Genomic DNA, 60,948 nt, shown 5'->3' on the forward strand with positions numbered 1-60,948 from the left:
AGCTTCTTTATGCACAAATCTGGAGACAAGTTTTCTGTCCCATAGAGCTAGAAGTGTTCTTTTAATCTTAAATAGAATTACTCCCATAGGCTAACGGGTTGTAGGAAGAGAAGGGGCAACTTTTATAGTACTAAGGTACTACACTTTGTCGCTTTTTGTTCTTCATACTTGATGCTACTCTTACCTTTTATCATTCAGTGCCTGAGGGGCAGTAGCTATTGCAGCTCCACTGATGTTAATGGCTGATCATTTCCTCCAGGGCAGGATTGCACATGCTGGCAAGATGTCGGCCACTGCAGATAACTCTTTGTTACCTATGATTAATGTACCTATGTGAAGAGTTGTTAAGTATACCAATATAAGTTCTTGCTCGCATTACTTTAGCTCAACTGTACATTCACCTAGTGGCCTGCATTCACCTGAACCTCAGGGTGCTGAGACTTTGCTGCCACCATGAATATGGTCTGTTTTCTTCACTGATTATTCCTCTGTTGCTGGTATCTATCTATACTTGGTATCACATCAGGAATCTTGAGGTGCCTATATTTGAATGTGTGAGGACAGGACAATAACTGCAAATGAGAATATGGAGTTGAGAAGGATTGGAGAAGGGTTCCAGATGTTTACACAATTTACTAGGGAGAACTGTGCTGACAAAATGCTTCTTAATTTTGCAGTCTCGGTAAAGTTATTTACAGGTGGCTTTCTGAATTTTCTCCCCCACTTCCACTTTGTTTCTTAAATCACTGTTATTTGTCTTACAGTGTATCTATTGCTGCTGTGGGACTTTTTAAAATTAAAAGACTGGATTCACTCTGGCATTCTTGTTAGCAATGACAAGGACAGTAGATTTCTGAAATGTAAGATATGCAACCAGAGTAGAGAGATTGACAGGTGTGAATATTAAGAATGTTCTATAGAGAATATGGGCTCTGAGAGAGATGGAGAAACTGAAAGAAGGATCAAGATCAGAAAATCACAATAGAAACAAAATTAATCTGTTCTTCAGCAGTCAATAACCAGTCAAGGGCAATTTCACTGAGATCTTGGCTGTTGATTTTGTGTGGGGAAGATCTGTATATGATGCCACCTCTAGGGGAGACTCACTTTCCCTGCAAGGGAGAAATGAAAATACATTAACAGCCTGTCTCTCAGTACTTCACCTCTGCAGCTGAGAACAGAATTACAGTTCAGGCAGCTGTGCTTGAATCCAGATGTCTGTAGACTATGTGTCTGGTATATAGAATCACAGATGTGAGGCTCAAGCAGTTCTTAAGCAAGCATTGTTTCCTGATCAAGCATCTGTACAGTGCCCATAACATGTCAGTGCACATTCTGGTAGACCATGTGGAATCATATGGTGTCCATCAGCGATATTACTTACTGCCCACTTTTTGAATAAAAAAATTGTCCATTAGGTTAATTATTGTTTCTATGATTTCTACTGAGAATAAATAAAATTTGGCATACATGGCCAAATTTATATAAAATAACTTCAGCAGAACAAATCAATTCTAGCTGGTTTGCCATAGGTTTTGTGTCATGTTTGACTTCAGAGACACATGACTTCAGTTTAAGCTCCTTACTTTGTTTTTTAAATGTGGACTGCCACAAATGCAGCTGCACAGTATTGCTCACCCACAGATCCCAAGATTTCAAGGCTCACTTCAGCCTCCGGATGACAAAGGGATGGAAATCTGGGCAATATGCATTCTCACTTAAAACTTCTAAACTTGTTTTTTGTACGTAATACACCTGGGAACTCTAAAAATCCTGGCTGTGGAGCTACCTATCATCAGGCTGCTTATGAACCTCAGTTCTCTGCATTTCCATGTCCAAAAGGATCCACATGTATATCTGTCATGAAGTGGCAAACTCTGGGAGCACAGCTTCCTAGGCAGGCAGAAATTTAATGGTTTTCTATCAGAGCTTTATAAGAACTGAACCATCCCCAAAACTATTTCAAAATCAAAACATTCTAACAAAAATACATTGTAATTATTTTTTTCCTAAGAAATTCTGGTAGAAGCAAACAAAGCAAATCTCAAAACTTAGAAGAGGAGCTAATAGGGAAAGGACCTGCAAGTGTGGCATAACATCTAATCGTTTGCTACAAAGTACGAGGAGAAATTAAGATACAGTGGCCACCAACTATGTAATTACTTGGCCATCCAACTGGCACTGTTTATTAGAAACTGAACTTTGGAAAGCCTGTGTGTAACAGAAAGTAGTTAGAAAAAGCATATATATACACACATATCTGTATATCTCTTTCCCCCTCTTTTAAAACACTGTGTAGAACTTTAATCATTCAGCAAGCGTAGGTGATCTGGTAGGCATGATGTTTATGGGATACGAATTTGTGACAATGTGTAGTGATCCTAAAGTATTAAATATATTTCTCCTTTAAAACTTAGATCTCTTTAAAGAGATGGAAGCTTCTCTCTGATATACATTGTTTCGCCCCCAGTCCTTCCTTCTGAAAATGCTTATGTGAAAGGCAGTAATTCAGGAAAGGTCATGAAATAATAGGGATCGGTACTCGCTGGTAAATCAGGTCACCTAGGTGAGGAGTCTCTCCTAAAGAGAAGGTCTGGGGGTTGTGGTACCGTTTTATAAAGCGTACACTGGAAAGAGATCTTGTCAGGACTGAGACATTTTTGTCAGGGAACAGTGGCTTGAGGATTTTACACTTTAAGCTGGGGAAAACAGAAGCACTGTCAATACAGAGCTGACCTTTGTGGGCTACAGAGCTCCTCTGTGGTCCAGGGGAAGCTTTCTGTTATGTCTAGTTGCAAATGATGGTCCTATACATTTCATATACCCTCTTCCTCTCCTGTGGTAGGTGCATTCATTATTTGTACCTTCTCCCTCCTCAGTGTTTACAAGTGAGTGTCTGAAGGTAGAAAAGGTAGGCAGAATGGACAGTTTTTAGACGTCAACTAGATTTTCTGACTTCAGGCAAAAGGGGCCAGTTTTCCTAGGATCTATCTGAACTGATGGACAGGCTTTGGCACTTCAGAAATTTACGGTGCCTTTTGGGGGCTCTCCCTCTGAATTCTTTCTTTCCATTGGCTGTAGAAGGTGCTGTGTTCTCCACTTGTGTAGTGAATTTGCATGAATACTTTTTTTTGGTGTGCACAGGGGATACATGAAGATACCAATTTTTTACTCCAGTAAAAAATGTTCATAAGAAATTATTAGAAGGGACAGAAAACATGATTGCTATTGGAGATATTCTTCAAACAAAGTCTGAGAAGAAAAAGTCTGTTACACAATTATTTGGGAGCCATCTCTGAGAGAAAAAGGATGCATAATGAGAATGGTTTCATGTGCTGGTTATCAATAGACATGGAAGGCAGAAAACTGTGCCAGCATTTCTTACTGCAAAGGCCTGCTATGACCTGATAAAGAAATATTCAGAAGAAAAGATAAGGATGCGTGCACTGAAAAAAAGCTGCTTATATAATGAGGTTGCAAGCAGCAGGCTGTCTTGTGCAGTGGAGATGCCTGTCTAAATGCTTGCTACTCCTGTTTGCTTCATTTTAGTGCGATTTGGCAATTTATTCATACAGAGAGACTGTAAACAGTTATGGGGGTTTTTGTTAATATTTGGTGAGAGAGCAACTTGTGACTCCTGAAGGTCTAACTGGTCTGTTTTTCATGTGTGGAGGTTCACGGCTGAGGAACATTAAGGAAAAGCCTACTAACAGTGAGTTGTAGTACAGTGCATGAGTCCACAGAGACACAAGTATTCCATGTTGTACTATTGTATACTTTGAAAGAAATAGTCTCAGCAGAGAAGGACGGTGAGATTTTTGACAGTGGGATGATAGTTTGCCAAGCAAACTTCTTTTGCTTGACAAATTTATTTCCTTTTTATTCGAATTATCAATAGTTAACTCATCATCATCTGTGGCATACCGTCGGATGAGGTACATCCCTGTGTCAGACCACCTGGAACACTGACCAATGGTTTTGAGATACACATGGGAAACGGCTATGGAAGACATGATACTGTTTCTTTAAATGATCCTAAATAACTAGGAATGTGAGTAATCATTACACTTTACAGGCTGGCAGTGTTTTTGCTTTGAATACTTACTTTTATCCCGAATATTTAGGAATATATTATGCACTGTGACTAGTGCAAAAGAAAACGGCTGTTTTTTGTGATTAACAGGAATTTCACTTCCACGTGTCCAGAGTTTTCCATCTGTGAAAGGATACATTTTCCATGCTCTGTAGGTGTGGCATATGAGAATATGCTCATCACAACTGCAGTATTTCAGTAAATGAGCAGTTCAGAACTTGTTTTACATATGAATAGAACTTGTCATTTAGCCAGTGGCTTCATAATTTTTGTGCTCCCTGCACACTTCTCTTGGTAGTAAGTAAATTCTTTTCAGTACCTCCAAAGCTCCTGGAGTTACAGGCATCTAAGCCCTTCTAACAGCTGCTGTGGGAAACAGCCTGATTGAGCCAATGAGCAGCTCTGGAAATGATAAGTGCAGCAGGGTTAGGCTTTTGGGGTCTGTGGCCTCAGAGGGTAATGACTGTGGCTTCTCTGCTGTGGGGATAGGAACCTGAGGATTATTCAGGTTTGTTTTCTGTTGGTTTTGCCTTTTTCCAGATAAAAAAGGAAAAAAATGAAGATGTGTGAGACAATACCTATGTTCATTCTGGTATTTACAGGTGAGTAAATGTTTCTTTATGTTTGTTTTCTCAGCTATTACTTTCTCTTCAATATTTGTAATTGTTTTTTGAAAACATTCCTAAGTATATTCTAAATGTTAATTTGTATGACTTGATGTATAAATTGTTGTACAGTCATTGAAAGTGTTTTCTCTGTAGGCATTATTATATTGTACCACATAAATGATTGCTGTAGTTACAACTCTATTGGTAAGATATAACTCCCTTAAAAGCCATATAATTATTTTGCCATACAAATATCTGTAGCACTGCTAATAATAAAAATTCAAGAATAATTTAGGTTGTTGTATTTTAAAGAAATTCCCTGCAGGTTCAGAAAGACACACATGCTAATAAAAGGTAAGATTTCTTGCGACATTAGTCATCTTAAATTCATTAATGAATGACAAAAGTAAATGTTAATATCAATATTCTAACAATCTAGCCAATAATAATCTAATAATCAATATTAGAATTAGAGAAATGACAACACATCTAGCTCATCCCTTTTGTTTTTGTCAGCACTACTAGTTTTGGATACAGTAGCAGTATCTCAGTGATACTGCAAAGTAAGCAAAAAATTTAATTATTTCAGGCCATTTAACGATAAACACCATGTCTTCCTGATTGTCCCATGAAGAATTTGTACATTTACTGAGAAGAAGTGAGAAGGAGTGGTATCTCACTCTGCAAGTTTACTGAACTTACCAACTGCATCATTTGCAGGACTGGCAGGACCACAGCATCTTGTATCATTTCTGTCTAATTAGAAAGTTTAATAGTCAGAATTTATGACTGGATATGATATAATAGAGACCCCTTACGTAATTTGTGTCTAATGCTGATGATAATGAAAGGATTTTATATTTAACAGTTAGAATTTGTGACTGATTTTACCAGTTTCATGAATTTTCATTAGAACATTGTTTCCTTTGGAAAAAGCAAAAAAAAATAGGCTTAGTGTAAAGACATAAGGCACTTTCTTCTTTATACCTCTGTCCCACTAAAGGCAGCAACAGAGGGAGAATTTAAGAAGGTGCCAAGAGGTGGCAGGGGTTGGCTGATGGACCTACTTATCATGAACGAACACGTGGTCTGAAGAGCACAAACCTGGCCAAGAATTTATTCCATTCCTCTTCAAAGGAGTTCATGGAGATACGTATATCACCAGGCCTCCCCTGTAGAGCTCTGCTCAGCAGAGTCCTATAAAAGCTTCAAAGTGACAAAGCAAGTTTTTCTCCTAACCTCTGAGCAACTTAAACCCCTTGCTAACACGTGTAGCATATTCTCAGAGAGGCAGCATCTGCCCGCAAGTGCTGTTCGTTTTTATTGCAACACCATGGGTGCATCTGTTCGCTCCCTTCCAGAGAAGCTGTGGATGTTGTCTAGAGATTATGCTATAATTCTAGGAAGAACTTCTTAGCTAATGAGTTCTCAGGGAAGACCAGAATTATGGTTTGATGGCGTTAACTTATTTAACTTGTGTGTCCAAGAATCTCACATGCCACAGCTTTGTACCCCTGTGCTGTTTCAGAGTCAATTACTTACCTGTGGAACTTCACTAGCTAAACTTGCTTCCACAGAAGAGGTTTGGTTTTGTTTTTCATGTCACAACTGAGACTGTTTAAGAAAGCATCTGCTTAATCCTTCAGTAATTTACAAAGGGTATAGTTTTCCTCTCTACCTGTCATTCAGAAAAAGTTCAAGGAAAGTATCTTTCAACCCTCTGCAAATCTTTTTCATTAATTTGCAATTGAAGAGGAATGTGAAAGAAAAGGTGTTTTCATTTGTTAACTAACACAAGCTAATGAGTATCATCATCCATATTAATGTGATTGCTTCCTGTTTGAGAAGCATATAGGGCAAGAGGAAAAGTGGGAACAAGGATGAATAACAATAAACATCCCAGGTGAAATTAGCTGCCATATCCTATTGAGCCCCATCAAAACAAATGAAAATGTTTTGCTAACTTTTGCAGAGTGCACAAGTCTAGTAAAGGCTATAGCTCTGCTACTATTCCTTTATTGATTTAATTTTCTTACTCCAAATCAAGGAAGCAATATCCAAGAAGAATGTCTATGAAAATATATATATATATTTTTTTTTTTTTTTTAAGCCGGGTAAATGATCATCCTGTTTTTTCAAAACTTTTTCTGAGAAATGTCTTAATTTCAACTGAAATATTTATACAGAGAAGTCAGATGGAGGGATGGAGGGAAGCATTACAAATGAAAAGCAGCACGCAAGATTGTCCAAGTTATGAGCATTTGAAAGCAGGATTTTATAACTGAAACTATCAAACAACCTTAATAAATTGCATGGCATACTTCAGAAAAAAAAAAAAGTTTATTTTTATTTAAATTTTTTTTTTTTTACATTTTAGGATATCTTTGTAACAATATGGATGTTGCTGCAAAGAACACATCATCATCTACTACTAAAGTAGGTTTATCACCTACTTCCCATGACACAGGAACTCATGAACCAGAAAAACCATATGAGAGAGATTTTTCAGGTCTGTTTTTTAATTTGTTGCTTCCTCCAAATCCTGAGTCAGTTCTTCCCTCAATGTGCACACCTGAGTCTTATGAATACACTGTTCCATTTTTCCCCTGGTGTTTTCCACCCAATGATTCTTTCCATCCAAAAACCTTAAAAAATGGTAGACATAAACCAATTTAGCAGCAATATAACCCTGTGATTGATTTAAACAGGTTTCCTCCTCTTTCTACAGAGGTGGAAGCTGAAGCACAAACAATATTTCAGACATCTCAAATAACACAGAGCTTAAATAATTGTCTGACAAGAAGCAGAAAATATATCATTTAGTACAAATGTCAGGCACTTTTCCTGACCAGTGGATAGCTTGGTGTTCTGTGCTAAAGGAAGAAAACCGATGAGGAAGATAACAGCAGGAAAGGGCCCCCTAGGCCTGCGAAGTGTCTTGATTCTTCCTGTGACATCCCTCTGCGCAGGATCACCAGCACCCGCCCCTGCGTGCCTCAAGCAATACCCTGCCCCGGTGGATCTTTCTGGAGGCTTTATGAAGTGACTGCGTTCACAAGCCCCATCTTTAATCTTATGATCACAGCTGTGAGCCGCATGAAACTTTATAGGAACAGGCCAGGGCTTCAGGATGCTAATGCTTTCTTAATTTCTACATTTGTGAGGCTTTGTGTGATGGTGATCTCTGAAGCACCTGCTAGGGCAGTGTTGCTAGCTGAAGAGTCAGGATTTTTGCCTGCCCTCTTTCTTCCTCGTGTCTTCTCCGAGCTTCTTATGCCCAGACACTACTCGAGGCTCAGTGGTGAAGATGGAAAAAAGGCAAAAAGCATGAGGAAACTTTTGGCATCAACAGTCTTATCTGCTTGCTTCCTCGTTCAGTGTGGCAGGAGCTGAAGAAGGCTGCTCTTCCAACTTGGACTTAGTTATGCTAATTATAAATATAGGTAAATGCACAGCGCTCTAAATTTATGGGAGCTCTACCACACAAAGCCTTACCTGCTAAACAGACAAAGCACATGAAGAAGGATAAATAGAAATCAGCGTACAAGCATAGTGACTGTAGGTACAGAACAGTTAGTAACTGCCATCTATTATTTTGGCAGGAAATAGTAAGTTAGCTTCCTTCTTACACCTGACTGTAAATTCAGTGATTTGTAATCACCCCAAAAAAAAAAAAAAGGTAGGGAAAAGAGCCTTAGCTTCATTACACATAGTTGTACAGTTTTCTCATGTTTCTAATTTTCATTCTTTTCCGTTTAACAGAAGGACAACTGTCAACAACATTAGGTAGGTTCACAACTTCAATATATATATTTCTGCTTAAATTATATTTTCTTAAGTTCCGAACTTTTAACTTATTTTACTTCAATTGGTTATGAAAAACAAAAGCTATGTGTGGACTTGCCTACACTAGCCTGAAAAACGCTGTTTTTATAGAAGAGTATTAAAGACACTCCTTAATTGCAAATTGTGGTATTTCTCTGGTGATTTGAATAACAAGAATATCATTCTACTAGACTAAACCATAGTAATTTACTGTATTATTACCATAATTAGTATTTGGGGATTTTTCAACAAAATCTGTAGCACCAATAACATCGTGAGCAGCAGTAACTGTTGATATATTAAGACTGGAGATGAATATAGCACATACTTTGCACTGCCAAAAAAAATCATTGACTGTAATGAGCTGTAATATGCTTGGTTCGTTTCTGTACAAATCCAGACTTGACTGAGCTTTTTGTTTGTAAGAAAAATAAAGACCTAGATTTTAGTGTCACATACAATCATTTGATGCTGCATAATTATCCACCACAAATGTAGGTATTCTCTTTTTCCTTTTTTTAATGGCTTGGAGTCATGGGTACCTTTCTTTTTGCTCTTCTAGTGGCAGGAATCAGCATTTTCTTTGTGCTCCTTTGTATTCTTGTAGTTACTGGTGTTTGGTGTGCATGGAAAAAATCAAAGGTAAGTTCAAGTTTTTACCTTTGGATGTTTCTTTATGTATATATTTCTCTGTATATATTCTAGAATATGAAGGGTCAGCTTCCCAATTTTTTCAATTTTCTCTCAGATTTCTAGTGTTTATTTCACTGTAGTTGTTGCTCCACTGGGATTCTTTTTTTGTCACTGGATGGCATTCTTAAAATTAGTCATCTTGTTATTGAGGTTTCATTTACCTCAGCTGACTTCACTTCCTGGGTAGTACCTGCTCACATTTTAGTAGGAATGGTTCCTGGTTTGCAGTTGTATTCTCTCTTTAATGACAGTTTTTGTCATTAAAGGTCCTGCATCAGTAATGACAATTGAACAGTTCAAGTGAGTTTTATCTGTCTGAGTTTGGATGCTATAATTATTTTGCAACCACAGTCTTATGTGTGGTAAGTTAATATTGCTAAAAATTAAAATATTAGGTAACTTATCTGATAATAAGAATAAATCCAGTAATACTTGCTTTAGGTTCAGGTATGCAAAGATAGTGTATTGTATTAATGAAACAAGTTAATATAAGGAAGAATATCAGCAGAATTAGTACTAATATTATATTGACATTGATTTTGTATTTGTGTAGCTCAGATATGTACTGCAGTGATAATAACATATTTGTGTTTCTTGCACAGAGAAGTTCAACTGAAATTACTTCTGTCCCTTCTGGTGAACGTGGAGTGTCCTTAAAGAGAATTTCAACACACGATAACTGATGCAGTGGCCTTTTGAAAGAGCATTACAATGACAGTGGGAGAGCTGTTGCATGACCCTTTGGTCTCTGCACCTGTATGGCAGAACCACGCATACTTTGGGACTTCGAGTCAGTAATTTTCCCTTTTTCCAGTGAGCACTTCATATTAGTCCAAAATACTTCGGAATATCAGCTAACAAGAAAATCCCGTTACCAAAAGAATCTCAGTCAGTGCTGTTAAGTGTTAAAACAGGGGGAAATATTAAAACCAGGGAGGTTCTTAAATGCCACCTGTATTATGCGTTGTCTGTAGCATAACAAGACAAAGGTCAAACTGCTGCAGGGCCTCAAGCCTTGTAATCTCTTTCCTCATCAATACCATATCTAAATCCAGTTCTGAGAACTGTCTGATACTAAGGACTCTGGGACACTTAATCACTGGCATTTATGGCCTTTGCTGTGTATTTGATCTGTCGTATACTGCAGTGGGATATATTTCTATTCTACTCTTATTTCAGTGATGTTTTTCATGTTTTTCTTTTCTTGCATCCTTTTCAGGAGGAAAGATGAAAGGGAAGTCCTCTCGATTGTAGCTATTTAAACAGCACTCTCAAAAGAGCTGAATCTTCAAATAAGTTAAATTCCTGAAATTAGAGAGATCCTAGTTACAGAAAATGGCACACTTAGGCTATGTCTGTTCTAATGAATTAAACCTGCACAGGAACATTTCTACTGTTGACTAGCCCTTGTTTATGCTTGTATACATGTGAACTACCTATTGGAAATGGCTCCTGGAAGGCTTCTAGCTTCCAAAATTTGAAAGCAGTTTACCAGCATAAACAGTACTATGCCAGTGCCTGGGAGTTTTCTAGACATTGTTTAATTTATTAGTTTATATATACAGTGTTATTGTTTAAAGCTCTTTTTAAATGACATATTTGATGTTCCTACTCACTTATTGACAGTTATTAGAAGTGATTAATCAGGGCTGGCCACTGCAAACTTTCATTTACTCAGTGTACTCTGTTTTTCTGCTGCATTGTAGCTGTCTCATAAGCCACGTGGCTGAATATAAGGTTTGTTGTGAAAAGCTTATTATGGTGCCTTAGACTGGAGCATGAATTTACAGAGTTGAACTCTTGCGCTCACTCACTAGGTAGATGCTCTCATAAAACAGAGTAACAGAACAGTGTCACACCCTGACCTTAGGCCAGAGCCTAAATCCTCCCTGAGTGAATGCAGAAATCACTAGTGCAATGTAAATTCATATCTTGGCCTATGCTTCTTTAAGGCTGTGAAAATTGATCTGTGTGAAACCTCATATTGTGACAAGGCTGCCACTAGTATCCAGAGAAGTTCCATACCCTGAATGAAGACATGCAATTCAGTTTTCAGCATGCCATCCATTTTGTAAGAGAGGAAATAAGGAAATTTCAGGAAAAACTATTTTTATGGAAAGTAAAAAATATGTTAATGCATTGATAAAATTTATGTCCATTAAAATCAGCAACTGTGTGGCTAAAAGTTATAACCTGACAGACTATACTTCCTCTAGTTCTAGCCCTTAATAATAATGATAATCAAGGGTCAGTTAAGGCTGAAAACCTGAATTTTATTGGATGATACGGTCATTATTCCATTACTTCTTCCCCTAATTGAGTAGCACTTACTAACTGGTGCCAGGTGCTCTCAGCAGCAAGTGACTGCTGTGGAGCTCTGCTGGAGCAGGAGCCGAGGGATCTGGGGCAGAAGGGGCCAGAAGACACATGCTCAAAGAGCTGCCCTCCAGTACCGTGGCAGAGGAAAGGGGATTGAGATAACTCTACCAACATATTCTGGTGTGAGCTGTAGCAAGTGACCTTTATTTCTGAGACTGAGCTCCTGGTCTATGGGACAAAACCAATAGTATGTCCCTACCTCATATTCATACATGAAGATAAATACCTTTAAGAGTATGGGATGTGTAAGTCCCCCAGTAATGAAGCTCTCCCGAGAGCCATAACTTTGCAGGAAATCACAGATTCTGTTTGTCTGTAAATCTCTTCAAGCCAGTATTATTTTTCCTAGTAACAGTAGAGAAGAATGCTATGTCAGCTTTCAATTTCAGTTACCGAATGACATTCTCTACGAATTAAAGCAGTTTCTTGTCAGGGTCTGCACTTGCTTCATGCAAGCCAAAGAGATATTTTCAGCTGACTTCAGTGAAGTAAAATGCAAAGACTATTTGAAAGTTCACTGCTTTTTCCATCTGCTTATTAGATAAAGATATAGTTTTCTGTGTGTTTATTCTGAGTTTAAGAATGAGGTAATTATATGAGTTCTATCTGCAGCAATATTATTTGGGGTGGGACAGTTGTGCTATAGCTGCTTCCCATGTGCTTTTTTTAATGTACATCTTCTGTTTTCCTTCCATTAAAGAGAAGTTTGGTAAGTGCTTAAATGCTTTTCTAGATCAAGAGTGTCCTGAGCAACAAACCGTGTTAGTTGAATACAGAGGAAGTAAAACTAACAAACATTTGATTATTTGCTGGGAATTATTCATGTAAGCCTCTGTGTGAATGATTCTGCTTTTGGAAATGTTTTCAGAGTGTTTGTATTTTATCTGAACTTTTACAGAATTTGTGTACGAGAAATAATATTTACTACTTGTTATTTGGTGTTCACATTTTGTTATTGCACTGTTTAAAACGTTTGCGACTGCTGAAGTAATCAAAAAAATTTCCTCTAGCTTGAGTGACCAGTCCCACCAAGGGTGGATGCTGACTGCTCAGCGGTTGAACTACCTGTGAACTTGGAATTATTTGTGCCAGTGAAGTCTGGGCGACATATGGCCTGACACATGCACACACAAAGCGGTTTGTTTGGCTCGTTGCGCTGCAGTTGCACTGTGTGCTGATCAGCAGAGACTGACGGGCATTACAGACCGATGGGGTACATGGCAGTAGCAGCTTGCTGGGAAACAGTGGGGAGATGGTATTGAAAAAAACAGATTTAGACAATAAGGAAACAGAAAACTTAAAGAACCATGTTATGTGGTTCTGATTTGGAAAGTGTGCGTTATTGAGGAGTTAGAGGGGATTGGCATGAGATGAGGGAAGTGTTTATTAAAATGGAAAGTGTGTGTTAATCAGGAGAGCCCTGATTTACAGAAGCTGGGGATATGGAAGTCGGACCCACAGAACGTGCTACCTGTGGTTTGATGGTCTTTATATTCATTTCAACAGTTTGCCCATTTTACGTTAGTTTATTATTTTTTTTTTTTTTTTCCAGTATAGGAAAGATAAGAATGAATTGACTTAATTTGCAGAAAATAAGTTTTAGATCAGATAGCAGAGAAATTTCTTTGAGTACAAGAAAGGAAAAGCAAACTACCCAGACTGGTGTTGGGACATTGCTTGGTGGAGATTACTTTTGAAAACAGATTATACCACATAACTCTATTCCTGGCACAATGCAAATAAGTTTGTGTTAAATAGTCTCTGCAGGTCACTTCAAGCTCTGAACTTCCAGTTTCTAATAAATACCACAGCTAGCTAGCTGTGTGTGCACAATAGGTAGTTCCTTTTGTGAATAACTTGCAAAAAGTGAAAATGCTGAGAACCCACTGAGCCCAGTACCCTACAGCCAGCAACACTAGTAACAGGTGCCTTAGGGAAGAGATGAGTGTAGGGCAGATGTAATCTTCCTCCCTTTGAATACAAACCTTTTCAAATTTACTGCCTTTTCAGGAGTGCAGTCTTGACCTGTACAACAAACTGAAGACCTGAATTCCATAGCTCAAGATCTCTTCTCTCTCTTTTTTTTTTTTTTATCTGTTGTCTCATAGCCTTATTCATTGTCCTCTTCATCTTTCTATTATGAACAAAACCAGCGGACAGTTACTCTTTCCTTTTTCCATGTCATTCATGGTATTACAGACCTCTAGCATAACTGCTTTGTCCCCCAAAGTAACAGTGTTGCTTATACTACATTGATTTAAAATTTAGCACTTTAAAACTGTGAAAGTTCATCTGCTTTTAATAACTGGAGGCTGAAAATTGCAAGTTTACTGGACTTTCTGAGGTAATAATTGCAATTTTTGCATTTTCTGTTTAGAAGTTAGTGTCTGCACCTATGGTGTGGAACACAAGTTAGAAGCCAAAAATATGCTGCTTCATTTTGAGTGTACTTTGTTAAAGAATATTTTATAGTGTCACTCATATTAGTTATGTATCATCCTTGTTTTTTGTACACATTAGCCACCTTGGTCAAACCAAAAGATGAACACACATTGAAGGATTCACCCGAAAGTTGCATTAACCTCTATCTCATAAACAGAGAAAAGCATTTATAATATGATTAAAATTGAAAGCCTGGCAGTAAAAACTTCGGTATTGCTAAACCTTAAACCCCTTCTTATGCAAAGTCATCCTTCAGGCCTTTAAAATTTCATTTGTATCCACTTGTGTTTTCTATTCCCCTTCTGCTTGTACATGCTAGAAGCAGGCTCAGCAGCATCCAGTGTGTTTTCCTGTCTATAGAGTTCTAACCTGTAAATGAAACCAGACAGAATATTGTAGATGGTAAATACAATACAGGGTGAGAAAGGTCTGAAGGGCCAGGGTATTATTAACAATATGGGTGTCTGTCTGTATTTAGGCAGACAGTAGGTGTGATCCCTACCTCCAGGCCATTTCACACCATCTCAAACAAGATCATGAAAGTACCTTGCACTGAATTGTCAAAAATTGGTAGGACTGCTCTTCAGCAGTCCTTGCCAAGAAGCAGAGCATTAAACAGACACACACACAAACACATGAACTATCTTTCTGTCTCGTAAACATTCCTGCCAGCAAGCTTTGCACTAGGCTGGGTGGCTGGAAGCAACCATGCTGGAGACAAACTGAGTGCTTTTTATTCTTTTGATAGAAAGACAGTCCACTGACAGAGAATTTCAAACCAGTTGTTTTCAAAGCATTAGGTTTTGCTCTCAGACACTGCTTTATAATCATGTTTTAATACTATTAAAATAATTGACTGTAGCTTTCTATTTCCTCCTATGTGTACTCAAGTATAGTAGAGAGAAGTTGCCAAAGACGTCTGTGCTGTCTGATTTGGGGTGTCCAGTCTGCGTAGGAGAGCAGGATGGGGCGTATCCTAATGTATGCCATTGATAGGGTTTGAGTGAGATCCCCTGCAGAGATATGTTCACCCGTGCCCCTCCCTTGTCTTGGTTAACCCATGAATACCCTCTTTTTCACTTTATTCTGGATGTATTCTTTTTTTTTTTTTTTTGCATACAGAGTGTGTTTTGAACAAGAAGCAGCAGAGGTGCTTTTGCCAGGTTTGTGCCATCAAAAGTACACTAGACAAGGAGAATATTTCCTGAAATCTGTAGCTGGTGACGGATCATTTTGCACAGCTGTAATGTAACCTTAATAAGTGGAATGCCTGGGCTAATTTTAGTGGAACTATTTTGTATGTATTTCAGGTATACTTGGCAGCAGTTTTGTACCTCCATTTAAACCAAAAGGAAAAAGAAGTTTCTGGAGGACCCTTTACTTAAAATTTTCAGTAGGCTGACTGATATATTTTGTAGCTACCTCCAGCAGGAATTCTGAAAGTTTAAAGCAGAGACTGGGTAGGTAAGCATAGAGATGTCTAAGTAATGTAGAAACATTTCTGTGTTTCACATACTCTGGCTAACACAGTCATTGAGTATATGTATGCTGTCATGAATTCACTGAGGTGGTAGCCTCCTATCCAGTTGTCAGAATTCTTCTGAGTTGGACTGAGACATGGATTTTGACTAACTTAATGAAGTCTGTTCCATAACAAACGTTACCAGGGATGACACTGTATCTCAATAATTGCTCCCTGACCAAAAAAAAAATAGATTATTTCAGATCTCTAAAAAAATGAGAGATGAGGTATAGAATGCTACTTGCTGTGAGAAACTGTGGATGATGCCAGTAAAGGTGCAAGAATATATCAGCCCTACAGGCTGTGCTGTGATCCAAGTCCAGAAAATCCTGGGTTCTGAGACAGATCATTAGGGAAAATATGGTGAGTGCCTGAAAAAGGCTCTGTCCTGTCAGGGCACTGTACATAGACCAAGAACGCTTTGGTATTTTCTCTTACTGCTGTTGCAGAGTGATTAGGGGCAATGGAACTTTCTGCTTATTCAGTAAAAGATTCCCTGTGAGGGTAAAGTCACACACACTGATAGGATGAGGAATTTTTGTACACTTAAACACGTGCACACGGAATCACAGTATCACAGAATGGTTGAGGTTGGAAAGGACCTCTGGAGGCTGAACTAAAAAGTCAACTCTATGAATCAAAAAGTCCAGCTCTTTCTCTTTTGTACAGAATATAGAATAATCACTGCTGTAAGCAGTGACTAAAAATATGCAGAGGAATCAAATCTGTTTAGTCAGTAAGTGACTGTAACAAGCTTTCAGATACATAGCTATTACTAACAGGGCATTCTGTGATAGCTGCAAACTACAGTAATCTAGTATTGACAAACAGTAAATAGCAGTAGATACAGTGTTTTAAGTGTGAATCACAAAGTGTAAACTAGCTATTGTTTTCTAGGAAAAAAAATATATTTTGACATTGTTTCTTCCCTCATTTGTAATAGTTGGCAAAAATCTAATCTTTGCACAAAGACCACTTCTTCATCTAGCACAGGTTTCGTAATGTTCTGGCATACTAGTGTCCAACACTGGTGTTAAGCAATTACATGTCCTTTCTCGAAGTCAGCCATACTGCTTTGTGCTTCTCAGGGGACAGGCCCAGGGCATTCAGGAGGTTTCAGGAGAAGTGTTGCTGATGCCTTCAAAAACAAATTAATTTTAACTGTAAACATGGACCATACTGTGCAAAATTTTCTCACATCAGTAATCCACTGGATCCATCAAGACCATGCATGTGAGTAATTTATTGAGTTAATTTCTCTTGCTCTATGCTATAGATGTAGTGCTGCTATTTTCTTCTCCCATACAACTTCTTTACAACTAAAATTAGATTTAGATCTCATTTGTATTAACAAAGGAATTCCTTTTAAAGTTTCATCCAGTCAGGCACATTCTTTCATTCTTTTAAGGAATATAATTTCAAAGTTGCATGTTTTTCTGAGCTTGCAAAGTGCCTTCTGACAGCAAGAAGTTGATCTTGGATTCTCACTTAGAACAAGTAAGTATAGATCCAGTGCCTGCAAGTTATATCAAATGAAAAACACTGTCTGAATAATAGAAGCAAAAAAATAATCTACCATTCTTCAGTACCGATTTCCAATTTCAGCAGCAGATGGCTCAGATACAGCAGGGTCTGGGTATATGAATAGCGACATTGTTATTCATCCATCAGCCTCGTTACACCTAGGCAGTCTGTCTGTGCCGTGTTATAGGCACCCTATTGTAACCCAAGGATACATTTTGATCAAGATGTATAATCCTGGCATTAAATAAGTACATTTAAAAATGGGATTATTGTGAGGATGATTAACATGGCATCCCAAATTCTGATCCTACTGTGATTAGAAGAAGAATGAATTCATCACCGATGTATTTTGAATCTTGGCACCTTGAGACATTGTAGTGACTCAGAAGGATGGATTTACTTTCTTATCAGCATATTGAATTTCAAGATCGATGATAGAAAAATAGTCTGTAATCATCGGAAAGATTCTCATTAAAATAATGACACTGCAAAAAGCTTTAAAAGCAAAAAAAAAGGAAGTATCAACTTTGAAGCATGTAGGTTCAGTACCAGACAGAGGAGGTTATGGCTAGCTTTAACTTAGTAACTGAACTGAAATGGAAACAGGGAACATATACAACTGGAATTAAGGCATAGCATGTTTAGGGTTTTCCAAGATTAAAAATATATTCTGTTCAGGTTTTGCATTTGTTATACAATCAGGCAAGATGTAGAGCTCAGAGCAGAGGGGGAAGCTACCTTTCAGAAGATGCCTACTTGGTATTTTTGGATCTTATTAAACCCTTTAGATTTCTATTAAAAACATATTTGTAATACTTTTGTTCAAGAAGCTGAATCAGTTTCTGAGACTTGTAGTGACTGAAATTTCCAAGTGTTTGCTTTCAGACATGCATTTGAAGGAACACCCAGTATTCATGAAAAGCAACAAACAAATTAGGAATATAGAGAAAGACTGAGGCTTGAGTTGCCATGCCAGAAAGTAGATGGTGGCCACCAGCTGCCATAAGTGGAGCCAGGACTATCTGTTGTTCCCCCTTAGAAATTTACCTCAGTAGTCTTGGCATACTGGAAGAGAACATGGGATATATATCAGAAAACAGCTTTGAGGGGTGAGAACAGAATCTAAAATAAAGATTTACATATGCACATACACACAAACACTCATAATTTAAAAACTCAAAGCTCAGAAGGGCACTGACTGGAGAGGACTGGGGTAGGGAAACAAGTCAGGAGAGACTTAAAAAGACAGGGTCCCCTCCCTGTCAAGTGGCTGTGCTGCAGAAAATGCTTGTTTTGCTCTCACCTAAGATATGAGCCATCAAAAAAGGCTCATATCGAAGTAAATATCACAGATTTGTGAGCACACCAAGAAGAAGATATTAGCTGGTGAGGCTAATGGGAAGAGAAAGCAATTTCAACAGTAGCTTAGTAGTGACAGGACAAAGTAGCTGTGATTAAATGGTATGAATGATAAATGTTTAAGCCACATTGTTCAGCAAACAGAATTACTGAGGGTTCCTGTTACATAGTTTGGTGTAGATGTCCTTGATCTGTATACCTCTTAAAACTATTAAAAAACAGTCTGGCCATTCCAGCAACCAGCCTCTTGGGAAACTGTTCTGCTGATTTGCCATTTAAGGTTGGACAAACCAACTACCCTTATTTTATTTTGCTGAATTCTAACATATATGTGGAAGCATCTGTACATTTCACAGAATGATTGAGGTTGGAAGAGACCTCTGGAGGACATCTGGTCTAACCCTCCTGCTCAGGCAGGGTCACCTAGACCCAGTTGCCCAGGACCATGTCCAGCAGGTTTTTAATTTTCAAGGATGAAGATCCCACAACCTCTCTGGGCAACCTGTGCCAGTGTTCAGTCGTTTCTGTTTCTCTGTGTTCCATTTAAACAGAACTCTCTTTGTTCTTGTGGGGGTTGGTCTGGGTTTTTTTTTGAGGGGGAACAGAAAAAACCCAAATGTGGTTTTTGCAGGCTTCTGTCCTACTTTTCACTTTGTTGTCATGGTGCTGCTAAAATAGATGCTATTATGCCAAATTATGTATTTACACCACCATTTACAAAATTCCAGCCATTGTCATTTATATATAATTACCATGGATGTCTAAGTCTGAATTCTAGGGTTTACAAGGGCTTGCCTGTATCTAGGGTTAAATAATTTCTTATGGGTCCTTGTCTTAGGGCAAGAGAATGCCTTAATCAGTGCTTAATTCAACCCTTGATTTAAAAAGTTATTTTAATGTTGCTTCACTCACTGTTGTCATTTATAAGGGTCTTGGGTAGAAATATGTCATTTTTGAAAGCCTTTTAGACATTTAAGACATTAAATCAAAATTGATTTATGTGCTGTTGAAATGAGATTTAGCAATCTAAATTTGTCAGATCCTCAGAAATGCACAAATTGTTTCCCCTGGAAATCCAAAATAGCTTCTTTCCAATAAGCTCCAAATGAACTTGGGCTGGTGGGGCCAAGATGAAGAAACTTCATTCTACTCACTCTGCACTAAGCAAACAAAAGAGAAATGTGACAGTTTGATCAGAGGCTACTTAGTGATTTATCAGGAAACTTAAACTTATTCTAGAAATGTTCACAGGTGTTTCAGTATCTTTGGAAATCTGGATCTCAGTTCTCATTCGCACATTTCACTAACAACCATTTTGGTTAGTACCAATAAGAGGCATATTTTTTCTCCTATATGCATATATTTGCTAGGAAGCCAACTGATAAAATGAATCTGGTTTGCATGTGCTAATTATAAATATGATTTGCAACACAACTGGATTGTGTGCTAGTGGGGAAAATAGTTGAAAATTTAACTTCAGCTGGAAATTATTCAGATAGATGATTTGGCACCTTTTAACGGCCTACCGGTTCAGCTCCTCAGCTGAGTTAGAGCCTTCAGTTTGTTGCTGTACTAATGCCAGCTAAGGCTGCCAGTTTTTCACTGATACTAAATTCGAGGCAAAACTGCAGCTTGTATGCCATTCTGAACTGTCTGCTCTTCTTTTTTGAGCAGAGTTGTGAAATGCACAAAACGCCTGTCTTGTGAGTGCAGCTCTCATCTACCTAAATAATCTGCTTGCCCATACAAACATAACAAATAGCTATAGATGAGTAACGGAAAGATATCTGGAATCCAAAATAAAGGTAGTTGATTTAATTTTTGACAGTCATGGAGGTGTTTATGGGGGCTAGCAGCAAAGCCCTTCACTTTCATATGTGTAAATCAGAGCAGTGCAGTGTGTTTGAGAGGTTATGGCAGGCACAGTTGTCCATATCTCATAAACCAGCTTGAGCTGGCGACTCAGGATATGACTACAAAACTTAACAGCTGGGGTTTTGAGGAGAAAACAACTACTACAAGCAAGGAAGAAAAAGCTGTACTTTCCATCTTCCTGGCTGTAGAGTCGTAAAACTTGCTTTCATGCACTGTTATTTCATGGGCAATGAAGAGCATTCACAGAGAATGCAAAAAGTGAGATGTAAGCATGGATGGGACCTAGCAGAAACGTCTTGGAAGAAAGTTATGAACTTCATGACAGTACTATAATCTGTGTCTCTGCCCTTCTCCAAAATAGTTGTATTGGATTCATGGACTCTGCCAACTGAACAAATGGATGTCTGAGCCCAACCTACATGAACTTCATTAATGTTACAATTAATGAGTTCTGTTTATTGCTCTGTTCTGGAAAAAATCCAGTCAGTTAAGCAAAAAATTACATCAGGGAGTTGATCCATGTTGATCAAGGAGTATGCTTTTTATCTTCTCCTACTAAGGCACTTAATTCTCTTCCCTTTACATTGGTGCAAGTGAGAGAAAAAACACCAGGAACGTTCTCCTGGTTTTTTACCCAAGCTTAAGAAATGGGGCAATGTCCCTTCCTCTGCCCTGGGGGTGCATTGCACCTGGGTGCGAGATGGTATGCTGTGTGACCGAGGTGCTACGGATCAGTCCTAGATCCTCATAAGGCAACATCTGATGGCAGAATCTGTCTTTATGAGAACATATCTGCTTTCCACAGAATCTTCAGTTTCCTGTCTGTAAGACATATTAGGGATGTTTTAATGACAACTCCAGACTAGCGGAGGCTGGCGCTAAGTATTTTGCAGCTACGTAGATTATGCCAAATTCAAAAAAACCACAAGACTGAAGCTGAATGTCAGGTTAGAGGTAGATGTGGTTGGGCCAAGTATTAACTGAAGAAAGTGGATATAGCGGGAGGCCTTTGAATACTACTGTTAGCTTGGCTTTTACCACAAAAAAAATTTCATTTGGACTCATAGCTAAAAATGTCACTGCTGTGTGTACTCTCTTCAGCTCAGAATGAGCTGTCAGTGGAAAATACGATCTTCCAAAATTCCCCTGTGCTTTTTTACCACACAGAATCCTGGAACCCTCAGAGGTGGTATGGAGACACAGAACAATGCAATTTTTATGTAGTCACACAACGTGCATGACCAAAATGCTTTCTGCATATAAATAATACAGATACTGATGCCCCCCTTTGCTAAGATGTAAGAAATCAAAAAGTGCAGTTCTGAAATGCTACAGCAAAAAGCTGTGCTTTCAATTTGAAGTGAGAGCTGGGAGCATATAAAGAATAAATGAAATGGAGAGATGAAGCAAGACTATGGGATAAATATTCTGGTTCAGATGTAAAGACTTTAATGACAGTGTCAGATGCCCAGGGGGAAAAAATGAAGCAAGGACAGAGATCAAGGTTGAAAATAGTTTACATAAATTGAAGGAATACGTCTAAAAAGTCCAGAAGTGTATAAAGGATGAACTAGCAAAAAGAGCATAAAAAGACCAGTGACTATAAGAACAGATGGGGAATTGAGATTTGAAGGCTGAAAGCAGCCAAGATAGTAAGCAACCAACAACGAGGAAGTCTGAGAAGTGGAGATCTCTGAAGTGAGGGGAGACAACTGGAGGTGGAGGCTTGGAAGGCTGAAGGCATAAGATAGAAGGAAGTGGAAAGGAAATGCTGAGATTTAGGGAGTGAAATCAAGCAACACAACTTTTATTCTTGGAAAACCAAAGATAAGTGCAAACCCGTCATCAGTATTGATTTGAAGTGTCCAAAGGTTAGAAAGGACCAGCATGTTTCAGAGTAAGAGCTTATGTGTGACCTGAGTCCTGGAAGCAAGGACTGTCTTTATAATGGTAAAAACAAAACTGTTGTTTGAAGTAATCCTGAACTCAGGGTGCTTTGGCCCAAATATTGGTGATGTAAGCATTCTCCTTTTTTAAAATCCAAAATATTTTGTACATTCAGCAGCTTTGCAAACACAGCTGTTGGGCACAGGCTTTAATTATATTTAAGTCAGTATATTGGTACCAGCTTGCTGGTTAGAGGATACCTACCAATTATTTTTTTTCCTTGAAGGCCTTTTAGTTAACAGAAAAATCCTAATGAACTGGTATTTCCAGTTCAGATTGAAATTAACTCAATAAAACTGTTTCCAATGTTTCTTCACAAGATGGAATAGAAAATCTTGCAGTAAGAAATTAGGAGTTTTGTCTGAAGGACTGGATATTTCTAAATATGAGTCTTACTCTTTTCCTAATGGTAGAAACCCTTTCTATGGTGATTTCTACACAATAGCCCTGCTGTCTGGTTGTGTGGACACACATACGGGTTTTCAACCACCAAATGCAATGCAAGTTAATGATGCACACTATCTCCCTAACTGGAAGGTTAGTAATCTTTCTTCTCTTCAGGAGAATTCCTGCTAAACCTTCATATTTGGGACTTCGGTGAGGGGGGTTTTGTTGTTGTTGTTGTTGGTGGTTTTGGTGTTTTTTTTGTTGTCAGGAGCCAGTTTCTTCTTCATCACTCATGTCTGTGTTAACCTAACTTAAATCCCTTTCAATGAAAAAAAGTTAAACTCTAGAACAGGCTTGAATTTTTGAAAGCTGTGTCCTGAGCAATTCCAATATGCATGGTGTTCATGCAGATTACTTCATTTGCTTCACTAAATGACCGATAAAATTCTCTTAAAAATACAAAATCATCTGTTAATAGAAAATTGTATTTCACCTGCTGGAAAATCCATAATAGAGCTATCTGAAGGAAAATGTGCTTGAATACTATGACTACGGCACATGCACATTTTCATCAACCACTGAAGCACCATGGTCTCTTCAGATGACAGTTAGGAAGATGAGCATGTCTCTTCAAAAAACCAAAGAGAAACTGATGGACAGCTAGAAATTTCAGGGTAATCTGATTTTATACTCCAGTGTGTGAAATATAATTATTTATGGGACAAGGGGTGGAGGTGGTATGGATTACATCAAGGTGACATGCTCCTAAGAGGAAGAAATCAGATGACAATTTCTCCAGAAAAACCTGATTAGATGTTCAGGCAAAACACTGTTTCTGTGTTTATAGTAATTTTTACAATCATTAAAACTTCACTGAAAATTTCCAGAGGCTTTCAGTGATTAAGAAGTATATATTTTTTGCTTGTAGTGGGATACAAAAACTTTCTTTTTAAAAAATAAGTAAATATCCAAATTTTTTCTTGTTTTTTTTTCACATAAAATAGTGTTCCTCTTGCCCCTACCCTCCTGTGACTTTAGAACACAAAGATCTTGTGTCTACTCTACCTCATCTGTGGTATCTAAATAATGAGTTGAAAGTGAAAAATGGGGCTAAGCAGAAAAGAATATTTAATGTAGCTAAAACCAGTGAGCTTTAGTTGGTTTAGTTTTTGTTTTTTGTTCTTACCATTTTTTTTGTTGTTCTTGTTTTCAAAATTGAAACTAATGAGATTAGTCAAACTAAGGTGAAGTGTCTTGTCCAAAGTCACCCAAGACACAACCCTGGTCTCCTGGAACACAGTTTATTGATGTCTGCCCACCGCTTACAGTCATAGATACTACAATACCTGCCCCAAGAGTAAGCAGACAGGGCTGTATTTCAGGGCTACATCAGGCTAAGGTAGCTTGAAGGGTGTAAATTCAGAGCCTTTCAGATTAAGGGAAATGAGAACATGGATTTTCCACTTCCCAGACAACGGTGTTACCCACTAGACTGTTATGCAGAAAAGCAAGACTATATCAGGACTGTCACTGGTGTTGCCCCATGGCATTATGTTTTTATTATGTTTAAGAGCTGTTCTCACTATATGAGGCATCTATCTTCAGGAAGTTAAACAGTCTGGATCCCAACTAGTAGAAGTCACCTAGTATTTCTTACAGGATTCCCACATAATCAGTGGAGGAATCTCTGGAGATCTTCAGAGGAGCCAATTTTTGTCTAAAGAAATTTTAGTGAATATGGCCAGGTAGACTAGAATGACATTTTCTGTCCCTTTTCCTCATCCTTCACCCACCTCTTGTCTTGGTACCTTAATTAAATGTGAAGTAATATTTACTAGCTCATTACTTCTTTAGTGAAAGCAGATTAGAGTAGAAATTGGGAAACACATCTATGTGTCTAAAGTATTTAAATAACAATGTCAAAAACTGGGGTGTTAAGACAATCAACTTTTCAACTAGACATCTGAATATTAGGCTGAGTTTGAAAATACCTGGTGTGCAGCTCCACATACAAACATTCTGATCTTCAGGTGCTTGCATTCTGTTAGGGGGGAGCTTCTTCATACATTTGTAGTCAGATGCCAGTTTCTTCTTCAGTAAAATGAAAAAAGTTTTCTCATTATTTCCATTATTGTTCCAGTCAGCTATTAGAATTGTTTTGAATTGTTCCCATCTTGCTTTAAGAAGGTATGATGAGTACAGCAGTTTATTCATAATTTATTCTCCATTGTCAGTGTCCACTAACAGGCTCCTTGTAGACGATGTTTCTCTTATTTAAAAAAGAATAATAAGCCTCCAACTAAGGATCCTGACTCCCTTTAAGGGATGCTTTGAGAGATACATGTGAAAAACACTAATAACTCTGGAACAGCGGCTCCTGCTTTCTTACACTGCTTCACAGCCATATCAATGAGCATAAAGAATATCACTATAAAACATACACCTATTGTGGTACATAGATTCAGCCACAACAGAAAGAAAAGGGGATTTTGAAGACAACAAAAAATTTAATCTTTTAAATGAAACAGACACTTTGTACATGTTATAGAGGGTTTCATATCTATATGTCTTTTTTTTTAACTAAACTTTTTCACTTCTGGTCTGGAAAAGTGAAAAATGCCATAAAGCAACTACATAAAAAGAAGTTATAATGTAATGGAAAGTAATATGCAAATAATTGGCTTTGTTCCATCTTAACCAATTTTTCATTTCATTTTATTAATTCAGGTTGTTTCTGATACAAAAAATGTCTTGCTTTCTTTTGCTCCTCCCAACATTTTAACATCACTGGGAAGCTCTTTGGTCATACTTTAGAACAATGAAAGTATTTGCAGACATGAAAAAACATGCCATATATGTGCTTTAGAGGATGACTACTTTAGAAGATGCAGTGAGGATAAGACAATGATACATAATTGCAGCTAATTTTTTTGGTTGTCTGATTTTAGTGTCTTATTTTAGGCCTACTGCTATGGTTTTGATAGATTTCATTGGAAGATTACATGCTGGTGCAACACCTTTTTGATCGAAGTTGTCTTTACTTAGTTGGAATGAAATTTAGGGCTTAAATAGGCTGAAGATTAACTCAAATTTCAAGGCCAGGTCAGACAATCATGTAAATTTGCAGATATCACTCATTAAGAGACTGAAATGATAAAGACCACACAAAATGTTTCATGAAATATCTTAAAGCAAACCTTGTTTTTTTTTTCCTTTGGAGAACTAGGATTTCTTCATTTTAATGAAATCCCTGTCTATGGCACCAGTCTTTCTTATTTCCTCCCATAAAAACAAAAAGTTACCCTTTTTTTAACATCTGTAACCTACTCTGCAAATACAAAGGGATGCACATTCTGATGACTTATTGCGCTCTTATCAAGGTAAAAAAAAAAATCTTTGAGCTGTTACAGCACCGGAATCTTGGGCATATGAGAAAAGGGAAGACTTTGCATCCAAGGAGGCTGGTTGCAGCTGTGCTGGAATTGTCTAGAAATACAGGGAAAATGATCATTTGTTAACACAAAATCTGAAGCTACTTCTTTAGTTCAATATTTTGTTCAATCCAGACTGCTCTAACAGTTGTACAAGATGAAGTTTTTATACATAAACATTCAGACATGAACATGGAAAAATTTGTTGTTTTTTTTTTTCTATCTGACCTGGGTGATTAGCAGGTGGACAGCATCTGATTTTTATATATTTAAAAAAAATCTAGAAATGTTTAGTCTATCCATGTGAAGTCTTAAGAAAAAATCCCCACATTTTCGAAAAACAATTCTGCATGAACTTTTGATGTGTCTGTGTAAGTGTTGTTTTGGGGTTAGGCAGAGTAATTTGGCTTATAGCTGCCAATTGAAACATGAAGTATTTAGAAAAAATGCATATTTAATCTGTCATGGTTTTCAGAGAAGCATCTGCAGTTTGTTTTATTGTAGTATTTAGATACATAGTCAACATATTTCTTCAGCAAGTCCATCTTCCTTTCGTAACTAAAACTGGTATGTACGTTTACATATACCATATACAGACTGGTGTAGACAAGAAGCATTACAGATAGTTTGGACCAGAGATAACTGGATCTGAAAAGATGATTGTAGAAATGTCTAGGTATAGATAAAGCCCCTTAACATGGATAGGATCCATATTTTCACTTGGTGCAGAAAGCTGAATGACAGTCTGCGTTTCTGAATGTTTTGTAAATATTTTGGACCTCTGCTGTAGTTTACAAAACTGTTTGTAGAAACTCTCGTCACAACAGACACACCCAGAAGATCGCCAATGCTGTCTGCTGGACCCAGAGCCAGGAATCCCATGCTTTTCTTGCCTATGCCCTAGTTCAGTTTCTGATTAGTTTTATGGTTAGTTTTATCTTTCTTTTTTTTTTTGCAGACCTTTGTATCATGTGTCTAAGCACATCAATAATTTAGGACATACCTGCTTCCTCAACAAATCCAGAAAATATGGTTAAGTGATTTCTTGGTGTGCAGAACTCATGGTTACACAACTCAAAACTGTGTGTGCTTACCTTAGCTTTGTTTTGCCCATGAAGAAATGTATTGAGCAGCAAGTGCGAGGCTGACCGCAGGGGTGCTTGCGGATCCCATCATGCTGCTTCGGCATGAACCCGCTTTCTGCATTGCCTCCCTCGGTGCAGGACAGGGCGGCCGATTCTGGGGGGCTCAGGTATTTAAAAGCAGGCTGTGTGACTGCTAGAGGGGTCCTACCCAATGCAGCCAGGCCTGGGGAGAAAGCACAGGCTGCTTGAGACGACCTGTACAGATATGGTAATTCCTGTGCTCGCCCCTCTTTGCAGAGGCAGCTCAGACAGGGCTTTTGGCAGCTTCTCTGACGTGAGCTCCCCAAACTGCCAGGGCTCCCCCCTGCCCCGTCTTGTATTCAGCAATAATCACTGAATGTGCATCTTACAGAAAGCAGTCATGGAGATCCCCAGTAGGGTTGCTCTGTGTTGTAAAAGCAAGTACAAAAGGCTGGTTTTGCTCCGTTGAGGGTATCACCTCTACATCTGGTGGCTGAAACACCTGTGGCTGCATTACTGCTCTCTCCCCAGAAAATATGCTGCTCCTGGCAGTGTCCTGGCTGACAGGTCTCCTCTGGCAATGCTGACCCCTTCTCAGCATCAGGTGTGGGTCAGAAATGTAATAGGTATAGGCATAATGAAAATGTTTGGAATCACTTTTAATTTTTGTGTGTGATTTTTGGTTGGTTGGTTGGTTGGTTTTTTAAATTGTGAACAACTCATTGAGATGGAAAACTACAGCATTTTACATGGCACCATATTGATTACTGTAGATAAGAAATGTGTTGTTTTATTTGGGCTTTCCCTGATGGCAATTTAAAACCCTTTACAGAGCCTGCTGCTGACCCCTGTGAGGAACCAGCCCTCTTGGTAATCAGCTTGATTGGTCCAGCTGTGGGGCATGGCACCCTGCCTCAAAAAAAAAAGCCAGCTGGCTTCTTAAAGAGCTTGCTGCTCCGTGCCATAGCATAAGGTGAGTTATTGCTCTTATTCTTCTGGGTAGAAAAATGGTGAAAAGCTCCCCAGGAATGGGCTGGGCTGGGCTGGGCTGGGCGAGGTAGGCAGCCTTGGTGGGAGGCAGAGGGCCCGCCATTTTGTGGGAAGACAGACTTTTGATGCTGCTCGTCCTCCTGAGGGTAAGCAGTGTGGCCAAATGCAGAAAGCTCATGGCAGGGTATGTATGGTTGTGGGGAAGGGCTGGGGGCACCGTGGAACCTCGAGGGCTGCCAGGAGAGGGTGTGGGGGCAGCTTTGGACGAGCATGCTGGGGCAGTGGCCATGTTGCATCTCGCCATGCTGGCGCTGGGGCTGAGGCCACCTCTGTGTAAAACCAAACTGTGAAGTGTTGACCTCCTGCCTGCAAACTGAGCTTGCGTGCGGCCTCGTGTGCCTCATGTCCAGTAAGGATATGGGATGGTACAGCTCATAAGGGGTAGGGGCATGTAGAGCACGCTAGTTTTTTGCTTTTTGCATAAATCCACTGTGTTTTCTTGTTTCCTTGTTGTGTCCCCTCTGGCCCAGTCCAGTAAGGCAGGGGTGGTGTGGGTGGAAGAAGAAACCTGAAAGTAATGGAAAAATATCCTGTTATTTCCAGCTAGCTCAGGGGCTTCGTTTTATGCATTTGGATTATTTGTTTCATTCCACCTTAATTTGAAGATGAACTGCCATAACTGGACTCCAGTTCAGTAAATCTCAAACTTATCTCAGATTTATGGAACAAAATAATTTATATATAAGGCAGCATTTTATGTGCTAACGTGAATATGGAAAGCTGGGGAAGGAAAACATGAATTCTGATACTTGATCTCCTTGAAATCCTGAAAGTATAGCTATGGTATATTTCAAATAACTGCCTTACTGAGGGAAAATGTCTTATGTTATTTAAACCCCTGCTACCTGATTTGAATTTATGACTGTCTAAATATGCTCTGTGGCTGAATTACAAGGCCTGTGTGTATTAAACCTGGTGACTGTGGGAAGTGATAGTGATATACAGCTTAAAGAACGATCAAAACCCAGAGCTGATGTGACCAATGGACTCTAATAGATGTAAGTAGCTAGAGTGCTTGTCAACTATCCACATGATCCTAATGTTGGCAGCCTGTTGAAAGTGATGCGTGGGAAACTAGTGCAAAGTGCTGATTTATTTTATGCTAATGGAGAAAAGTCCATATTGTTCAAATTAAATCCTAAAGCAGAAACAAATCATCCAGCCAAGCCCATCCGATGGAGTTTCATTGAAACAGTTAGTGGTCTCTTTCGTGACCTCAAAGTTGTAAAAATTAAACAATGTTAGGGGGCTGCTGTTTTCAAGTGCTTCTGGCTGCTGAAAGCGGCTGAGATTCTCCTACAGATGGCTTATTTAAGTTAAAAGCCAAATGGAGAGATCACAGCAATTAGTGCACATTGGCTTCTAACACCATCGGAGTGAATAATGTGGGAGAAGTGAGCCAGGACTGTGCCTCAGTCTGTCCTTTTTCCCACCAGAGGCTGAGTACCAGCAGTTCTTCTCAATTTAAAAAAAAAAAAAAAAAAAAAAGAGAGGAGGGGGAATTTCTTGCTGCTTCACTTGAACAAAATAAAAGAGATTATGCAAAGATAGACTAAAGTGGGAGGAAAGAAAAAAATATTTCAAAGGGAAGAACAGCCTACTTCAGGGCTCTCTGACTGGGTCTGCAGTACAGTGTTTCTCCTACTTTTGCCATAAACTACCTCCCCACAGGCTCACTGCTGGCTTGTTGCAGGGAATAAAGCTCTCCCACTTCTTTCTATGTAGCTTGAGTCCTATAATAGCATAATAGGACTTCAGCATTTTTACTTAAAACAACTGAAGAGCAAAGTGATTTATTGTCTTGGAGATTTAGAATTTCCTGAGGAAAAATGGAGGGGCAGAAGGCTTATGAATTAACGCTTTATATTTTACTAAGGGAACTCATTTGTGTAAGAGATACAGAACTATACCACAGCATAACTCCAGATTCACTAAAATTCTTACAGCACTGTTCAATGAGGTACTTTTATCATCACTCCTGAATGTATTTGAATTTCCGTTTTTCTGGAGGTTTTAGCTATCCACTGGAATGACTTGGAGCAATGAGCTTGTGTTGGAAGATAATGATCAGAGAATTCGTCTCAGATTTCAAGTCAAGAAATGCCTCTGGAGATTGGTTAAGTACAAAACCAACATTTTTTGCTTCAGGTCTTTTTCTTGGGGAGCTTGCAAAACAATGGCAAAATGTTTTTGGGTCATGGTCATTGATGAAGTAGACATTCAGCTTTTGCCTCCACCAGATGCAGTGATATAAGTCTGATTGTCTTAGGCTCTTTAGTGACTAGTCATTAGCACCTTGGGACTAGTAATCTGTAAATTAATATTTATTCCATTGGTGCTCCAGTGACAAGATTTATCTGTGAAAAATTAAAAATGGGGATTGCTTTCTGCACTGCTATTATAGCCTCCTTAAAAATGAGGAATGAGGAGCCCACAACTAATAAATCCAGGACAGGGACACTCCTAATGTTGTGTGAAGAGTGACTAGAAGACAGTTCTCAATAATCTTTGAGTGGTCATGGTGATTGGGTGAGATTTCTGCAGACTGGAAGAAGGAAATGTCACCCCTGCCTTCAAGATGGGCAAGAAGGAGGTTCTGAGGAACTACAGGTTAGTTAGCCTCACCTTGATTCCTGGGGAGGGGATCCTGAAAGTAGTTTCCAAACATAAGAAGGACAAGATGGTTATCAGGGGTAGTCAGCAAGGATTTATGAAGAAGTCATCCTTCACCAACCAGATGGCCTTCTCCAATGGGATCACTGGCTTGGCGGTGAAGATGAGAGCAGTGGATGTTGTTTACCTCGACTTGAGCGAAGCTGTGGACACTGTCTCCTGTAACACCCTCATGGATGAGCTGATGAAGTCCAGACTGAATAAGTGGAATGTGAGGTGGTTTGAAAATGGGCTGAGCTGACAGCCTCAGAGGGCTGTGATCAGCAGCATGAAGTCCAGCTGGAGGCAGGTCAGTAGTGGGGTACCCCAGGGGTTGATACTGGGGCCGAGTCAGTGCAGAATAGAAAACTGTGAAACGTTTTCTACCGCTTGATGGCATCTGACAACAGCGTATACATACACAAGGTTGTTGAAAGGACACAGAAGCTGAATCGATGCCCAGGGGCACAGCCAAACTACCTCAGGGTTTAGCAAGATAAATTATTTCAAATAAAGTTTAGTAGGGTCACAGGGGGAAGCAAACTGTGGAAGAAAGTCTCAGGATGATTGTAAACTGAAAGAGTAGAATAAATTGATACCAGCCAGCTGTGATAGCTGGTAACAAAGGCAGGAGGCTGTGGAGCTGACCCCTGGCATCAGCAGTTGCAACTGCCTGGCACGAAACCTCCCGTGTCACTGGCAATAGGATGACTGGGAACAACTGCTAGTGCTAGCAGGGGCTTGAGGAGAAGCAAAGCCGAGCTGCAATCCCATCAGAATGTATTTACTCAAAGATCAGATGAAATACAAACCAAACCAGGGAACTCGGTGTAACGGTGTGCACCAGAGCTGAGGGGTTTGCCCCATGCAATGTAGCAAAGGCAGGTGTTTGAGGACATGGCTACTTCACAGCCTGGTGGCCGAGTACAGCTACCAACACTGGCATCACAAAACAGCTGGTTGGAAACAAGGGGATAATTCACTTTTCTCATGATAACTGGAGATGAAATCACAGCCTACCTACTTTTCTTCTTGATTGTGCTTTCCAGCATTCTTCTCTATGGTATGTTTTGGTAGAGAATTACAGCACCTTGACTCCCTTGCACTATTTAGGAATTTGTCATTAGCACCTTGGGCCTTGCCCTTCCCCTCCCTCTCCCCCAGTCTCTATGAATTTTGAGCTCCACACCTGCAGGTCAAACCCATATTTCTTATTCCTCCTAGACCAGCAAAACACTGCATTTCTATAATACTTACAGTTCTCTAACATACGTAGTGTAACTGGTTCTCTTAGGAAAACTAACAATAATTTTTAGCAAGCTACAATTTAATTTTATACTGGATTTACTATAGTATAGTTTGTATTTGGACCACACTGCTCTCAGTGCTAACCTTTTTTTCTTCACACTACCATTTCCTTGGATAATTCTGGGAAGTGTCTTAATTTGGGAAAATACATGCTTCTTTATATTAAAAGAACATCCTGTGTGACACAGGAATGTAGCACAGTGTTCACACAGAAGTGTAGTGAAGTGTTTGCATAAAATCTGCAAAAAGCAGTCCCTGAGGCAGATGGTTTTGACCATCTCTGTTTCCTTAATGTCTGATGTACAGGTTCATGCACAGAGCTGTATGTATTTTGGACTACAGAAATTATTCTCTACAACGTTTTCTCCAGTGGTAGAAATAATGAAATATTGCAGACACACATAGATGATCTTAAATGATAATGAATCTCAAATATATGGAAACTTTCTGTCAATTGCTAGCAGCAAAACTACTTAGGAATTCCTTCTTCTCCTTATGAAATGCAAACTCCAGTAGTTGTTGAATATGTTAAAATAAAATACAGAGACTATGTGACTAAATTAAGCTTTCTGCAACTTATTGGGAGTGCTTGAGCATACTAACTTAATGTTGCATTAATGCTATCTTTTAGTGCAATTCAGTATTGAAATTCGGTGGTATGTTCTAGATGAATGATAGAAAAAAGATAATTCAGGAATAAATTAAAATCAGCTACGCCTCTAATGATCCCAGTTATTTCTAAATAAGATTGAGATGTTTGTATATAAACATGTGGTGTGTTGACTATGAGATGAATTGTATATGTGGAAATTAACAGCTCCTCATGCTTTGAGGCTGGTGGAGGGGGCTATTTATTTGAAAGAGTTTTACCATTTTTCTGTTTTTATATTCTAAGGACTATCAGAAATCTGCTGGGATGGTAGTGTAACAACGTTTTGATTCTCTTTACTGTCTTTTAAAGACCTGCCAAGCTTCTTGCAAAATGTTTCTGTCTGTTGCTAACCTCACAGGTTTTTTTGCTTGACCAGTTGGGATAACACTAACTAGCTTGGTTGTGTGGTGGTCCTTAGCCTGACTGCACAGGGATGCTGGTGTGGTAGGACAGTTTAGAGATGGCAGGTAGAGCAGATGCTCACAGGCTCATAACACTGCCTTCTGAAGACTCCTGATTTCAGCAGAACTGCTTCTGTGGAGTTTGGCACTTTCTGAATGTATTTAGTGTGATATGTGTTAGATTGTCAGTTGAGTGCTCAGTATGTGAAAGTATGAAGTGCTTCATCTCTCACCAAGTCCACTGAAGAGACTCCTGTGATGTCAGTGAATATTGAAGTAGGTGTTTATATGCAAATACACCTGCTCTTCTCATGCACAAGCTCATGGCATTCATTAGGCAGACAAATATGTGCTTAAATGAGTATGTTCTGACACCTTTTTGATAGATTTCTGCAAGTACTATCAAATTTGCATATAGATAAAATATATATAAATATAATTGCAGAAAGAAAATCCATACCATGTTGCACATAATTTGTGAAGCTGATCCACTGGGCCTGTACAACTTAAAAAAAAAAAAAAATACTAAATGCAACATAAAGAAAATATAAATTATAAACCAAATTTTCCTATATTTACACATCCCTTTATATTTTTGCTGTAGTTCATAGAAGGAAGGAGAGTAAGAGTCAATAAACACAATGCACTCCGAATGTATTTATTAACCCTGAGGAAGGAAGCCGTTGCAGAATGAAGTTGAACAGCCCGCACTGGAGGGCAGTGTTGACTGCTAGAATTGCTGTCAGTCCTTGTGAACCCAGAAGGGTTTCTACAGCCTGAGGTTTGGAAAGGCTGGGTGTGACATTAGTGTCTTTTGGTTTTTGAAAAGCCAAGTATACAGACATATGCCTCACATGCTTAGACGTCATATATAAAAATTTTAATTTTTTTTCCCATCTGAAGGAACTTATGGTGTGAGGATTGTCTTTGTTCATGGCAGTATCCAAACGATTTTTATGAAATGTAACATATCCCATTTATAGTTTCTCTCATCTGCTTCAACATATTTTTAATATAGCTCACATATGGCATAAATAGCATGCATCCTTTTGCAGATTATTTGGAGGTGCATTTCACTACATAGGAGGAACTGGACAGATTGTGATAATACAATCCCAAGTATAAGGGAGATGAAAAAGCTATCTGTTCTATCTGAAATATGTTGTTTTGATAATCATCAAATGTCTGAAAAAAAGCATTTATGAAATTCTACTAATAATGAGAATTTTATCAGCTGAGTGTTACCCCTTCTCATGTTTCCTTCTGAGAACAAACTGTAACATGTATCATGATCACACTTGACTGTCTTAATATCTTGTTGTATCATCATGTTGCCAAGATGAGTAACTTAGTTCCAAAGTTTTTAAAAAATCCAGCTTTATATAGAAGCTAGAAGGGTACAAACCAAGTTTTTTTCTTTTGTTTTTTTCTTTTTTTTTTATATATAAGCTCATCCATATATGGGAATGTCAGTGCTTAGGAGAAGAGGAAATAAAAATTCAGGAAAATAAATGCCTTTATTAGAGAAAACTGTGCAGCTAAGCAGCATTATGCTTTATTTAGCATATGTTATTGTTACAAAAGTGGTTACCTTCATACTAAAAAAATAAACCAGAAACCAAATAAAACAAACCAGGAGTAAACATCTTTGTCTGTGGCTTTATCAACTGATGACAAGTGATTGAATTCCTCTTCCCTAGATGTATTGCACATGATTTGTACTTCTCAGTCTTCAAATTAGAGGCAGATGAAAGTTTCCACTGAAAAATGTTGTAGTTAGACTGCAAGAAGCTTACTTGTGTATCTCTGCCAACAGAAAGTCGTATTTCCATCTGATAAAGGTCCAGCATAGCTTTTGCAGGGTTAAGATTTGTACCTGGGAATGTGAAAATAGAAACTTCTCACACTATGCAGTGAAGAGTCAGATAGTTCTCTTCTATAGCCCATGGCCAGAGAACAGAAAGCAGGAAAAAAACACAGAATGCAAGGGAAAGACTGTCAGTATATGCTCATGACTATGTTTACTTTAACATGAGACTTTCCTCTTGTTCTGAAAATCTTTCAATATCATGTGATTGAGGTGCAATCCAACTTGTTATAACTCTATTTCAGTGACCGGGGGTGCAATACTGTGTCACAACAAGTCCTTCAACATAGGTCGAATTAATGCAGACAGAATGTTGGTGGGTTTTAGTAACCATTTAAAAAGATTCAGAGGTCAAACAAACAAAATCACTTAATGTTTGTGCTGACTGCTGTAGGGCTAAGCACTTTGTTCATCTCCCTTATTATAGTCTTACTAAATAATAAACCCAGGCCTGAGAGATGGATAAACTCATTCCATTATGCCTGTCCTTTGTGTGTAGTATAGTAGCAGCAGACCAATACCCACATAAACTCTGAAATCCATAGTCATCTTATTCTGCTTTTCAAATGTGCTTTAAGCTATATTTCTTCTTAATAAGGAGGCTAAGTGTTTCTGTCTCTTGTATTCTCCAGGTTTTAAAATATCCTATGGTCAACACGTATTACCCCAGTAATTAACAGGAAGAAATAGTTGCAAAAAGCAAGTATTATCTATTATTTATGTAAAGAGGTTGAGAAGAATATTCTCAGCAGCAATAATAACTCTCCCTACAAATGTTTTGCATCCCTGTGAGTAGTTGTGATATAGTAACACATGCATCTACATATAAACCTAGCAGCCACTACTACTTAAACATTCTCATAGCTGTGATGTTGATGGTTCATTTTCACCCTTGGTAGCGTTATGCTAACATGTTAGTGCCAAGATCAATTTCTCCCAGCAGCAGGATTCTCTGTAAACAGAATTAAACAGAATCTGTCATAAATCAAGCTTTTTTTTTAGAAGCCGTTTGTCTGATCATGAGTTTTTTACCCTTTGCCAAGTCAGAATATTTTGAGAGCTATCAAGTAAATGGTAAAAATACAGTGAAGGTTTTCTAGATAGCACTTTACATCCTGTTAATGCACAGGATTTTTGGTGGCAGTTATCACCATAAGAGGCAGAGGTCTGTTTCTTTTCACAGCTGGGTTAACTGAGATGCAGAGCTCAAAAGCTTATTTTCCATGTCTCCATTCTCTTGTTGCTTTTGGTTGGCATTGTAGTGCAAGACCTTAAAGTTCTGTATCTGCCAAGAACGTGATACAGTGTACAGCTATGCCAAACCAGCCTTAGCCACCTTTGCATTGCAGTGCGTGCCACCTGAGTAGCTGGGACCCTACTCCCTACCCAAGCCACGGTGCTGCTTCTGGGACTCTTTATGGTGGTACTTCACAGCCGTGCAGCGCCCTACCTTGTCTAGAGCTGTCGCTGTGTGAGGCAAGGCTTGCTTGCAGTCACAGAAAGGGTCTGCTAGATTTAGGTGTGAGCTCCGGTCTCTTAAGATCTGGCAATACTTCCATTAACATAAACAGAACCCACTTCTCTCAGCCTGCTGTGCTGCAGATATTTCATATTCAGATTATACAGGCTGGACTATTTTTTAAGGGCTAGGTAAAGCCTCATGCAGTTACTTTGATGTCTAGGTATGTTGTTTTCTCTTGTAATCTAAATAGGCATCTACAGAGTACCTCAGAGAGTATAGTTTAAAATAGAAATCTTCTGTTGCTTTGGACCTAAAATATCAATTTCCCTGAGGATACCAGAGTACAAATTTGAGTCTACAATGTAGGCAGCTCAAAAAGGAAGTAAGTAGCAAGACTGTAATTAGTAGAGTTGCAAATCTAACAAGGATACCCAGGGTTAACACATTCATTTTAGGGGGAGGGGGGGAAATCATCTGCCACCTGGGACTGTCCAGGTCCCAGGACTGATTTTAAAAATTCTTATCTGTCCCGGTCTAGTACTTAGAGTGTGCTTAACACCTTCATGTAGGATCAGGTCCCCAACCAAATATGTGCAAGACCTTCTTTCAAAGCAAAAGTGAAAATGATGGTGTTGATGATGTCCACCTTTACCTTTTCTTAGCTCTAAGTGCTTGTCCATAAAATGGAATGTGTAGCTACAATACCTAGGAGATGTAAAATGTATAGCTCAGACCCAAAACGGCAGAGTACACTGGTAGGTTATTCACTGTTTTGGATGGAGGTGCTCTCCGTCCTCCATATATAAAACTGCATTTCAGGTGGTCTCTTATCCTCCTTTGGAAATCCTTTCTTGTTTCTTTGCACAGACCCTGGTGCTAGTCTCAGACTGAATCTCTGACTTCTCTCTTCATGACCCTGTAAATCCAATGCTTTTGTCAAGAGGAAAGCCCACTTTCCAATGATGATTCAAAGAGATCACATTCTAAGCAAAGATTAATTTCTTTACCAAAAGAAAATCATGTTCACAATGGGATCCCACGTGTGAATTTCCTTACCAAGTTTACTTTAACTTTAGCTCAGTGCAAGCTCTGTTCCCTTCCCTGGGTCAGAAGGGACAGCTTCCCTTGCCTTGGTGTAACCCCAAGTCTACTGACAGCCTGTTTACATCTTTCCCAATGCCACCAACTCAGGTATAATGTATCCCCGATCCTGGGGTCTGATCAGGAAATACAAACTGCTTTCACTTAAATGAGGCCCAAAATAGGTCTGAATTCCTTTGAAGCAGTATGCAGCAGGTGTCTTATCTTTGTCTTTGTTCCAATCTTGGTTTTAATTCAGCTACATAGATGCTGACCCATCATAAAGAGGGCTCATCATGCATTCCTAGTCTGCCGCTGTCTCTTCCACGTGGGATCCAAATGCCCTTCTTTCAATAGTGATATTCTGGGCTTAGCTGCCTATGCATCCTGTTGCTTTGCACTAACATGCCTTTGAAAATAAGAAGATATGGTATGGATTGTTAGAAGACCATTTAGTGGGATTCTTCTCCATTTTTATATACTGTAACACTCACTTCAGATCCTAGTAGGAGGAAAATTTCATTCTCATCGTGATAAATTTCAATGGAGAACCAAGTTGCAAACTTTTAAAATCTATTATACCCTATTGTGTCTAATGCTCCATTTGGATAATTAGGCATGGCTTCATGAAGGAAATCAGGTGCAGTCATTAATGGCAATCTGGGTGTCTGCTGATTTCCAGAAGTAGTGAAAAAGAGTAAGGTTTCAGTAAACAGAGATCTTAACTTCTAGGTGAATTCAAGCTTTCTGTCTAAAATTAAGAGTATGCATACGGAAGTTGTTTCCATATTAAAAGAGCTCTTCACTCCCTTTCCCTGTTGTATGAAATGATCTCTAGTCTGCTTTTTAGTCACTGTGTGCAATTGCATCTCAAAGATAATACCTTCTTTATGGTCACTGCTTGTGCTACAAATCAAAAATAAGCCTTTACACTAAGCTAGTCTTGCAAAAATCTTTTTGATCCTTTACAAGCCTAGCTGTAAGCAATGAAAGAATCAATCGTTCACAGACTACAGATGGTCCAGGACAACCTTCCTTTCCTTCATTATCAGGAGACACAGCTTTCTTTTTGTAGCCAAATAAGCATCAAAGGATCACAAACTTGGAAACTGCAAGTTCTGTAGGATTATGTAGGATGACTGCAATGAACCCTTTTATTATGAGAATCACTGTGGTAGTCCTTTTTGCAGTTCCCAGTTAAGTATTTGTTACAGACAGAAACGCTAGTAAGTGAAACGTTATGGGATTCATTAAGTGTAATTTTATAGGTTATAACTAAAACCATTGACACTCAATAGAAATTTTTAATACAATGCCTTTTTTAATATATTATATTGAATATTGTATGAATATCCAAGATGGTTCAGTCATGGTTATGTTTCTGTTAACAGTGATTAAAGGCAAAATAACATTTCTATTACCACATAGTTCAGCAAATAAGCTGCACAGAGAGACTGAATTCTAATCCAAGAAATATTTCCACATAAGCAAGGAACGATTGCTAAATAGTGCTGAGCCAGCCAACACAGAATGAGTGCACGCCAGAAAAGTAACAAATGAAACCCTGCTATGTATATTGCTATATGAACCATTGGGAACATCATGATTCTGGGTGTTCCTAATGGGGTGCCAGAAATCTTTCTTCTTTCATGGTGGTCAGGGGAAGATGCAGAGCACTGCCTTGCTGACTTGTACAACTTAAAGAAAATGTAATTTTTCTCCTTTAGATAAACTGGAGAACATATGTTTTGCAGAAGCAATAGGAGAAGGAGGAAAGTCAGCATGGGAACAGACAGCATCTTGATTTACAAAACTCCCTTTTGAAGGAAGGGAACCCATTAGGTTCAGCCAGGGCCTTGAATTAATTTCTAATGTAACTCAACTTCAGTTCAAAGCCAATAGAAAATATTTCTTAAAAAAAAATCCTCTAGCTTTTAGTAAGATTATTATGTTTGTAGGAACAGGTGAGCTGACATGAGAAGGAAACAGTTTGGTATCACTACTTTGGGGTTTGTCTCTCCCAGTGCAATATGGCCAAGAACCTGACAAAGGCTTCCTGTCACCTCCAGGTGAGAACATCTCATTCATCTCTACAGTTCTGTGATAGTCGCAAAGGACAGTGCAGACCTGAGGAATCTCTATACTGTATTCTGAGCTCATTAGTGAGGGTTGTTTGGATCAAGCCAAGCAGAATCTAAACAGAAAGGCATCTGACCCTTTGCCCTACCATACTGCTTCTTGATCTGTCGTAACTGGCGTTTGTTGGAGCTGGCCTGAAGTGGTTTGTCTGCTTAAAGAGATAGTAGATTACAATTTCCATAGCTGCTAAACTCTTAAAACAAATAATGAGCACATTGTGAAGTGCTGTTGAAATGTTCGATCCTGCATTTTTTCATGCGATTTGGTTTTCATACCTCAGCAGCTATAGACTCGCAGGTCACTATGGAGGCACGTGCTACTCGATCTGGTGTGAGACCAAGTATGACACCACTTACAGAGGATGACAGGTTTCAAATACTAGCTCAGTCTTTCAGGGGTCACTTTGACATGAGCTTTGGAGTGTGAAGTCTTACAGACGCTGTCTCAGAGTAAATAAAAAAGACACGCTACAATGTAATGTTCCTATTCTCTCATTTTTACCAAGTCACCTTCATTAATCAAGAACCCAAGTTGGTATCACAGGCTCCAAAAAATGGTGAAATACAAAAATCTGTCAGATTTAGGAGATTACAGCAGAGTTGTCAGACTTTCAGTGCAGACAAACTTAAAACAAATTTTACTCTGTGGAGTTTGAAAGTCCAAAATGCAGACAGCTATAGAAGCTGAAAATCCCAGAGGAAGTTATAGAAGCTTTTGTGAAAACTACATTCCAGTAAACCTAAATGTTGTCTGTCACTCAATACAATGCCTCTTCTCGAGTCACTTTAGAAAAGTCTGTGATTCTACTCTCTATAAGATCATTTACAAGTTCTATTAAATTGTCAGTAAGTTTTTAACAGGACTCTTGCTCTCTGAAGGCTTCTGACTTAAAGCATCGGTGAACGTGCTTTAGGGGAAGCACTGTTGGAAATGTCTGTTGCACCATATACTTTCTTGGGCAGAACTGCTTATTAAGCAGAGTAGTGATTAAGAAGCTGAACTTTTGATCCAAGTTTATTGCTTGGGTATATATATAAACATTACTTCTAACCTGTAAGATATAGAAAGGGATGAAATGCATTTGGTCGGACAAACTATAAAGTTCAAGATTTGAGTATAAAACTCAGAATTTTACTGTTAGTGTAACAAAGCTCTCATACAGACACAAACATTTGACTTTGCAGGTGATTTGCCAAAAGAGTAGGCATTTGTTTTCCTCTTTCCTATAAATCAGGATGTCCTCCAATTGTTTGTTACAGCACTTTGAAACTTCTCACAGGGAAATGAAGAAAAATCTGCTCTGTGCTTAAACCTAAGGGGAATAAAAAGAGCAAGCAGAGAAAGTCTTCTGAAGAATAACCTGAACTCACTCAAATCAAGAACAGAGATTAATGGCAGATTGATTAAGGGAACAAAATCCAAAACATATTTTGAAGCATCAGGTTGGCCTGGTTGTAACTATCTCTTTGGAGACTTTAGGCAAAGTACATGCTATGAAAAACATTGGCAACATTTATAGAGCTTGTCATAACATTAAGTCATTTAACTGTTTTCTGAATTGGATTGGTAACAATGGTTGATCTGTATTTGCAGATAGTCAGAAATAAAATAATGGAACTCTGTAACTATTAGGCATGAAGAAACACAGTACAGTACATTGAATTAAAATGCAGGAGAGGGTCTGAGTAGTTGTACAACTGAACAACTATTCATATGGCTAGAAATCTAGATTGTAGGAGAGAGAATGAAATGCTATTGTCCTCTTAAAACAGAAAATTAATAGATAGATCTTCAAGCACATAAGTGATGTTCTTATATACTAATCTCTCACTCTTTGCTGGCTGTAATGTAGCTGTGGCAACAAGGAAGAAATTTCTGCAAGAATAAAACTGTCTTCAGTCCTATGCTCTTGCCATATAGATAGTGTGCTCATCATGCATTTATAGAACATTTACAAACTACAGATCACATTCTTCTAAGCACCAGTCGGGCAAGCAGCCTCAAAATAGGTGGCTCATGATGTCTAACCATCATGCTTTCTAAGAATGAGAAATATTTCTTGCGGTGTAGAAACCCTTGTAAATTCCCATTCATAATATATCCCACAGGGCTTTTCATGACAGAGGGTTTTTTTTTTTTTTACTTCTCTGTACAACAGAGGGGCTAGAAAACCTTTGAACAGTGATCCCTGTCCAGTTGGTACAGCTGTAGCAGTACTGGGGCTCTTGTCATGGGACTGGGTTGGAGTTACACAGTACCTTGCCCTGTAGCTCATGCACGGTTGGGTACTGTTCCACCCCATGAGCTAAATTCCCTGGCAAAAATCCAGTAACGAATGAAGGTGCGGGGTGAGGGGAAGAAGACAGGACAGGGCAAGTCAAATATAGTTGAGTTGAGGTAACTGTAGCTAAGCCAGAAAGTGGATTCTTGAGATTCATTCACAGTGGCTAAGGAGGTGACTGTGGTAATGGACCCAGAAACTGAGTTAGTGAATTAGCTGTCTTCTCACCTATCCTTCCGTTCTGTGCCAAGGTAATTTTCAGCTTGATGATGAAGCTAATTGTTGAAGGGTGGCACAGAGTTGGTAGGACTTTCATCAGGCAATGCTCAAAGATTCTCTGTAATGAGGTGTTGAGAGTGTGGTACAGAGAGATGGAACAGGCACTGCTTTCACTTTGTGCTTCTTGCCACAGAAATCAGAGTTCTAGTTGTAGTTTTGAATACATGAACTGCTTGTTTAGAAATTATCCAGATGCTTGCACTTTCAGCTTCTTTTGTTATGCAACAGGATAGAAGGAAAGAGCCAGCCTGTTCAGTCAGCCCTAGATTACCAGGGAGTGCTTTGCAGGCTGCCTTTTGAAGAATGAGCTAAGTGCTACTGTGTTGCTACTGTAAGTTTACTTATTTTTAGAGCTGAGAAAAGTGTGGTGGTGGGCAGTATTTCATAGCAATCAAAGCAACGGTTATTACAAAAAGTAACAAGCAAGCAAAATGCAAACCAGAAACCCTTGTTGGAAGCCTCTATCAATAGACCATACCAAGCCCGGCCTAAGCCTGAAGCAAAACCAAATTAGAACATGCATTTTTTCTTGATGTCCTACAAGCATATCCTTAAACTTTCCCAGGAGGCTTGTGAAAGCTGTTTTGTTATGAATAACTAGACAACGTCTAGATTTTGGGTGCTGGTTTTAGCCCATGAGGCAAGTACAAGCCTACCATTAACCACCACCTGAAGTCATGTTGTCTGTAACTTGCCCACTGGGTTCCCATCCCAGTGTTCCTTGGAGAAAACATAAGTGCAGATACTCCATCCAAGGGGCTACAGAGATTTAATTTTTAAAAGTCATCACTGCTTCAACAAGCAGTATCTGGAGGCTGGGAATGCATAACAGCTTGCAAAACTCATTTTTGGCTAAGAAGCCCTGCTGTGGGTTAGTTATTAATCTTGCTCACATCTATCCATTGTGCCAGAAAACCCAGTGCTGTGTTGTTAGCTTCAGACAAAAGATGCTTCACTCCTGACCAGCTTCTGGTAGTTGGAGTAAGAGAGACCACCTTGTTCTCCATGAGCCGGTTGCCTTGTCTCCAAATGAGGGGGGCTGTGTAAGTATGAAGAAAGAGAAGCAGCATTTAAGCTGTCTAGTCTTACTGTTTGTGAGATAGCAGAGAAAGGAAGGAGTTATGAAAAGATGCTTTGTTGCTTAGGGTTTTGAGGGGTTTGGGTGTGTTGGTTTTTAAATCATCTTGGTGTGTTTCAGCAAAGGTTATCTCAGAATCCTTGCTGCCAGTGGGACCATTTACTGCTTTGAATTGTATTTGAGCCATATTTCCCAAGCCAGTGGACAAAATGCAGTAATTTGGTTGTCAGTTGATGTAATCGTTCTTAATGTGATATTCATTGTCTATGTGTTCTTTAGGTACAGAAGGTAGAAAAGCAAATTCCCCAGCTGAGAAAAGGAAATACTCTTTTAGACTCAAACATCTGTCAGATCAGAAGATCGTTTCCTATCCAATTATGTAGACATGTTGAAGGGAATATTTTTTTATCAAACATCCTCAGTGACAAGGAGGAACTTGAGTCAAGGTGATAACAGCAAAACTATTATGACATTGCAGGTTCCTGAGCAAAGGTCCTTTAGGGCATGAGTCCTGGTGAAGCTTATGACTGACTGAATATGATACACTTCAGGTTTAAAAAACATGACAGTAATGATAGTATGGGAGAGGAAGTGAATTTAGCCAGAAAAGAGATTACAGATATGCAAAAAGAATATGTTTGAAAGGGCACTTCCTTTTCAAAGCAGTCTGTGCAACCAGTACTTATCAACATGAGAAGCATTTGATCCTCCTCACTGGTCATAACACAGTATATTCCATAAGCTTCACTGACATACATGCAGAGCATCTCTTTCTTCTAAAATGGTATAGAACTTTGAAGCATTTACCATGATTTTAAATTAATCACTTCACACCCATAAAAGCCTAAATCAGGATGATATATGGTGAGGTAAATAAAACTGGGAACCAAAGCTGCTATGTAATTATCACATGGGAGGTGTGTTTATGTCTGCCTGGGTGGTTGTTCCTGTGTGGCAATGTAGGATAGTAATCCTTCCTCTTTGCCTTTCATTAATTAGTAATGAACTAAAGAAATCCACCAGAACATTCTTTACAACTCTGAATTAGAGACCAGTGCTCTGTAAAGAAAAAGTGTTGGCAGTAAAAAGCCTGTTGATAAAAAAAAAAAGAAAAAATGTATCAGAATTAAATAGTATTTCTCTTCAGGAATTGGTGATATGTTTTAAAATAGAGGCACTCATGCTGTGGAGATTTTATACATGCAGAAAAAAAAGTCCTCATTCTTTTAATAACCTGCTCATTTTTAATATGGACTGTATTTAGAGAAGAGATAAAATCCCATATTCCTTGAAATCTATAAATCTTTCTCATCATTTATTTCAGATAGTAGGTGGTACAAAGCTCATACGTGATCTGTGTTACATGTCAAAGTTATCTGAAGGAGGATGCAGTTCATGTTTAAATTTCTACAGTTAGAAGAAATTTGTGAATGTAATTTCCACTGTGATTGAAAAAAAGGAGGAGAAAATACATCCAAAGTTATAACAAACAGTGTTTGTCCAAAAAGTTGAATAACATTGGTTTTATTTGATGTTTACCATAATGCTGTTTGAAAAATTGAGTCCACTGATTTTTTTCGTGTGCATTATGGAATCTTGTCTAGAGAATGGATACTCTGAAGAGCTGATACAATCTGTTGTTCCAGCTGTACTTTTCAGTTCGAAGACACCTGCTATTTTACTAGTAATAAAGGTGAGCGAGCAAGCAGTCAAGAAGGTTTGACTCCCTGCAGCTGCTAATCTGTCATCTGTCACAAACCCAAAACTGATCAGCAGACCCTGATTAAAATCTCTGTGGGTCTTCTTGAAGGGATGGTATATTCTATATCCTTTTTGTGGCAATTTTTTACAGTTCTTGGCCATGCCAGTTGAAAGACTGGAGATATGAGGAAGGAAGGAAAGGGAGGTCAGCATTTTGACCGGCCTGTGTGACTTATAGACTGAAAGTTTCAGAAGTATTTTAAAAAACAGCTATGTAAAGATATATATAAACACCTAATTGCATTTTTAGCCATCCAAATGATCCTCAAAATCTTGCTCTGAATTGCATTTACTTCCAGTAAATTTTATACCTCTTTTCTAATTCTGTAATGTTCTATTACACTCACATTAAAGCTTTAGCTTTTCTGATATGATTCCTCATCTTCCTGACTGTTGCTAAATTAAGCTTAACTCAACAAATGCCTTGGGAGGGAAAGATTGCAAAGTGGTGGCACCAGGGCAATCTCTGATAAGCAAAGCGTAGGGCGGGCTTGCATGCAAATGCAAGCAGGGCTGTGAGGTAAATAAGGGTGTAAGCGAATTAGTGGTGGTGGAGAAAAGGAAGAGCAGGTGGGTAGACTGCAAAGATAACAAAAAACAGTGGAAAGGGACAGAAGACGAAGATCAACGTGTCACTGTACTGTACTTTTCCTCCCCAAGTATCTTCAAGAGTAATGTGGAAGTGTTGTGTAAACACCTTTTGCTCTGCAACAGCATCATCCTTGTGACTCCTCCCTTCTCTTACCTGCATTTTACCACAGCCTCCCTCCAGTTACTGGAAATGCTGGTTACAAGCAGAATGCTAGTAATACTAGTAGGTATACTTGTACAAATCTACTCTCAGGGTGTGTTTGGCCCTTTCAGTTCCTTTGGCCATTTAGGGAGGTAGGATGTATGCTGTTTTTAGCTGCCAAGTGCAGTATGACTGGCCTGATGAAAAACCTGGTGAAATCAACAGGAATAATTTTATGTGCTCTGGATGAACTCTGAACTCAGGTTTGTTTAAAATCAAGACATATCTTTGTTCAATCTATAATAGACTAAAAAGAAGTACTCAGGACAGAACAAATGAGAATGTTAATATTGACTCTTCTGCTATTGCTCGAGCCAAACTGTGACACTATGCATTGCCTTTGCCTCAAGCGTGATTTCCAAAAACTGGCTGTTAGTTTAATAAAGCAGACGCTTTCTAGTGACTGGAGAACCGAGGTGGGAAGTTTGTGTGACATCACAAGGCAAATTCACCAGACCATGTCCATGAAGAGCATGGCAGGGTCTGCAAGTATTTCTACAACATTTATTGGCTCTACAGAGTATCCTGTGAACGTGGCTTCCAAATCTGCACTTCCTTTTGTGGGCAGGTTGGGTGGCCCCAGACCACACCTTTGCATACTTCTGGCTCTGTGGTTACCCCATGCGGTGGCAGATAGAATATCTCTGCACTTACTGCGCACATGGCATCTCTGGTTCATCATCTTGGGATCTGTCACCAGTACTCGGCTCATTTAGGGGTGAAAGTGCTCTTTGGATTTCAAATACTACGTGGCTTGTGTTTCCATAATGCTTTTGTAGTGTATCGCTAACAAAAACTTCCACATAAGGCTTAAGATAGCACATGCAAAGATATTTTACACATTTTTCTACATCTCTATTTACAACCAAGCATTAAGTTTGTTTATAGGGACACACTGCAGATAGAAAGGAAAAGCTTTAACACCAGTGATTTGAATCCCAGAGGAGCCCTTTGTGTGTAAGCATGCCTACTGAACCCATTCAGTGACAATAAGCTATCATGTGCCTGTATGAAAGTGATATTACAGGTTATTTCTGACAGTATTCTTTTTTTCTTCCTTTTTTTTAGAGGATTTACTGTGTGAAACCATTGTCCCACAAATTTTTCTGGAGATGAAGTCTTCTGAGAGGAGCACTAGGAAAGGTCTGTCATTCTTGAATGATTGCTGGCTCAGATTTTCATCTTAAACTTTAATCCATCACATAGTACAGAGCAATCTGCGATTCACGGGATACAAATAGGTAAAAGTATAGAGATAATGACAGCAGGACAGTTACGTAGATATCACTTTTTAAACAGACAGAAATTTATTGTAAAATAGTCTTAAACCTAATTATTCACAAGCTTTTGAAAATCAGTTGGTTTTGTTGATTTCGTACTAACCAGATTTTAAATCAGTGTTTCAGACCAAATTCTAGATAGGTATATACATATATATGTACATAGTGTTATCATGTATCAATAACACTCTATTTCTTTTTTTTTTAATAGTTATTAGGAGTTTTTACATAAACCAAGTTTACCCTTCATATAAGGATACAGAATTTTGTTGATTCAGCTTCTGTTCTTCTGGACAAATATATGCATTTGATAACATAATTGTGTGAAATGGTATAATTGGATTATCTTTTAATATGTTTATCTAGTTATATTACTTGTATATGTGTTAAAACGTATTGGAGTGGGTGCTATAAGCTGTGGGGTTCTGGAGAAAGGTGCTGCCGTTTTTTAAAAAAAGCATCTGTACTTGGTTGCAAGAAAGAGTGCATCATGATTAAAAAATAAATTCTTGATTAGGCTGTTTGGATAGTTAATATCAATACTGAATTTGATCCTTAAAGGGGAGTTTTTGAGGTAGAACATCTCTGGAATGGGAAGGAGGTAACAAGGAGACATCGGTAGACTAGGAAAAAAAAAATTTTGAAAGCATAGGAAAACTTCAGCTAGCCTGGAAAAATACAGTTTTGTGTATTAAAAAAATGAAATATTCAGGAATGCAATGTTTACTGTCTACAGTAAAGTTGAAGCTTACAAATAAAAATGAAGTATACTCCAATCTAGAGAGAGTAATTTGATCCTAAAACCAGTGAGCTTCATTATTTTTCACCAGTGAAGTAGTTTAAGGCAGGCCTAGCATATACTTTTAAAGTTACAAACAACTGTTAAACTTGCTACTACATTAATGACTGTGGTTAGAATGAAAGAAATACTTCAGCTTTTTATATCCAAGTGTTTCTTTGCCAGATTTAATTCTCACATGGTAAAACAGAATAATATAGTTAACTGAGTATGGTAGGATTGTTACCCACCCAGGAAATACGTGGATTTGAGGGAGGGAGTGTTACTATGGGAAAAGCTGGCAAAGAAATATAGGGAAATATATGGAATATAGACATAGTACCAGGGAGAACAGCACTTATTTTAGTGAGTTTAGAAAATAAGTAACGTTGTTTTAGAGCCTACAGAAGGAATATGGATATCTTCCATCCTTTCAAAGGCAGAGAACACAAAAATCTAGTGTCTTAAGGCTGCTTCAGCTTCTCAAGTAGTAGATGAGTATCTCCATGAGTACTATGCAATAAAGCTTACTTCCAAAAAAAGTATGTATAACCTTTACATGTGCTTAAAGAACTCTCAAAGCATTTTCCTCACTTTACTCCCTCTTGTCTCATCCTTTCCTCTTGCACACACATGCATATCTACAGCTGAATATATGGTGTAAGCTTTAAATGCAGCAGGCCCTTGTGAGAAGCTATAGGACTTTATTTTGTTCCACAGCTCAGAATTGAAATACTCAAGCTGTGACTTGGAAAGCTGTTAGCAGATATACTTATTGTCATAGCATTGGTACACATAATTATGAACTATTCTTGACTATAGAAAACTTACTATTGCCATAATAATCTTTGTGCTGTGAGACTGGGGTTAGAGGAAGAAAAGCACTTTTCAAATAATAGTTCCCATATATATTATTTCCTCCTTAGTTGTTATGGTTGATTTTCCTTCTGTTTCTGTTTTATTCTCTATCAGTCATGCATTAAATATGTGGAAAACTTCTCCTTAACAACTCTTTGATTTCTCCTGGAGAACAGATGAAAAATTTGTACATGTTGAAAAAGAAGCCAGTGGGGGAAGTAACATGTGGCACTCAGCTTTCTAATAACCTATCGGACAATAGGGATAGAGCATTTTTTGAACTCCAAGGGGAGGAGATTCTTTTATAGTGCTTTGGACATCATAGATGACTTATCCATAGGGAACTGGCAAGGCAGTCCTCAATTGCCACTATAGGGATTAGGATGCATAGATGTGAAGGGTGGTAGTCAAGTATTTGTAGGTTTGTAGCTGTTTATTTTGCCAGTTGTCAAAACTTGTGACTCAAAGGTTAGAGAAATGAATCACAGAAACAACCAGAATTTTTTTCTTTTTTTCCCCTTGGGCCATGTGAATTCCTAGTTTGAGGTCGGGAGACTAGAAATAGATTATAAAGCATATTGCGGGAATTTAGCACAATTTTACAGGCTTGTCTATATTTATGGCTGAGAAACTTGAACTGATCCATAGAACTGACACTAATACATCATGCAAAACAACTTCTGGGATTGGATTTATACTTCCTCTTAATTCTTGAGCTTTAAAGTTATCATGATTAAGACATAGTAAAACAATTGTTGTATATAAAATGTAGGTTTCACTATGTGATAAACATGCACCTCAGGACGTCTAAACAGATCCTAAGAATAAGATGTTACTCACAAAAGCACAACACAATCATAAAGCAGATAAGGTGAATAATTAAAGAAAGTATATGGCTTCTGAAGCTTTGAAAGATAGAAGTGCTTGGGTCTACTTCTGAGCATTTCTTCTCCATAGATGCAAACTCCAATATAAAGTGGCCAGCATAGCAGACCAAATAAATTACTCATTAAATTTGTTCAATAAGCAGTTTCTAAATGTCAGTTCCTTGTGTAACTTGATGAACTTGCACAGGCAGGAGTCTGTTGAACTCTGCAGTAATTAAATGTGTCATACTAGGCTTGATTCTCAAGTTTTGTGTTTTCCAGTTTCCTAACTTAAAATGACCTGATGCAGACTACTATATTCCTCGTTTCTTGCTGGGTTTCATACAGCTCTTACAGATTTGTTCTGTTATAGGAGAAAAATTTTTACTAGCATTTAAGAACACTTTTCACTTCAGACTCTGTCAGGTATCAAGTAGAAAGGGCCACTAGGTGCTCTTTGTTTTTGTGATTATTATGAATTAATACTGTTAATGGGAATTTCAGATGTGATAGAAAAAAATAATGGCTCAATGGTTACATTAGAAATATTATAGTAGTGGCATTAAAAATGTATCTGAACCAGGACCATTGATTCCTATGGAAAAAGTTGTGAAATAGATAACCTGGATGATGTTTAAATAAAATTTTTGCAGATTTCTTGCATAAAAGAACAGGTGCAGCCATGCTGTACCAAAACTGATAGTAATTTCTGGGAGTATCTGATCATCTCCACTCAGTTGTTTTTTTTTTTTGCTTTCCCCTTCAGGACACACTGAGGGGGCAAAACTGTCTTTCTACTGTTATTGCGTGTTATACCTTTTTACTTGCATGGGGTAGTTTTGAGCTTTACTCAAGGTCCAGGGTTATTTGCAACGTAAAGTTGAATAAGATTGATAAATTAATATGGCTCATTATATTCCATTAAAATGAATTTACAACATAGAAGAGGAATTCAAAAAGTTTGCCCTTCGTATGGCAACCATACATAATAACAATCAGAATACAGCTGGAGAGAGCACTACATGACCAGACTAATCTCATTTGTCTGGAGAAAACAGTCACATTATTATCACTTAAGAAGTTTGACATTGTCCTACATTACTGTTTTGCAATTCTGTAAAAATAACAATGTTGTGATGGCACTTTTTCCTCAGAAATTACGCAGATATAAGATTGCATTTTACCACAGGCTGACTGCTAACAGTGACTAGAGCACCGAATCATTATCCAGCTCAGTTCTTTAGTTGTCAAGTTGTTGTAAAAGATGTTAGAAATTCAGCTGAGATATATGCTATAGGTGGACTGTATTTCTCTAAATGTAATTATTAAAGTTTCATATAAATTACATCTGGACGCTACTACTTTTCATTCATCTGCACTCATTCTTATTTGATATCCAGAGAAATTTGTTTCCCAATTGCCTGTTTTTGAGTGCTATCTCAATAACTATAATCTCTGTGACAAAGAATCCATATTCCCAAATACTCTACAACACCTGTGAGATAACTTTGGAAGTAAAAATACAAGGTTTTCCTAAACAGTCTTGAAAATTTATTTGAGAAAAAAAAAATGAGGTATTTCTTCACTTTAAGAGATTAGGAAATTCCTCAGTTTACTAACAGATTGTCTCCTTTTACATACTTGGGTCAGTTGTGCCTCCCACAGAGTGTGAAGGAAGGATTTTTTTTTTTTTTTGTGAGGCAGTGGAATGACAAGAGGTTTCTTCATGGTGAATTAATCTATAAAGGCATTCAGAAGGGGACAGAAGAGCAACACCCAGCTGACAAACAGAGAATTCTCAAGCTGAAGAACCTGACAGCTGTCAGAGTTGATGGCTGTGAGAGTTGTTTGTGATGTGAATGACACAGGTGAGGTTTTACCCCACAAATTATTGCAGCAACTTCCCTCAGTTGTATCTTTTCTATCAGTTGACTATAAACTTTTATGAATATGTTCCTAACAAAATATCGATGGAGAAACATCATATCTGGCTTATGCCTTCAGCCTATATTTTTGCATATGTATGACATAATTAGTTTTTGCAAATGTTAAATAGTATTCTCTACAGTTCTGTTCAGCTGTAGGCAGGTGGCAGAATGGCCCCAGGAAGGGCGTCAAAATCAAGCAAAAATAAGAAAATATGTTACTGTTTTCAGCACCACTAAGACTACTTACATTTATTGATACACTAATATGTAGTTTTGAATGGACAATAAACAACACTCGCTCCTTGCAACTTCTGAAAATGCACTAAAAACTGTACGGCTGTTACTGAGGGAGAGAGTACAGCCATAGAGATTTTATAGCTGCTTTTCTGTTACTAGTTGCAGTAGTTTGGCAATAAGCAACAATGACAAGTCAGTTCTCTGCAAGATATACTGTAAACTGTCAAGTATCAAAATAACTGAATCCTATTTTTATTCCATTATTACAACAACAGTATGTTTAATTAACTCCTTGAAATGTGAAATTTTGGGCTATTAGCCTTCTCCAGAATCCTCTTTGTTGGTCCTTCTTTGCTGTTCTTCTGACCTCTCATTGCAAGGGCTGTCACAAGGATTGTTCTGAATATTAACCATTACTTGAATAAAAGTGGAAGACAAAACTATGGACTTTATTACCAAGGAAACTTCATCTCTTCAGCAAAGCAGCCTGAAATATTTGGATTGAAGGAAAGACTTTTGCATCAGCTCTGTCAAATTTGACTATTAGCAAATGAGCCATTGCCAATCCTATATTTTAGTTCACAGGTTTCTCATTAAGAGGTCACCTTTTCCTCTCTCTGACTGTCAGTGAAATATTACCCTGAGAAGATGTGCATGTTAAGAGGTATGCAGTGGTGTATGTCTAATGGTATTTATGCTGTGTCCCTAATTGGCTGAGTATGTCTCAAATGATTAGAGAGGTCAGCTCAACTGAAACCCCATTATCCCTCTTTTTGAGAGTGACAAGCATCTTGAATCAGTGAATTTGTTTTAGACCATTAGTTCAGGTGTTACAACACTACTGGCATTTCATGGGGTAATAACTGAGGGAAAACAATCACTCCAAAATACAGTGTTGCCTAGAATTAACATAACAGTGGATTTGCTAAACTGCTGGTCTCAGGAGGTCATTCTGAGCCATGCCATCTTTTCCAAGTAGCCTTTCCAAAATTTTTTATGTTGTAACAAGTCAGAGGACAAAATCTAAACAGAGATTTGCCATGGGCAACCAATGTATGGAGCCCGAAGCGAGGTGCCCATCTGGGGAACCAAGAGGAAGGATGTGGCCTGTGACAGCCGCAGAAACTGGTTATGGTCCTCCTGTTCAGCCCTGCTGACATTGTCATGGAGATCTGCCTTGTGCCACTATTTTTAACCCAGAAGATGTGTCCAAGTTTGCCACTTTGGGAAAACACAGTGTGGCGCCAGCCCTGGACAACAGGCGTAAATAAGAGCTGACTAAGAGAATGGTCCAGAAGGCAGAATGCCAAAGATACCTGTCAGGACAAAGTTTATAGGTAGAGATAATAAGTCCATTTAATTCAACTGGGAAAAAAAAAAAAGGGGGGAAGGGGGGTGTGGGGGAGGTGGAGGGGGAATTAAGCAACTTCAGGCATGTTTGTATACAATCACTTGTATGTCTGGAAAATTAACTAATTCTTCCAGCTACCAATAAATACTGCCAGTATCTTTAAAACCTGTGAACAGCAAAATACTGCTAAAAATACCTTGTGCTTGCTCAGAAATACTGCTGTCTTTCTCTCCAAATGAAGCTTTAAGTGCCAAAGAATATGACTTATTTGGCTGTAAGTGATCATCACCTAGAGCCCTCAGTTAGAAAACATTGTGGATTCATCCAGGCACACAGAGATAATGTCTTGCCTTGATGCAATATCCTTTAATTAAAATTATCCTAAAGTACTTCACAAGTTATATTAATTATATAGTGATGATATAGTGAATATATACAACTGAAAAGTAGGGGAGCGAAATACAAGTTTTCTTAAGGACTGATGTAGTGAGAAAAGAAGTAATAGAAGATATTAACTATAATGGGATCTTGGTAATGTTGCATTGAATGTAGTTCATGTTTAAAGTGAAATCTTTTTTTCCCCTTACTGGCTAGTAAATAACTTCTATGGAAAGCTTGATGAGATGCAAATAGTTGCACATAGCATGGAAAATAGAAAATAACAAATACTGTGGTTTACTGAGGAATACCAACTTTTGGTTAAAGAATTTGCTGGCACTTAATGCCTGAATGCTTTAAGGGTATTTGGCTTGCTTACAGATTTTTATCTCATTAGTTCCTGATGGCCAAGAAATTCCTTTTCAAATTCATTTATTTGCTCTAAATTATGCTCATTTATAACCTGAACTCCGGTGTTGCTTTCCTGACTACCTCTCTGACAAAAGCAGTTTGCAAGTTACAGTCCTATCAGACCTGTTACTCTTGTTCAAGTAATGTGGAAGGCCTGTGATAAAATGCTAAGTAAACCACTCACCATTTCAGTTGTATCTTTCAGTGAAACAGGAGCCCTGGTTTATCTCAGCTTTCAGATAAATTAAAGAAGACAGGCCACCTGTCATGGCAGTAATGAGTTTTACCTAAACCCAAAGCTATCCTCTTAAAAGGAAAGATATTTAAGGCTGTCTTGAAAAGTTAGCTGTTTACTTTCTTCAGAGAGAATATTGAAACTAAGAATTTGTATGCTCACTTTTCTAACAAGTTGACTAGTGTAATTTATATAGACCACTGAATACACTTCTTAAAAAATCTATATTGCATCCAAACAGTTTTTCTATTAGGGCTTCTTAGACCATGGAGACAATGGGAAGATTAAAAAAAGAGGTTTCAGATTATAACACTTTTCTGATTTCTTGGTTTTCTTTGAATACTTACGGCTGCTGGTGGTCAGATTTTTTCTGCCTGAATTTTCCTTTGCAAAAACCAGTCGTCAGCTTTGAGAAATTAGACACCTGACGTTTTTTGTTGTGTTTTTCATTTCACATACTTAAAAAATTACTGTGTGTTTTTTTATATTCTTTGCTCCAGAAAGGCTGCATGATCACTAAAATGGGCTACAGTTTCATTTTATTTCAAAAAAGAGGAAAAAATTAGTTATTTAAAGCACAAGTACTAAAATTATTTTCTCACCTTTTGAAAGGAAAATTATTTTAAAATAACTTTAATTGCAGTTTACAGAAGTCCTTACAATGAATACTTCAGTCTGCTGCAGAAGAACAAGTAGCTAACTACTACTTTTCCATAGGCTTCTTGGCCTTTCGACCTTACGTGGCCAAAGGTCACTGCCTCATAATGAAAGAAGTCAGAAGAAAGGAGTTGGGAGTTTTGGATTGGAAGCAGTGCTTTTGCCAGATTAATATATTTGTCAAGCTACTAGTATCCTCTTAATACCATGTTCTTGCATGAAAAATGTTATAATAATACTTGTTTTGTGATTACAGGATAAAAACACTTAAATCCTGTGCAACTGTCTTCAAGCATAGAAAAGAACATTGTTGTGGCATACAGAAAGTAAAATGTATTTGTATGCCTCATTTAGAGGGAATCAGGAGACACGGAAAGGAAGATTGCTCTTTTTTCAACCAACAGACACTAGCAGTACTAAAGATAGACCATTGTCTCAAAATTATTTCCCTGAAACTGTGTGGAAAATTCTGTTTCTAGCCCATGAAATATTTGCAATTTCAAAAGCAATTTTTAATCCACATGTGGATGAAATGAGAAAGTTTAAAACATTTGGGAAGGAAAAAAAGGTGGGAAGACTGTGATCATCTTTCAATTTTTGTTTGGCCAGTGGCTGAGGCACTTATTTCCTATATGGAGACTTAACAGTTCAAATTCCTGCTGCACCATTCTCCCACTTCGGAGGACTTTCATCATCCCCAAGAGACTCTTTTCAGTTTTCTCAGGAGGGTTGTTCTAATTTGCTAAGTCTGTAAACTTCTGAGCTTACCAAAGATGTGGGCAGATCCAAATAACAGTGAACCTTTGCAAGGTAGTAGAAGCTTTCTGCATGGGAAGCAGTGGCTGGTGCTTGGGAATTGTGGAAATGTGTATGCACCACACAGGGAACACGTCAGTTGTGATAGAGCAATAGAAATAGTGTGATTTGTGAGGATAAGATCAGATATAAAACCCAGGATTGGAGAAGGATGGAAAAAGGAGATGTTTCTTACTTATTCTTTGAAATTTAGTGAAAGAGATCTGTGTGGTTTGGGTTTTTTTTTTAACCTTTTTTCATTATGATGAAGGCCCAGCGTCTCCATGCAAGCAAAAAGGGTCAGTGGCTTAAAAGAAGATACACTGTAAACAGTAAAAAGTAATAGTGCAACAGTCATGAAGATTTCCTGAAAGAATACAACTGATTGTGCGGTTGATCCCAGGTTAGCAAAGCAAGCTACTCCAGTGACCTTAATCTAGTGTGTCACCCTGACTCTAGATCTGTTGAGACACTTATGCTTCACTTAAAAATATGTACATTCCAAGGAAGAATACCTGGAGCTCGGTGAAGATATCCAGGTGGCTGTGGTGTTGAAATGTACCCTTCTGTAAACCTAAACCTGCACAGTTATGTGGCAGGAAGGCCAGCAAAAGGCCCCCAAAGTTTGCCTGTCACCATGGTGACTGGTGCTGATCTAATTTCCAATTACAGCAGCATAATTTGGTGAAAGCCAGCGAGGCCATACCGCTGCAAACCTTAGACAATATGTTAACAAGTTTGGAAGATCTCCTTCCTAATTAAAGAGTATCTTGTCTTACTGCTAAATAGGACATTTGTATATCTCTTACAGTAATCCTAATCACATAAAAGTGATCGAAATTTCCTCAGCTTGATGACGTGGTGGTTCCTACATACAGAGCGAGCTGAAAAAAATGTGCTTTGACACTGCAAGGCTAATTTCTCATTCTTTGTGAAAGTTCAGTGTACTTGAGATTTTGCAGGTAGAATATGGCAAGATTTTTAAGATAAAATGCCTACTTGCTCCTCCTTTTCTTTCTTTTTAAAATTTGTTTGGTTTTGCTTGGAAATAATATTTGCCTGCATCTAGAAACGTGTTTCACCATGGCCAAATAATTTACTAATTCTCTGTTAAAGAATATTTGCGTAAAGAAGTACCTTGAGCCAGTTACTTCTATAAACAGGTGTTCAGGGTCCAAGTCTAAATCACTCAGCCTGTGTAACAAATTCTCACACCTGATGGCTGCTTGATGCTGTTGCAGTGCTGCTTAGAATTGTTTTAAACCATCTAGTTCATAATGCAAAAGCTTATACTAAATAATTTACAAACGTCAGCCAAAATTATTTCAGTGAAACAGTATCATATTTACACTTACACACTAACAAAGCAGCTTTTAAAATAGTTGATTTTGATCCAGTATAAGAATTCTATCCTCATCACTCTAATGTGGACACGTGCAGTGTGTAGTAGTCTTTTGCTTCTTACAAACAGATCTGAAGAAAACAGTCTAAGCTGGACATAATTAAGGATAATAGAGTGGGAGAAGAAATCAACAAAGGGCAAAAAATAACTATCATGCATATTTAATGAGTTAAAAATTGTTCATCACAAAAAGTCATGAGCATATCCTGAAGGTCCAACAGACTCTTCATCTTATTTTGAGGTAGCACTGCTACAAACTGTAGTTTAGATCTTATGTTATTTTTTATAATGAAATAGAGAAGCATTACCTTGGGGGAAAATGTAAATAAAACTATCAGTTTGTCTATTGATTAGGAGTTTATTATTGCACATTACAAAATGAGTCTGCTGTCTAGTGTCTTAAGATAAAATCTAACAAATAAGTATTATATCTTTTTAAATAGTAATATTTTTTGTGATCATGATATAGAATATACTTATGCAGGCAGAATTTGCTTCTTGGTGCATACTGGCCTTTTTTCAGCCGGAGTACTTAATTTGCAGAGCGTGCTGTAAAGTGCATACTTAAGTTTCAGTAATGGATGAAGCTTGGATGCCTTCCAGTTTAGAAAATTTGTCATGTATAGCTGATACCTATTAATCATTACTGGTCAAAAGTTCATCCTCTGAAAACTAACCTTAAAAAAAAAAAAAGGCTGTGGGCAGGAAAGCTACTGGTATGCTCCCAGAAAGCTACATGAGATGCTAGGCTGAGAGGAAGGAATGGCCATAATCTATAGGTCCAAAGGGTCAGAGGGAAGAGGCATGAAGTATCACTGATGTCAAGCAGAACCTGAAACAATTTAAGATGGGAGACAGGAAATCTGGTCAAACCTGCATTGCCAGGAGAGGGGAAGGGAGTCAGGGGTGAGAAAGAAATTAAATTTTTAGAAGTGAGAGAATAGATGTACGTCTTCCCCAAGGCATCGGGGGACCAGGTAAACAGAAGGAGACTTAGCAGGGAATAACTTCAGATCTTCAACTACCCTTTTGGAACAGCAATTTGGGTAAACCTGAATGAGAACCAGATGCCAAACAAATCCCATGAGGTTATGGTCACTAACAATTACTCACAAGTAACTGTAAATCTGCTGTCAGGAAATTACATTTATGGAAGGTAGTACAGTGTCATTCCTTCATACAAGGACGTAATCTTTAGTTTGATACTCTTGAAGGGTGAGGGAGAATAAAGAAAAAAAAAGAAAAAACCCCAACAAAATCCAAACACCTTAAAATTCAAGTGTTTTGAATTGTCTAGTACAATTGATAAACTGACTGTTTTAGGAGCAGGGGAGTCTCATCATTTAGTTGATAGCTGCAAGGCAGCCACATTTTTATTTTAAAAAACCTCTAATTGTTCTTAGTTTCACAAGAAATAACTATAAGCATTCAGATTTCATTTTATCCAAGTCATCAAAAAAACATCTTGTTTCCCTTTTGAAGTTTGGATTTTTCAAACACAACTCTGAAGCATCTGATGTCCTGTTGCTACTTGAGCAAACAAGATATTTAGGGGAACTGTTTCATAGTATAAAAGTTGCATTTATAACAGCTGAAGACCTATTGCCCTACTCATATCTATTTTTATCTATGAAGTAATTTACTACTGTGGGAGGACAATTAATTCTGAGGACTAAGAAGACGAATATACAAATATCTGAGTTGATAAGATTAATAAGGTATAGTATAAAATGTAATTTTTCTCTGCTGTTCCAAAATTGGTGCTCATCTTTTCTCCTGTTCTCTGTATTTGCACCATTGCAAAGGATTGCGTGTTCGAAAGAGAAGGAAGGGAAAAGAGATAACAAAGTCTTTCCAGGCCTGTGGGGTGTTACCAGATAACCTGCATGTTGTGGGTGACAACTGTTTAATTATTTAATCAGAACACATTGTACAGTTATATTTAACGCAGTCGGTAAGAATATCTTCTGAGTGAAACCTAGTTCTGATGGACTCACAGTACAGGTCTAAAATGTTGTTTGCAAATTGTCTCTTGGATAAATAAAATTTACCGAAGTTCAGCCTAAAATTAACATTTGTCAATGATATAAACAAATGAAAATGACCTTTTATATAAATACTCTTAATTGTGGTTTACTACATTTGTCACCAATGAGTCTTAGTGTGCATTTTTTATGAAAAAGCTCACCAAGGCATAAAATAAGTCTCAGATCAGAAAAACTATGTGTAAACTTTAACTACGGTCTAAAGCTTTATGAAATATTTTTGTACTGGTATATTGGTCTAGAATTTTGCACTTGCAATAACTTTTTAGGTTGATTTCACACCTGACTTTTGTTCTGCATTGGTAATCTCGAATTTTATTGCCTGGTTGTCATAATAATGTCCTCAAAGGTTCCCATTTAAGTGTTCACGGTTGTCTCTGGATCTTGTTTCATTCTAAGTCTTATTTCCTAGATGACACTTGACTTGATTGTCATTTTGAATCTTCCCCACAATTTTAAAGTGGGTTTGTTCTCTCTCTTATCTTAAAAATAATTAGAAGCCTGGCGTCGAGTATTATAATATTTTGTATATTGAACAAAATTTTTCATGCATAATGAAGGAAAGGCTCCAAGAGGTGCATATCTGGTTACCTAATGAATATTCAGGAAAATATTCAAAAAGAATTTTAAAAAAGAAATGTCAACTGATTGTAGATTATCAAAACTGCTGATTTGCTCAGAAATAATACTTACCCTTATTCAGTACTGCATTCTCTCATTCAGACTGCTAAACTGCTGGAAAATTATATTCTTCTCTCTCTGCCCTCCAAGTAATGTTTGTATTCAGCTGTAGAACTGTATCTGGCAACACTGGTACAAAACTTCGGTTGGTCGAATTACCTGACTTGTGTTTTGATCCTAAATGTGTTATCACATCTCACATGTACATCTAGTTTGAAAGAATTAGCACTTTACTGATTTATTTTAACTAAAGCACCAAAGCTGTAGCTGAACTGAATATATCCCTTACAGAAACCCAAGCATCTTCAAAAAATTGTGTATTCCAGGGGTGTTGCTAACACCTTGCTCTGATCATTGCCAGTATCTGTCACTCATTGATCCAGACTCTCCAGATACTTCTGACATTCTCTACAATTATCAAAGTCACCCTCAGGGCAAGAGACCCACAAATAGGCAGTGAGCTTTGTTCCTCACAGCTTTCTGCTCAAGAGCTTCTTTTTTCTTTTCAGTGCTGAAGTTGGTGGAGTTGCAATGCTGTATAAAGGCGAAAGGTGTCCTCTGCAGCTGCAACATCTGAACTCGTGTGTGTCAGTATTAATTTCCTTGCCCTCAGGGCTTAATTTTAATCCTTTCTTCCACTTGAGTGTTTCCTAGGCCAACGCTTTTGCATGTGCTACTCTCTTATTTAGAGCTGCCCTTAGAGGCTGCCAACTGTAAGGTATCAACACAGCCTAGGACAAACAATCCAAACTCCAGCTGAAGATTACTCCAACACTTGATATTTCTGGATTTGTGGGTGAGAATTTACAGAAATGTTTATTTCATTTGTTCTTGGGGGTTTTTTTGCATAATTTTATTCTATTAGTCATGGCAGATTATTATGCTGGCAAAGCACCGGGGAAGGCTCTCTGAGACAATGCTGATATCTCAAAGGCTCTTATGACTTCATGGACATGTGAGAGAGGAAGATCGGTGTACCTGCAGCACATAGAATTCTTTCTCAATATTGAGTAGTAAGTGATTCGAACTAACAAATACTTACACTGACCCCT

The 60,948-nt window shown here is 38.2% G+C and overlaps 1 long non-coding RNA gene across 1 annotated transcript; it reads left to right on the forward strand.

Annotated features, from left to right (window-relative positions):
- The first annotated feature begins 28,022 nt into the window (after nucleotides 1-28,022).
- LOC122153824 lies at nucleotides 28,023-53,305 on the forward strand. The gene is made up of 5 exons (XR_006165696.1): nucleotides 28,023-28,164; nucleotides 30,252-30,357; nucleotides 47,065-47,137; nucleotides 52,527-52,605; nucleotides 52,720-53,305. It is a non-coding gene; the product is annotated as an uncharacterized LOC122153824 (long non-coding RNA).
- Nucleotides 53,306-60,948: the final 7,643 nt, after the last annotated feature.

The sequence above is a fragment of the Tyto alba genome, unplaced genomic scaffold (genome assembly GCF_018691265.1).
Source record: "Tyto alba isolate M040663 unplaced genomic scaffold, T.alba_DEE_v4.0 Super-Scaffold_23, whole genome shotgun sequence".
NCBI classification, from domain to species: Eukaryota; Metazoa; Chordata; class Aves; order Strigiformes; family Tytonidae; genus Tyto; species Tyto alba.